The sequence below is a fragment of the Polyodon spathula genome, chromosome 10, assembly GCF_017654505.1.
Source record: "Polyodon spathula isolate WHYD16114869_AA chromosome 10, ASM1765450v1, whole genome shotgun sequence".
Taxonomy (NCBI): domain Eukaryota; kingdom Metazoa; phylum Chordata; class Actinopteri; order Acipenseriformes; family Polyodontidae; genus Polyodon; species Polyodon spathula.
In genome coordinates this window covers 6,504,868-6,568,932 of record NC_054543.1, presented here as the reverse complement: position 1 = coordinate 6,568,932, position 64,065 = coordinate 6,504,868, and the positions used below count along the sequence as shown (strand labels likewise).

General features: G+C 37.1%; 5 protein-coding genes across 8 annotated transcripts in view; 4 read left to right on the top strand and 1 right to left on the bottom strand.

Moving 5' to 3' along the window:
* The first annotated feature begins 4,747 nt into the window (after positions 1-4,747).
* Positions 4,748-17,859, top strand: zgc:174164 (uncharacterized protein LOC570656 homolog). Its single transcript, XM_041260875.1, has 22 exons — positions 4,748-4,917; positions 6,686-6,795; positions 7,140-7,216; positions 7,608-7,686; positions 8,553-8,629; positions 9,035-9,230; positions 9,511-9,576; positions 9,698-9,769; positions 10,556-10,725; positions 11,029-11,113; positions 11,549-11,676; positions 12,453-12,624; positions 12,940-13,029; positions 13,256-13,451; positions 13,749-13,854; positions 13,955-14,135; positions 14,499-14,579; positions 14,881-14,986; positions 15,238-15,370; positions 15,707-15,776; positions 16,071-16,114; positions 16,906-17,859. The coding sequence occupies exons 1-22, from the start codon at positions 4,851-4,853 to the stop codon at positions 17,021-17,023; spliced, it is 2,424 nt and encodes an 807-aa protein (XP_041116809.1). The 5' UTR covers positions 4,748-4,850; the 3' UTR covers positions 17,024-17,859.
* Positions 17,860-21,987: 4,128 nt separating this feature from the next.
* LOC121321750 (zinc finger protein Pegasus-like) lies at positions 21,988-26,259 on the bottom strand. Of its 3 annotated transcripts, XM_041260877.1 has the most exons (5): positions 26,048-26,259; positions 24,954-25,135; positions 24,374-24,586; positions 23,055-24,060; positions 21,990-22,665 (listed from the first exon to the last, which is right to left on the bottom strand). In XM_041260877.1, the coding sequence occupies exons 2-4, from the start codon at positions 25,084-25,086 to the stop codon at positions 23,102-23,104; spliced, it is 1,305 nt and encodes a 434-aa protein (XP_041116811.1). In that variant the 5' UTR covers positions 25,087-25,135; positions 26,048-26,259; the 3' UTR covers positions 21,990-22,665; positions 23,055-23,101. The 3 variants fall into 3 exon arrangements, with proteins under 3 accessions (XP_041116810.1, XP_041116812.1, XP_041116811.1); XM_041260876.1 differs by having other exon boundaries at positions 21,988-24,060; XM_041260878.1 differs by having other exon boundaries at positions 21,988-24,060; positions 24,374-24,556.
* Positions 26,260-27,142: 883 nt separating this feature from the next.
* LOC121322435 (short/branched chain specific acyl-CoA dehydrogenase, mitochondrial-like) lies at positions 27,143-34,725 on the top strand. 2 transcript variants are annotated; one of them, XM_041262402.1, is made up of 11 exons: positions 27,143-27,229; positions 28,149-28,323; positions 28,421-28,521; positions 29,183-29,389; positions 29,923-30,093; positions 30,445-30,570; positions 31,357-31,449; positions 31,774-31,863; positions 32,321-32,458; positions 32,812-32,911; positions 33,942-34,725. In XM_041262402.1, the coding sequence occupies exons 1-11, from the start codon at positions 27,197-27,199 to the stop codon at positions 34,016-34,018; spliced, it is 1,311 nt and encodes a 436-aa protein (XP_041118336.1). In that variant the 5' UTR covers positions 27,143-27,196; the 3' UTR covers positions 34,019-34,725. The 2 variants fall into 2 exon arrangements, with proteins under 2 accessions (XP_041118336.1, XP_041118335.1); XM_041262401.1 differs by having other exon boundaries at positions 28,400-28,521.
* Positions 34,726-57,065: 22,340 nt separating this feature from the next.
* On the top strand, positions 57,066-59,468 carry LOC121322082 (homeobox protein HMX3-A-like). Its single transcript, XM_041261586.1, has 2 exons — positions 57,066-57,662; positions 58,158-59,468. Exons 1-2 carry the CDS (start codon positions 57,371-57,373, stop codon positions 58,769-58,771), a joined length of 906 nt encoding a protein of 301 aa, XP_041117520.1. The 5' UTR covers positions 57,066-57,370; the 3' UTR covers positions 58,772-59,468.
* A 3,331-nt stretch (positions 59,469-62,799) lies between these two features.
* LOC121321640 (homeobox protein HMX2-like) overlaps positions 62,800-64,065 on the top strand; it is a 7,971-nt gene continuing 6,705 nt past the window's right edge. Inside the window, exon 1 of the mRNA XM_041260640.1 lies at positions 62,800-62,803. Coding sequence (XP_041116574.1) covers positions 62,800-62,803 — 4 coding nt within the window. The remainder of the gene's footprint in view (positions 62,804-64,065) is intronic.

Here is a 64,065-nt window from a genome sequence, read left to right as displayed (position 1 = left end):
ACATGCAGCCTACAGCACTCAGTATTCCTAGGTGGTCTCCCATCTAAGTACTAACTCCATCCAAGTACTAATGATAAGTTTGATTTGAAGAGCTTTTTGCCGTCAGAGACGTTGCCCAGGGGTCACTACAAGGAAGTAGCTCTTCTTGACCCCCAGAAACGTTTGTTAATGTGACAGGACAGGTTGTACAAATAGTGTGAACACAAGTTTTGTATATAGGCTGCCCCTTCCATAACGTTTTTTCAAATGTTGTTTCTGGCCATATTCTGTAATACCTAAAAGCTAAAATAAATAAATAAATGTGGGATCAAATTCAAAACATGTCAGACTGCATTCCACCCATTCTAGAGAAAGGCTAGAGTTACTTTTATTTCTGACTATGGAGAAGAAAAGTCAGTCCTGAGTCATTGTACTGCAGGAAACCTTGCTTTTAGAAGTGCAGTGTCACACAATTAGGTTCTATTAACTACTGGCCAGATTCATAGACACTGATAGACACTAATCCCGGACTATCTAATGTTACCTTAGGTAAGGCAGTCTGAGAATAGTGTTTATCGGGGTTGGTGAAACCATCTGTACAATATTTTCCCTTGGTGTCTCTTTCATAGGTTCTAAGGCAGACTGGCCTTCTGCACACTTCACTAGACCTTCTCCTGGCTTTGAAGATTTGAAACCAGCTGGCACTGCTATAGTAATACCTTATAGACTGGTTTCAGACTCTGATTACTAATCTTCGACTACTTAATAATTAAGACAAAAGTAGCCAAGCATTAGTTATGTAACCAGCGTCTGTGAAACCGGCCACCATAAAATTATTTTGTCAACATCATGATTTTTATTTAATCCAGGTCTGGAGACAAAAACGCTGTATTCAATTTTTAGGTGAAAAGTTGATTTAGTGTCGTGAGTATTAACCTTTTTTTTTTTTTTTTTTTTAAACGAACGTCTACATTTACATTTAATTTGGCACTTTTTCCTTCCACAGTGGTACCATAGGTATGTTTACTAGCGGTATATAGTTTTAGTTATACTCAGTGTTTGTTAAAAGTATAGAACGTGGAAGTACAGTACACAGCAAGTGCACATTGATTGTTGGATAAGTTGCTTGTGTTTCTTTATTTCTTTATTTTTTGTTCTCGGAAAACAGCCTGGTAGAAACTCAACGTTGAAGGTGTCTCAGGATCTTCAGGCAAACTAGTTTAAAACATACACACACACACACACACACACACACACAAATAAATAAATGCATAAACTAATTACAAAATCGTGTTGAATGATTTAAATGTGAGGTTTTGCAATACCCTTGAACAGTTATTTGCGATAGATTTGGATTGAAATGCAAATGCATAGTGTCTAACTATTGGTTTATTTTCTAATGATTTCAAAGTAGACCTGCACACAGTTCTAGATTTCAGAGCTACCGTTGTTTAGGTACACTTTATTTGAAAAGGCAGCGCTGTTTTTGTTAATCGTCAAATCAGCAGTTTGCTAACTACAATGACCTAATTCTGAAGAAGTCACATGACAAGCCTATAAATCTGGCTTGTAATGATCCACAAATCTAATTCAAGAGAATAATAGGAAATACCATGACCTACATACAATCAATGACTCCATTTATTCATTTCATTTATTTTAACAGCGGAAAAGTCACAGCGTGAGGTGTATATGGGCAACATCCCCTTCAGTGTCAGGAAGGTAGGTATTGCAGAACAAAGATGTAAGAAAATGCAACAATGGAACCATTTGTCACATGAAAATGGGAATATATCATATAACATACATTGCATATTTTTCTTTTGTATATTCAGCAAGAGATTGCAAATCTGTTCAAAGCATTTAATCCACTCAGTATTCGAATAGTGCATTCAGAAGAAAAGTAGTAAATTGGGCCATTTCATTCTCAGTTGAAACTTTGGGCATAGCTTTGTGGAAGTGGCCTTCCTTATTTGGGTGTGTACCCTGGCCTTCTAGACAATGTAAGAACGTTGGCTTGTTTGTGGTGCTGGGGCTTCGGGCATTTGTTGTTACTAAATATATTGGTATTCTTGAGGGAATATATATATATATAAGGAAAAATAGTAACTGTTCAGAGTGTCAGTCGTTGCGTTCCCCTCACTGGTTATATATACTATATAAAGCTGTCTGGTTTATGATGTTTGCAACATTTGTGCAGCATTTGATTTTAGTGTATCTGATTGTTTTCCACTGTAAACCTTTGCTTTTGTTCTTTTAAGCTTCGCCTTTGTGGATTTTGGCAACCAAAATAGCGCACAGCAGGCAATCTGTCAGCTGAATGACAGTGTATACGAGGGCCATTGACTCATTGTCAGGTGTGCCTATGCGTCCAGAGTGAGTTCCCATGAATGCACCACCTTTGCAACAAAGATAAAATGAAACCACATTTACATGTATTTTTATGGTGTATGTAGTTTTTCAGTGTTCATCTTAGTGAAGGAAATGATCTTCCTGAATTGAACCTAGAGCTTTATCCCTTACAGGTTAAAGAATTAAGAGTGAAGAAGAGTCAAACGGTTGCAGTATCTGCACCAAATCTGATTGTCATCAACCCATTGAATGGGACGTTAATAGGAAATGTCATCCCATTCGTATGGGCCGGTAGGGAATCGCATATCTTCACAAAGGTCTATGTGATTCAGTGGGTTGATCACAACCTTCTGAAAACAGCCATTTGCAACGATTTAAATCTGGCTTTTTTAGTTTCATAGTGTAATGAAAATCTTAATGTATGGTTGTGTGAGGGTGGGGGAGGTATTGCTGTTGTTAACTTTATAGGACAGCACATTGGCTGAAGGCATATATTTAAATGAATGTATTAATGAAACAGGCAATACATTGCAATTTTTTTAAAATTCCCTTTCAGGTTCTTGAAAGGAGCTATGGGAGGTAGGAGACTGTTTGCACGCCTTGACGTGGAGATGGTTTCCAATCAGGAAGGTGAGAATCAATTTGACTTGAAGACGGCCGTGAAGAAAGAGAAACTGGAAGAAAAGAACATGCTGCTGGAGATAAAGAAGTTAGAAATTGAAATCCAGAAATTGCAATTAGAAATCAGAAAGCTATGAGCTAAATTAAATCAAAATGATAGAGCTGCTATGGCTGTAGCAGCCAAAAGGATTACAGATGCACTACATTACTCATTTAAGAAGGCATTCTTCAGCAAGTTTTGTGGATGTTTGGTGAATTTAAAGTATGTTCCCTACTTTGTTTGGAAGACTTGGGTGGGCAATTTTTCTAGTAATGGGCAAAATATGCCCCATGAAAAGTGCATTTGTGACATTTTTTATTCAGATGTTTAATTGTCTAAAATGACTGTGTTCTTCTCTGCAGTTCAGCAGCTGTATCATTGTGGGGATAATCTATTACACGAGGCAAGCAAAATAATTGGGATCTCTTCCCTCAAGAGTATTTTAAATTTGAGTTCCTTTAAAGTAATCTCAGGTTTTGTTTTTTTTGTTTTGTTTTTTTGTAGCTAACTTTTGCTTTAACAGTTTGTGCTTTCACTGAATGTTTCATTTTCAAAGGGTACATGTATAAAGTTACCACTGTAATATAGTTGACCACTAGATTATAAAATGTTGATTTTTCTCATTCTACAGACAACTACACCATAATACAGAACTGTTTTAGTTTTAATTTACTCCAGTTGATTCTTATAGTTTAGCTTTACTTGTAAAAATTTAATGGACTTAAACTACTTTTGTGACAAACTATTTTAAAATGATTTACAATACGGTCAATTTGATGTGGTCCTATTTGTGTCACATTACTTTGACAAAGGCATGTTTAAATAGTGTGCTGTATTGCTAAGTTTTAATAAAAATACACAGATCCGTGTTATATCTGACATATCTGTTTAATTTAACTTTATTTGTATATCAAGAGTGAAAGGTTAAGACACTTCTGTATTGTGCAGCATCATCTCTGAAAATCAAAGTAAACAATGCTTTATTTTTTATTAATCTGTCTTCACAGATTAATAGTTGTGTGGGTGTTTATTTGTTTTACTTATGGGCATAATATTTATGTTCTGGGTGATAATTTTTTCAAGCTGTGTTGTAATTGTAAGAGTTATCACAAGAAAGAGATTGCTAATAGAAATAGGAAATGAAACACGATTCACTTTGTCCATGGCGCTTGCACCTAAAAAACTATTTGCTGATCTATCTTGTGTTTGTATACTAGAGAATCGGGCAACTACAACTCACTCACTGCTCCTGGACTCAAATCAAATCACAAGAAGAAGACAACGTCTTTGCATTAAGAACCACTTAGAATCAAATGAAATATCATAAGAGTTGAAGAGGACTGTAAAACTAATATATAGACACTGCCGGGTGTCTAGAACTGAAAAGCAACGTCTGCACATAGTCCAAGCACATTAACAAAGACTAAAACATAAACTGCAGTTAAGAACATCTGTAAAAATGTGCAAAAAAATGTTAACGGGCAGTAAAAAAAAAAAAAAGTTAAAATAAACTACATACTCTTTGAACCAGTTACAGCATTGGATACTTTTGTGGGGGGAGAAAAAACAACAACAACAAAAAAAACAAAACAAAACAAAAAAAAAAAAAAAACAGGTGTAACCAGTTTATAGTTTCATTGTGTCGAGTACTCCTCTGTTTACCCTGAGCATAGGCTGGTATCTCTGGTCGGTTGTGCATGGTATGTGATGACACATACCCAAAAGACAAGTTCTACCTGTCCAATTACAAAACCAGATTCCTACCAGGAAGAGATCGCGCAGTCCTCGGCTCGACCTACTCTTCACCTGAACAGCAAGGCTCAATGGAACGACAAACAATTCGGTCGGATTGATAATTATGTTGGAACAAAAGCTTTTTTTATTAACTTTATCAGTTTGTTTTTTCAATGGGCCCGCAACAGCAGGTGAGTTCATCAGACATTCAGCGTGTATCTAAGATACCTTTTGTGCGAAGGGTACATTTGCATTAGACAATAGCACAGTATTTCGATCATTTGGATTTGCTTGCGGGAACGGTGCATCAGAGCCGGAGAAAACTACAAACACGTTCAGTAAAAAACAAACCAAAAACACAAACAAACGTATTAATATATGGATTTCATTATTAAAAGAAAACGTGTGTTCTGTTCTAAAAGTTTCTAAATACAGTTTATAACAAGTTATATCTCAATTGTTACTAAAACTTTTTTTTTTTTTTTTTTTTTTTTTTTTTTTTTTTTTTACTGTAAATATTACACACATCTGGGCAATTATTCCAAGTGCACTTCTAGATAACAATAGTTTTGTTTACAAATAATTTTACATGGCAAGATGTTTTAGTAGTGTGTCACTTACTAAGATACATGATTTAAAAGGTGCTTCGACTTCATTACTTTCCCATCGCCACTAAACACCCCGGGCCACCAGTCTGATGTCGAGGACTACAGGTGCATCATGTTCATGAAATGGTACAGCTAGAGGTAGTATTCCCTTTACTGTATATTTCCAGGACATGTACTATACTTGATTACTCTAATCCGGTCAGCCAGAATGCTTGTGGTAATATTCCTCAACTCTTCCTGATTGGGTAACAGCACAACATGAATATCAAAAGATATTTCCGTTCACAATTACATTATTGTTATTATTACAGTTAAGTCACATGTACGTTTTGCATGAAGCGTTTTAATTATCCTTGTTACTTGCTTGTCAATAACCGAACAGCCATTTTTCAAACTTCATTTTGACAATAGTTTTATTTAATCAAGCTTAATGGAACCGGTGTATTGCTGTCAGTTTCTGTTCCCGTTTCTAGTAATACCCGCTTCAGTGTTAACTTCAGTGTTGTTTCAAACGTTTTGTGCCAATAACTGAATTAAAACATGCCATATATACAGTGTGTGTGTGTGTGTGTGTGTGTGTGTGTATATATATATAAAGGAAAACTGCCGTGTACCAAAATGTGCAAAATCAAACAGAAAAAGGTAATGTTGGTACACAAAAAAGTTGATTTGAGTTTTTTTGTTTTAATTGATTGAAGCAGTGCGTAGCGTAAACAATGTCTTTCTAAATAGTATATATAAACACCACCTCAAAAAAAAAAAAAAACAGTCAGATCCACATCACCAGCAGTTAAACACGCCTATTCCAAAGCAGGATTGATGCAGCGCTGTTTGCTAAGCTACCCGAATCATGTGAAATTACAAGTTTCCACTAGAATAAGAACAATGTCATTGTATTTCTTTATGAGTTTCTGACTTGCTTAACCTGCATGTGGGTTCCTCGTGCCCTCTGCACACTACCCTGCTAATGTAGCTCTCTGTTATAGATCCTGTATGGTAATTCTGCTATGGTTTACACATTGTATTTTTTTTCAATCAGTGTAAAATCAGCACCAGTGTTTTCTGGGTGTGTATGTGTATGTGAAAGAGCATTGATTCAACCCAAGATCTTTAAGGGCTTCTTCATGATTCTTTTTTGTTTGTTTGTGCTTGTTAGTCTGTGTTCAGTTTATGGTGGTCAAAGCTTTTAAAATCCAATTTTCTACCTCTGATTAGCATAAGCAATCTTCTCAGTAGTCACCTTTTCATGGAAATCATAACAAGAACAGATATTGGGATCATGGTCTAGTTTAGCTGCTTTGGACTCAACACCAGGGCTAAGTAAGTATGTCTCTTCTCTGCATGTTTTCAGCTACGTTTGCTGAACAGACAGCGAGGCTATCTAGCTACAGCGTTGTCATTCCTCAGATCGTGGAAAGAAGGGAGAGGCGGCAGGCTGACCACTTTCAGGACTCCAGACAGGTTTGGACAACATACCTATAAAGGACGGAAATGAAGCTGTATTTTCTAATCTTTCAGGGTTTAAAATCTCTAGCTGTATTAGTATAAAAAGTTAAAATAGTTAAAAAATTAAAAGTTAATAATCGTTAATGCTGAATAATTTCAGTTATATCTATTTTAATCGCTTCTTTTTCTTTAAATTTACTGTACATCTGCTTTACAACCATGTGCTAATGAAATTGTTCTTAACCCTTAGTTGATATTGTTGATGTTGTGTGTTTCCACATGTTCTGTTTACCTTTAGGTGTTGTATAATGTTTAAGAATTAACCTGTTGTTTTTAACTGACCATGTGAAATCTTACAGGACTTTCACGAGGACAGACTGTCATATTCTGTTACGATTGAAGATAAGAACTATTTTCTCCACCTGAACAAGAACAAGTATGTGTCTTAGAAATGTGCTTTTGTGTTTGTTTATCTGTGTACAGCCATTCCAGCTCAAGTGGACCACATTTTAAGGAGGCGCTTCCTTCATTTGTGGTTAATGATCAATAAAAAATATGTTCTGTAGTGCCTGGAAAATAAGAGCTGTGTTACTCGTGCCTCACATGGTGAGAACATTGGGAATGTGGTACCTGGACAAATTAAAGGGCTTTCCAACATAAAAGTAATGAATTGACACAAGAGGCTGAGCAACCCCCTAATCGGGTCCACAAGAGCTGGAATGAAGTAGTCTAATGAATCGTTTCTTAGCTAAAAAAATATTGAGATGTCACATTTATTTTGTTTACCTGTCTGCATGCCCTGGTAAATATGCTCTTTTTTATTACAGAGACTTTCTAGCTAAAGATTTTGTGCAGTACTCATATGACAAAAATGGCAAATTGTTGACTTCTTACCCAAAAACAGAGGTAAGATATTTAAACAATAAGTACTGGGTGTGCAGGGCTGGTGTGGATAAAATCCACGATGCAGCCACAGATTTTATACTAGAGAGGGAGGCTGTTGCCTCCAGGTTCACAATACATGCCCTTAGCTATTATACACCAAGGGTTTTGGTATCTCTTTTTTTAAGGTCCAGGATTTTAATCAAAGTGCTGCTCTGAGTTTCAATCATTCGGCTTTATGTCTGACTGCAGCCGCTGTGCTGCCAGTGGCCCATTTTAAGACATTTGTTTATATAGATTTTACGATGTTGTTTGATCTCAGGATAAAATAATTTAGAGTCTCAGTGAACGTGAACAGCAGAGAGATTCAACTTGTCGTGTAAGGATCCGTACTGAACAAAACAGTATCTCTTTACATTATCCAATATTGAATTGTTTTAGAAATTTGAAACATGCTATTCAGGTTTCAATATACAGTAAATCAATTTATATTTAAGTTTAAAAAAAAAAAAATCATCAGGTCAGCAGCAAGGCCAAAAAACAAACCAGAAAGAAATAAAGTACCAGAAAATCTGCTTTAATTCAATGTAGGCGTTGGGCAGGAGGGTGGGGCAAAGTTTTGTACTCAAAGACTGTCATTAATTTACAGTGGAATCTGATAGGTAGGACTGGGTAACCACATGAGACAAAGACTAGGAAATGTGTTAATCATGACATCTGAGGTATGTTTAACCTATGAACATTCTTCAGCAATGAAGTCTTGGTATTTAACAGGAACTAAAAAATTGCTTTGTGTAACACTGCTACCTTGCCTCCTACTATTACCTAACCATACGCAGGTACGGATGTACGTCATGGGTTAACATGTGGGGTTAAACTTTGCTTTGTAGGATCACTGTTACTACCACGGCCATGTGGAGAAAGTTGAAGACTCGCTGGTTATGCTCAGTACATGCTCTGGTCTCAGGTATGTCTTACCTTGTGGCAATGGAATTATTTCTCAAGTTGTTTGAACATCCCATTTTCAATAGCAAGCAACACAGTAGTTCCCAGCTACCTTTGTCATGGTCCTCAGCCATCATGGGACCAAAACCAAATGTATTTATATGACAAAATGTCCTAATAATACATCTTGTGATAGTGATCAGAATGACGGGACCGCACTGTGCTAGATTCTCAATGTTCTTCGTTCCAACTCATCGTTAGCGCAAGTTGTTTTGCGGCAGTAACGATTGTGTTTGTACGGGAAAAATAATCCCACATGGACACCGTCAGGTGTGCGTTAACAGAGATACAAGCGGGTGCTCTCGTGATGCCTGCCACGGCACCACAAATGAATGAAAAAGCCATTTGTTTCCACTTGTGTTTGCAGGGGACTCATTTTCATTGGTGAGAAGAGCTATGGCATTGATCCTGTGGTGGAGTCGTCCACGAACGAGCACCTTCTGTACCAGCTGGAGCACGCTCAAAACGAGCCCTTTGTGTGCGGAGTCTCAAATGATATTTGGCAGGAAGAGAACACAGAGTCCCACCGGCACAGTGTGGACTCCATGAGAAGGCTCTTCAGGGTACATTTACTTATGAATTAAAGCATTCCTTTTGCTGGCATTTCTTATCTTACGGGATTCCTTCATTCCATTTTTTTTTTAAAGATAAATGGCATTCATTGGTATACAACAGATTTCAAAACAAAGAACAAGTAAATTTGTCAGTTTAGCGGTTGTTGGAGTTGTTGGAGTTGTTGGAAATGGGAGGAGGGGGCAATGTCTTTTATGACATTCTACAGGTCTTCCATGGCTCCCTTTCCTGAGTAGTGATTGTAACAGCCTCTGTCACTCTGATCTTCAGCAAAAGCGTGATGCTCTGCCCCAGACTCATTATGTGGAGTTGGTTTTGGTTGTCGACAACCTGAGGGTGAGTGTTGTTTGTTTTTTTTTTTTGTTTTTTTTAATAATGTCAACCTTTAAAAAAAATAAAAAATAAAAAATTCAGTATGAGTCATAATGTGAACTTATGTAACCCTCTTTGTTTCCAGTACCTTATAAAGAAGTCCAATGAGACAGCTGTGAAAGAAGAAGCGGTGGAGGTGGCCAATCTTTTAAATGGGGTGGGTCAAGGCTTCTGGATCCCTTGTGGGGGAACCCCCCCCCCAAAAAAAAAAAAACTGTTATTTTGTATAAATTCACTTCAGTAATGTGACAGGGAGTGCTGTGTGAGAGTGACCCTCAGTAGAACAAGCACGGAAAGTTATACTTTCAGACTGATAGCACTTCAGAAATAATACAGTCCCTCACACATGGGTGCTTTTTCAATAGATGTGTGGATCTTCTATTGTTTCAGAGTTGGTGCTGTTCTCTGTGTGCATATGCCTGTTATATTTAAGAGCTCTCATAAAACTTGGGGTTCCAGATTACTTTAAAGGGCTACAGTAATGTTCAGTTGGCCTACAGTTAAGTAACTCTTCTGGGGGTTCGATACAAGATGAGATAAATGTTTATGCAGTATGTCACAACAGCTAGGTGAATACATTGTGCTGTATCACTGTAGGGGTTCTGTACAACAAGTTTATTATGTCACACCAGCAAGGTGTAGACAGTGGAATAATATTAGTGTTCTGCTGTAATGATATTCCAATATCTACACCAGGTTACAGCATGTTTATAGAGCAGTGCCCTTTGCACTGTATTTTTGCACCTTTACCATTCCATTCCCATGGTTATACTATGCATTTATTTAATGCTTTACTATACAGTACCTCTCTGCTTTATAATGCTTACCTCCTGCTTTACCAGGCTTTCACTGTGCTTTATTATACTTCTGTATGCTTTTACTATAGGAAACTTATTGTATAAGGGCGAGGCCTTAGCAAATCGGTTTTGCTTCCCATTTCCAGTACTACAAAATGATCAATATCCAGGTGATTCTGACGGGGCTGGAGATCTGGAAGGACAGCAACCCCATCGATGTGAACGGCTCAGCAGGGCAGGTTGTGAGCCGCTTCGTCTCGTGGAGAGAGACCGTTCTCCTGCCGAGGAAGAGGCATGACGTTGGGCACCTGATCATGTGGGTCCGCTTTGTTAAAGTATGCTGGACGTTCAATTAAGAGGTCCAGACGCCGCAGCTTTGACCCAAGACGGTTGTGTCTAAAAACATTGTCTTTTTTATTTTTATCTTTATATTATATTTATGGAGTATTGTAAATGTGCGCATTTCTGCAGCGCTCAGTACTTGACATCCACAATTGCACAAATAAACAAGTGCGTAAACACAAAACGTAGGCTGAGAAAATGCGGTGTTTCATACAAAGACCAAACAACATAAATTAGCAAAACTCACACGCTTGTCTCTCTCTGTTGTCTGTTTCAGTGGACGGGGTGCATACGATGGAGTCCTGGGGATGGCCTTTGTTGGCTCAGTTTGTTCAAACAAAACTGGTGGTGGAATCAGTACGGTGGGTGTCTGTTTTCATTCTGTACTAATGTACCGTATGCAGCTGTCATTCTGTACCCCAGTGTCTGCCTTGAGTCCCACTTCCATTTGTACATGCACAGAACAGCTGGTCATGGTGATAGCACACTGATGGCTCTGATTTAAAGACCTGCAAAGGGGGTGTAACTGGCATACTTCTTGGATGTGTTTCCATTAAGTCTTCTCTAGTTGTGCCTGACTAGCAATCTTGTCAGTTATATGAAGCAGTCCTTATACAAAGAGTTCATTCACTGTCACTTGACATCCACTGTTTTGTAGTAATGAAAGGGATTTAATTAATGGAGGTCTGCTATAAGGGAGGTTATCATATTGAGTGTGTGACACACTCAGATGAGTATCAAATCTAGCCTGACGTGTGTGTGTGTGTTTGTTTGTTTGATTTTTTTTATCTTTACAGTTTGATGGCAACAATCTGCAGTACTTCTCGACTATTGTTGCTCATGAACTCGGACACAACTTGGGGATGAACCATGATGACACCAGATGTTCCTGCATAACAGCTTGTATCATGTATGCCGAGGCAATGTAAGCAACACTTCATTTGTTCATTTAGCTTCCATTGCGTTTTTGTATTTTCTACTGTCCTTACAGCTGCAGTCAACGAGGTTCTCATTGTAATTAATGCTGAGAATTTTAATGTTGGAATTTCCCTCTAAAATTCGTTTATTTGCATATTCATTCATTTGCAAAACATGTTCAAAGCCATTATATGTAATGCTGTATTAAAGTAAAATAATATCCCGGAAGTAAGAATAGGTTGTGAATGGGTTACTTTACTGAATTAACTACAGAGCAAAGGATGCCTTATGGAAGACGAACATGTTGTCTTGTGTGTATTTCAGGCAAAAAGAGCACATAAAGTAGACATTTCAACAAATCACTGCTATTTTCATTCTTCTCAGTAAACAAAGTGGTCATAGACACATTTTCATTAAGCAATAACATTGCTCAGATGTGCTTGTGCCTAAATTGAACTTGAATAAACACTTCTAATAAAATAAGCATGTTCGCCACAGTTACATTAAGGTGTTTTGACTGAGATCAGGAGCTGCTCTTCCATTGGCTTTGCCTGCCATATGTAATGTAAGTCAAACGATGATGGCCTCAGTTTGCATTTATAGACTACATGTGTTTCTTGTTCTATCCGGTTGTGTTTGTACAGTTTGCTGCGTGTTCACAGCAGTTTAACTCCAGTTGTTTTTTTAATACTGTTTATTTTCAGTGCCACCTTTATCGCGTCTTTTATATAAAAATAATTAGAAAACTAAGCAAGAAACGTTCTTGTCTTTTTCCCGTTGCAGGGGGGGGGGCACTTTTAGCAGCTGCAGTGAAAATGACTTTGAGAATCTGATTTTTGAAGGAGGTGGGCGCTGTCTCATGAACCCCCCCACCCCTGATAAAATCTTCACCCTTCCTGCCTGTGGAAACAATGTGGTGGACAAAGGAGAGCAGTGCGACTGCGGACCCCCGGGGGTACTGAACCTTTTACAGCTGTATTAAAACAGATTGTCTGACCAGTCTACCAGGGATGGAAATAGCAAGACTCCCATTGCATAGCGGTTTCATCCACTGCTGAATTTCACTATGAATTTAAGGTGACAAACCCGAGCTTGTTACCTGTACACCATGGCTAATCAAGCTGGTATTAAAACCTGGAATGGGTGAAATTTCTGTGCAATAGGAGTCTTATTGGCATCCATCTACTCTTTAGTAGCAATAAATAAAAAATATACAAATGTGACGCTCGTTGTGCTTTTGTCACCCATTGCAATCCCTTTTTTTTCCCAGAAATGCAACAACAAATGCTGCAATCCGGCTACATGCATGTTCTCATCTGGATCCTCCTGCGCAGACGGAAGCTGCTGTGACAACTGCAATGTACATCAGAAACAAGTTTGAGCTACTGGAGCATCAGATCTGTAACATATGTTATCTGTCAGATTTCAATGCAGAACAGCAACTTACTTGCTTGTGAATGTTATGCAATCACTGAATAATACTGTACACTGGCGGGGACATTTCAGTGAGGTTAGAGTAAGCAGAGGGTGACATTCACAGGGGTGATATTAAGCTGGTTTGACAGGTGATCCGTTTCTGTTTCTAGATCAAAGTGGCAGGAACACCATGCAGAGTCAGCAGCGATTATTGTGACCTCCCCGAGTACTGCACTGGGGACTCAGGCTTCTGTCCAGGCGACTTCTTCATCATGAACGGGTACCCCTGTGCCAACAACACTGCCTACTGCTTTGAAGGCCTGTGCCAGAGCTTTGACTCTCAGTGTCGCAGGCTCTTTAGTAAAAGTAAGTGTGTGAGGTTCACAGCAAATAAAATCAATTGGCATACGAATTGTACAGTAAAGGGATTGTAAATTCACTGTCTGCTTGGTTAGCTTAACTAGTTGAAAACCAGCCAACTACCAGTTTTTACCTGGGTAGACCAGTGCTGCTCGTTACTGGGATTTCCCATAGAGACATGTTAAATTAATAAATGCTGCCTCTTCATGAAATGTGAACCTGTTTTTAAACAAATGATTGGGAACTAAAGTGAAAAAGTCTGCGAGGAACTGCATCCTAATTGTGAATCTGGATTTTTTTCAGCGGCAAGCAAGGCTCCTGATGCATGTTTCATCACCGCCAATATGAGGGGGGACAGGTTTGGGAACTGTGGACCCTCAGATACCAGCTACATCAAGTGTACAAGAGAGTAAGTAGCCCTGAACAAACAAAACAAAGGGTGTTTTTTTTTTAGTTGCTTCCTATCCTGGTGGAGTACGTTTGCTCTCCTTTCTTTTCTGACTCCTCAGAAACGTTATGTGCGGGAAATTGCAGTGTATCGGAGTCGACACGAACAACCTCCCTTTTGGAGCGACAGTGACGCTGACGGAAACCGGAGGCGTTACGTGTGTGAACGCTGACTTCGACTTGGGGTCAGACGTCACAGACGCTGGCTATGTGAAACGGGGGAGTGGCTGTGATAAAGGGAAGGTAATGGCGACCCGCAAAAAAAACATTAGTTAGAGATTTAACAAAAACTGGCACCTACTGCTAATTTGTAACCCATATTAACCCTTCGATTTAGCTTACAGTACCGAACAGGACCCAGTCCAGTTTGTTCAGTGTCTGTGCAGGGTCCTAGCTGGTGCAGAACAATTTACCATAAATAGTAAATAATGTCAGTGCCCTTTAAAGTAAACAAATTTGAGGTTTATACTGCAATAACACACAGAGTTTCAAGAGTGCACCTGCTGTGGAAGCTACAAATGTAATCCAGTCAATTCCCTTTACTGTCCAGAACTCATATCATCAGATTCAAATGGCTGTTTTCTATACTTTCTATTGTTTCCATAGGCCTGCATAAACTTTCAGTGCACAAATGCCACAGGCCTTGGATTTAACTGTGACATACAGACCAAGTGCAATGGGAATGGCGTAAGTGAAGCAAAATGTTTCTAGTAAACCAGCTTTCAGAAAGCGCATAGAAAGCACTGTCTGCCAGTGCTCATGTAATGTGGAATACTGTATGTGCTGTATCTAGACAGTGGACCCTTGCTGTTGATGTTTCTTGCTAGTTCTCCCTCATTAACATTTACCGCAGTAAATCTGCATACTAATTTTTTAGCTTTCCCACAGTTATTTTATGCATTTACCATAGTTTACCATGGCTGTACTAGAGCGTCCTGTACTAGATATATCTTGAAAAACCTGCCCTTACCATTCTATCTCTATCTAGATCTGCAACAACAACGGCAATTGCCACTGTGACGCAGGCTGGGCCCCCCCGAGCTGCAGCAGCAAGGGCTACGGAGGGAGTATTGACAGCGGCCCCCCACACATAGGTACAGCAGCAGAGCCTAGGGCTGGATATCCCTCCTCAGAGAAGCACTGTGCTCCCGTGTCTCACTAAAGCGAATAAGCACAGCTTCAGTTACATCACTGTGTTTAGAAAAAAAAAAAAAAAAGTGGAGAACTCTGTGCATCCCTGGCATGGAGTCTAGGAATACCTCTGCTTTTATTATTACTATTACAATTATTATTACTATCATATCAGCTGCCATGCCATCTAGGATTCTCATCCTTGTTTTTTTAGATACTTCTCTACGAGACGGGCTACTCGTCTTCTTCCTTCTGGTGGTCCCTGTGGTCGCTGTGATCATCTTCATTGTTGTCAAGCGGGAAATGGTATTCAGGAGATGTCGGAAATCGAAGAGCGCCCAGTACAGGTCAGTTAACCCCTCAACAAGCACCCACAACAGACAGATGCACAAAAGACTTAGTGTGCGTTTCAGCCTTGGACTCCTCACTCCCAAGAAGTCCCAGCTTCAGTTCATTGGAATAATGGAGAGGCAATACCACAGAAACAAAGAGATCTATTTTCTATGTCAGTTCAGGATGAAATCAAAAGGGAAAGCCATGGAATTAGAGTTCACAAGCAGGTACAATGTTACATCGAGTCAGATTTTGCCTGACCCCTTAAACGTGTATGATCAAGGACATGTGAAATTCAGAAAATGCTGTCATGTGCTGTTGATACACATTGTTCTATATAACATTTACAGGGAGCGCACTGAAGCTGCAAATAGAGGACAAAGGAATGGACCTGGGCAAAATAATACCCGAAACAATCCGGTAAATATATAAGCATGTAATGTATTCAAAAACCCTATAGCTCAATTGTAAAGTCTCCATATAGTCATACTTGGAATGGTAAATTAGCCCAATCAACACCAATGACCCTAATAATGGAGAGCTTGATATGAATGATCAAATCGTTTTTTTGTAATCTTTGCATGAAATATGAAGAGATTCTTAGTAATAGTATACTTAGTGTAAAATGTGCATTATCCTACTCCATTGTTGTTTTTGTGTAACAAGCATCTACTTATTTGATGTCTCAACTGTTTTCTGCTTTGTTTTTAAAAGCCTGTCCCCATCATTGAAACGGTCGTCATTGGTCCTCCACAAAGGTAACTGCAATAACATGTTTTATATTGTACTTGAAAGTGTATAGAGTCACTGGTTATTATAGAACAAGTGAAATCTCATTAGTTTTGACATTCATTAGGATTGTATATCTGTACATCCTGCGATATTTAGGACACTGTAAACTTTTTAGAATAAGGGACGTCACAAAGGCTCCCACTGACAGCACAGCATCGCACCTGATTTGGTTGAAGTAAAACTCAGATCGAAAGGGACACTTAACTGACTTTTTTAATAAAAAAAAAAAAACTTCTCCACTCTGAAAACATTTAGATCTACAGTATAGCTGTTTAGTTGTAGGTACAGAAACAAAACATGGAACAGGGTTGAAGCAGTCCATGCATCTTCAGGAATCAGCATCACAAAATAATGAAATACAAAATTCAACAGATTTGTTTTTCTTAATTTTGACGTCCACAAAAATTTAAATAAATCAATATCTAAGATTATTGATTTACAACAATATTGACAGGATTCATCAAGTTTTAGCTCTAGTAAAAAGTTTTAAAAAAAAGGAAAACCAAATATATGGCTGGTTTCACAGACCCCATTTAGCACTAATGTTTAGTTTAGGACATCCAAGATTAGTGCTACTCTCTCTCTGAAACCAGCCGTTAGTGTTACAAGAATGAGTAAAAAGAAAAGAAAATGTGTGTCTGGTTGGCTGCAGCATACAAACGTGCATTTTGTGGCAGGAGCTACAGTCACCAGGCACACTGGTAGTCACGTAGAGAGCATGCCTTTTAACTTTGACGTTCTTTCATTCTTTCTTCAGTGCTCAATATTATAATCAGGATATCGGAAGAGTCCATCGCTCCCCGCCACCTCCACCAAATAAGCCTGTGAGACCACCAAGACCTTCCCCCACCAAACTCTCTACAATCCATGCTTAAACTAGTTTAAGCATGCTCAAGGTTTCAATTCTGAGCTGTGCTTGGGACAGTAGCACCTGTTATATCACAAATGACAAGCAGAATGACTGCAGTGGAGAGATCAGAAGAGTGCAGTGAAGCTGCAGTTTAACTGCATTCTGACTGCATTTCAGTTGCACTTTATTACCAATTTGCTGTTACTATTCGTAGTTTCAAGTGCAGTTAAATTGAGTAACTACACTTTTACAGCATGTGATTTGTTTTTTTTAGATGCCCTCAGAATCTCAGATGTATTTTACTTCTGTTTTATTAATGCTACATGCCATGCTTCTGATACTGCTGGGGTTCATAAGAGCTGGAATTATTTTTGCATTATCCATTTTTCTATAGAATTATTTTACAGGATATATAATCTCTAAAATAATAATACATTAAAAAATTGGCATTGTATAGGGAAGTTTTACATTTTACTGACCTCAACTATTTTGAAGCCTGGCACAACTAAATAAGTTATAGATGTTTGTATTGTCATTGCATGCTACAAATGGGTAAATAATATTTCCTAGAACAATAGTTTTCTTGTTTAAGTGGTAGAATTGTCAGACTCATGGAAGACAAATGCTTCATAAATAAATAATGTTACATATTTTAATGTATATATGAATCATGAATTTAACTAATCATGTTACTTATTACTAAGAGAATAATTATTTGACCAATTAAAATGCAAAATATCATTAAAGTGCAATATCGTAGTTAATAATTCACATTGATTTTAGGCAAAGGATAAGTGATTTCTTATTGGTACATAAATTGTGTTCTTTTTTTGTTTTATTTCTTGGTCTACTCTAAATAAAAAAACTGAAAGAACTTTGCATACGCTATGATTTTTGCATATAACATTTTTTAATTATACAATGATGTAATTAATAAATAAGTAATAAATATCTACAAGCTGAAAGGAGATTTTCTGGAGGACTTGAGGCGAGGACAGGTACAACGGAATGTCATCAGACTATGGCTGTGAGGAGGATGTGGTTAGGTTAGTTGTCTCACATTTTGAGCAACTGAAAATGAACATCATAGGTACATTTTGCTTAAATACACCTTGAAGTCAAAGTGACCTATTAAAGATAAACCTGTTTATTATTTGATGGATGAGATTTGATTTGCTCTCTGTTTATTCTGCTGTCTAACATTAAAAACTGGGGATTAGTGAAGGTACTTAAAACAGTGAAATAGTATTTGTGCAATTTATTGTCAACGTAGGATCAACGAAATCATGAAATACCTAGAGAGCACTGTTTTATATTGTAAATCTCTGTATATAAGTATGTTTAAATATGGACCCAAGTTATACTTCAACAAATAAACACATTTCCCCAATTATTTCTTTACAATAATGTACAGTATATCACACCACCTTTTGGCTATTGCTAGTTTGCAGAGTGGGGAGAGATTTAGTTTTAAAAGTGAAATAATAAAACACAAACTAGCAGCCCATTAGAAAAATGAATTTTACTTATGAAGTACAAAAAGCAGAGCTTTGAAGTTTGAAATAGACATTAATTTAAGTTACAGTCTTTCACAAATTGTGTTTCTACACGTACAATGCACCGATATTAACAATTTAGTCAATTACACATGTTTTACACTTTAAAAACACATAATTAATGTTTTAGGTAATTCCAGAGGAGAAAAGTAAAGGTTTTCGCATTGGAAATACACTGCCATAGAAGATCTAAAAGTCCTAGTTTCATGTACCCTTAGTTAATAATGTTATCAGAATATTTACATTTGAAAAGCCTCTGATATTCTACTTTTAAAATAAATTCCATTCTTGTTAGACAGCAGTCTGAAAACCAGAATATTATATTATAATATAATATAAAATATTATTTAAAAAAAAATAAAAATAAACACAGTAGTAAATGTATTATTTCTTGAAATGATAATAAAAACGTGCACCATTATTTATACTATATTTGTTTCTCTAGGTAGAAAATTCTCAACCTTAATAAAGGTAATAAATTAAAAACAATACAATTTCTACAACAGGCATATCAACTCAAAGGGTACACCATACAAGAGAATAAGACGAAAGACACTAAAAGTATTGTGACGGCCCAAGTCAATCCAAATCAAAAGTCATGTCGTTCAGAAACCTTCAAAATGAAAGTACTTGAACCCATCTTAATGCAGTAATTTCCCACAGTTTACTACATTCTTCTATAAACAAGCCTTGAACCTCCCTTTGATCAGAAAGCAGTGTCCTGTTTGCCATTATCCTGATCTACGATGTAAAAACTTAATTGACTATACAGGACTGACAAAACATTCACAAAAGTACTTCATATGAATTGGTCTCATACACATCATTTATGGAATCTAATGGCGATGCAGATGTAATTTAAGGTTGAGCTACAGATGAAGCCACATATACAGTAATACTGCTACTTTTGCTTAGTTTTAATTATTTTATTATTTAAAATTAGGCATCTTTTGTATTCATTACAAACATTTACATTTCACGCAAATTTCCACCACATATTGCACGATGTACAAAAAAAATACGCAAAAAAAGGAATGTTGCCAGTCTCGGACAACTCGATCGTAAGGGTGAGCGATGCCCACAGGCTGGACTATATGTCTACTGTACTGTATGTTAAACAAGTTGCATATTACTTTCCAATATTGGCATACTTTTCCTAATGACTTTAGAGGTGACGTTTTATATATAATTTGTTTCCTATTTTAATTTTTACATTAGTACACTTTGTCCATACATTAATATGAAATTATACACAAGATAGAATTTATCTGCTTAAGTGTTACTAGAGTATTGCGGAGCATCATAACTTTTGTTTACTGTCTCCTGTGCTGCAAGTATCATTGTTATATTTGCTTCAACGTAGGTGTTATTGCTTTGATATTTACCATTAGCATACACAGGGTCATTAATCAATTGTACTAAGTTTATAGAAACGGGAGAACTCTTCAGCTGAACACCATCTTAAAATAAAAGCCACCCCTTTTTAACTTACATAGGGGAATCTGGTTTCATTTACAGTTATTAATAACCCAGGGTAATTTAAAAAATAAGAAAAGGAAATCACTGGGATGCGTACAGCACATCTTCCAAAACAGCAAACAAAAAACAAGAGCGTGAATGCAGCATTATGTACAGTATATAACAAAATACTAACGACAGACAATTCAGCTGCAAAAACAATTGCAAAAAAACTAACCATAAGACCGACAGTACCAGTAATACTAGCAAACAAGGACAACTTGCTCTTTGAATTGACTGACAGTTGAAATTCCTTAGGTAACAATGGGTATCATTTCTCAGACAATCACAAGAAAGCATGACTTGCCATAAATAGACAAGGCTCCATCAGCCAACAGAAGCAATGAGGTACAAAAACATTTCATAAATACTAGCTGTGGTCTGTATTGTAAAAAATAAATAAATAAATACTTTGTTAGTTAATAAGTGTTCTGCGGTTTATTTAATTCATAATACATTTTTACAATACAGTAACAGGAATACAAAATGTATGCTCTAAAAACTGCATTTAAAACACAACTTCTTATATGTAGCATTTTGAAAAGCGGAAGCATGGTGTACAGAAGCAATTTTTCATTTTGCATTTGAATACAGCTGCACAAATGCAATGCTGTTCGGATTGGTGTATTGTTGTTATGCAGTAGCTACTGTTCCCTTTTCACATCTGACATGCTTTTTGGAAACAATCAAGGTTAAGCCAAATACACAGAAAAAATGATTAATTATATGCAATGACTGCAAGTCCACACCAGATACATGCAAGACACAACAGCAGAAAATACAAATCCCATGAATATTCACTGCATAAAATTATTACACACACACACACTCTCACAATAAGTTATTAAAGGGTAAATAGCTTCATAAGTAACCCATGACATTTTAGCCAGTTGCTTCCCTGTAGTGCACAAGGGTCTTCATACTACACAACTGTATTAAACTATTGGTACAGTATTAGCATTGTTGGTAGGCACTTAAAACTCTCAAACTGGTGTGTGGATCCCCCATCTATTCTGATCCTTTTCAAAGCCTAGCAAAATAAGCAATTTAAGCACAGCTTAAAACAATCCTAGGCTATACATTTACACCACCTCATTAGAAAAATGTTTGTAGTTAAAACTCTTTTTTTTTGTTGTTATTTATTAGATACTGCAAACTTGAAGCTGCCATAACCTAGGACAAGTCAACATATACATACAACAATCTTCATCAACTGAAACTAAATATGTACAGTAGTTTTTTTACACTTGGGATTGGGGTGTTGGTTTATTTATTTATTTATTTTTTTATCTACCCCTTCATCAGAAAGGGTTACACTGCTTCCCAGTATGTCTATATACTGCTATTATGATGGCATATTAGTTCACGTGCAATTTCAGCTAAAGCATCAGAAAATCAGAAACTTACTTTCTTAGCTGAAAAGGGTACCTACACAATTCATGGTGATTGCTTACATCTAAGAAAACAAATGCACACATGTTGGGAAATTTTAGTAATCAATAGTGACTAGAAAGGTGATTATTTGTGTAGCTTTTATTTCTCATTTTAATGCAGTGTGGCTATGAGAATGCAAACACACACATATATACCCAGTAGAGTTAAAAAAAAAGCAATTTGGCAAGTCTTTCAATTGGCAAAACCGAAGTCAACTTACAGAAAATAAATAATATAAGTTCTGATAATTAAGTGAGACCCTGTTTTGTTCTGCAGTGTAGAATGGACTAGAAGGCATTTGTAATTATACTTATGTAACCAAAGCACAATGGCACCACAAGGATTAAAAAAGAAAAGTTACAGGTTTCTGTTAAAAACAAAGTGAATCCCAACACATTATTAAATGAAACATTTAAGGTGTAATTAGTGATGTAAAGTATTTATAGCACACACACTTCCACAAGCTCACACACACACACACACTAAAATGTGCAAGTAATTGTCACTGAAAAAGTAAATCTTTAAAACGTTCTAATAGTTGCTATAATGCAGATACAAAATATATATGTTTAAAAATATATATTTAAAAATGTTATTGAATACTTTGGCCTTGAAATGATGTTTATAATTAGTTATTAAAGGCTTTCTTTATTCTTTTCAACATCTAATGATCAATTTCAATCATATTCCAAGGCTACTTAGAAAGTGCTGGATAATTCTGTTTACATCACTTTTTTTTTTTATTTGGAAAATATAACACTTATTATTTTCATTCAGATTCTGATTTCTCTGTGAAAATCTGAAATGAGCTGCCACCTTTCCTTTGCATATTGGTAACTAGGGAATAATGCAATGCAGGTGTTTCTATCTGGTACACAGCACAGTACTCAACCCTGCTAAAAAAAAAAAAAAAGAACTTAACTGAAACGTACTTTGACTTACAGACCAGTAAGGGAGGGGGGCTGCAATGCCTGAACAATGTTGTTACCGTAACACATCTCTCATCAAACAGCTCAGAAAATGCACCATGATGCACCAACAAGTACTGGTAGTCCATGCTGTACAAGCCATTTCCTTTTCATGTGGTGGAAGCACTTAAAGAAGGCTTATGTTGAGATGTTGGTTATTCTGTAGTCAATCAGGTCTTACAGTCCCCTTCCTTAAAGAATAATAAATGCACCTGTTAGAAACACTATTATATCAAGCTGATATGCTAGAGTATACAGCAGCATTATTTTATTTCTCTCCCAGATGTATTTTTCCCCTTGAACCTATGCCTGACAATAGCACAGCGTACTGCAGCTGGCTATACCCTCTCCTAAACTGCAGAGAGAATTGAACCCCTCCGATCCTCAAAACTACTTTATGATTGCTGAGCTTAAAAAAAGGATACGACGTAGGCTTTAATTTATCTGCACCATTTTTAAACAGAAAATAAGCTTATAGCCCACAAACTTCGTTTCTCCCAAAAAAATACGGATCTAATTCCTAGGATTAACAACGAAAACTTTCAGTTAAATTCATGGAACGGGAAAAATTTAAAATTACCCTGTAATCCAACAAGCACTATTATTATCATCTTTAAGGTCTTGCAGTCATTGCTGTTTATGCTGACCCCTTGCAAAATGACAAGCAAAGTTGTACTTGTTTTTGCATTGGTACCCGCATATATTGCACTGGAAGGGGTTCTCGTAACCGTGGCAGCCCATGTGAATGGTGTACAGTATGTTATCTGCGAAGTAGGTGTCGCAGTGCTGGCAGTGGTGGAGTAGCTGGGGGTCCTGCACTGGCAGTGCAGGGGCTGGGGTGCTAGGCTGGCTGTTGCTGATGCTGGGAGTGCTAGTGTGGGCGCTGTGCTCACTGCTGGGCCCCGCTACAGGGCTGTAGTTCCTGTGAGGGTGGGGGGGCGGCCGGGGCTCAGGGCTGGTGGGGGAGGAGCTCTGAGCCATGCTGGTTGACACAGTGGACACCACAGGTGTGTCTGCAGGATGCTGGATCAAGAAAGGCTTCTCATCACGGCAGACTACATCCGGGGATACAGGGGTCTGACTCTCAGGGGGCAGGCTGGAGAGCTGCCCAGCCAATGTGGAGAGCTGGTTTAAGGGGTTGTCCACCATTAAATCCTGAGGGTCCCTAGAAAGACATCCACTCCCACTGCCGCTGCTGACCTGAGACCTGGTAATGCTCTCATATGCTTCAGAGTGGATGTTGGGTAGCTCATGGGAAAAGTCGTTCAGATAGTCAGGCCTCTGCACCACCATGGAGGGTGGGCTGAAGTTGATGAGGAGCCGGCGGCTGAAGGCCAGGTTGCTGGACTTCTTCTGCAGGACGCTGAGCATCTTCTTGTTGACCAGTGTGGGGCGCGTGCCCTTCATGGGCAGCATCTTGTGGCGGCGGCGGCGGTGGTGAGACAGGTTGCTGCGGTCACTGCAGCGGAACGAGCACAGTTCACACTTGTACGGTTTCTCTCCCGTGTGTGACCGCATGTGTGCCTCCAGGTGGCGCTCATAAGCCGAGGCAAAGGGGCAGAGGTGGCAACGGTGAGGCTTCTCTCCTGTCATTGTGGAGAAAATAAAACTGTTCATTAATAAGACCACTATTAGCCCATCAGTCCAAACTAAACTAAAACACAAACTGGTATAAAGTCAAAATGTTTTGGTTACAACCTAGATTAGATTATTTTAAGCATGTGCTCATAGCAGCTGAATGTAGCAGGATAAAATATAATTTAACATTTTTTATGCACTTACCTGTTGAATACCAACTTTCCAGTTGCAGTTTTACAAGATTAAGTTATTTCTTACGGCTAGGTGTTAACGTGCCACAGGGCTATTCAAGGTGTATCTGCACTCTTTAATGTACCTTACCTGTATGGATTCTGATGTGCTCAATGAGGCGTGCGGTCCCCTTGCTGGCGTAATTACAGTACCGACACTTCAGCTTTCCATCATAAGTTCTCTCAAACCCATCCACCAGCATCCCCGAGCCATCCTCCAGTGACACCTCCACCGAAGGGTGGTCCAGTCCATTCTGATCATTCTCTGTCCCGGCTGTCAGCAGTGAAATTTTAGGTCGGTTTTCTGCATTGACATTCAAACAACCTTAAGACTCAGCAAGATGATATCTGTGTACACTAGATGGGCAGGCCTGATGCCCAAGGGGATCAAATGGCTAGTTGCAAGCTGAACCACCTCAAAAGCATTTTAGGATGACACACAACAACAGGGACCCAGTCACAGTAGGCTTAAGGGGGAAAACCTTGTGAACCCCCCAACACTGCAGTATATGTTTCTATTCAATAAGATAAACAAGAGGCACATTTAGTGGGACTCTCCCAATACTATATATCATCCAGTGGATGGAATCTACACCATGCCCCTGAAACAGCATGCGCTGGTAGGTGGGGTGACTACACTATATGCTCCAAGTTAGGGATACATTTCTTACCTCCTTGAAGTGACTCTGTTTCCTTCTCCCCACTTACAGACCCAGAAATCATGTTTACGTGCTGCGTTTGTTGGGTGAGATACTCTTGAAAATCCTTCACGAAATCCAGAGGCTCTGGTTTCTTTTCACCCATCTTATATTCTTTTGTGGGTGGTGGGGATGTCTTTACACCTGCAGGCTTCCTAAAACACAATTCAGTGCTTTTTTTATTGCTGTGCAAAGGGCGTAGATATGTCGTCAGGCTAATATAAAAAGCTTTATACTATCTTAATCAACAAAAAAAGTTGCTCTTTAAATATGTACAAATTAACATAAACCTAAAAGGACAATTAATAGCAGCTGCTGTACCTTTAATAAGCTTAATACTGGCTTAGTAGACCTACATACAGTATAGTGCTTACACTGTGCAGCTCCATAACACATTCTAATGTAATGGGTAAACATTCTTCAAGCTGTGGAGGATTTAGAATTCTATATTCACCTCCTGCATAAATTATTTGTAGTATACATAACCAAAGCCTAGAATAGAAAACTATTACAAAGCTAAATGCACTACAACCAATTTTAATGAAAAAGCTAATAAAATATAATGTAATGTACGCTGGTAGTAAGGAAAATATATCACGTTCCACAAAACCTGCGTGGACCCTCGTGTGTGTTCGGCTTTGTTACACTCAACATTCAATAGCCAACAGAGTTGAGGGTATGAAATGTCTAGTCACGTGGCATTTTGTCATGTAAACAGGAAGAAAAACAAACACGCTTTGTTAATTAAATCTGAAGCATGTTACTTAGTGGGGTACAATTTTGAAATAGATGCCATCGCTATCACTCAGGCTCCACGGTACCAGTACTAAAAGTTTAAAAGATCCTCCGTCAGCTATACCCAGGCAGTTAAAAAATAAAAAAATAAATCACGGCATTCAAGGTGACGACAAAAAAAAACAAAAAAAAAACGAAAAAAACTCTCTCTGAATGCATTTAATTTGTATTGAGATACTTAAGTCTCTACAGATTATCAGTTATTTGCCTAGACAAATAAACAGATTCTAGTTCATTTGCCACAAAAGATATCAAAGCTAACCGCCACTTACCCGCAGTTCTGCTTGTTCAATTTAAATCTTTACACTCCGCTCTTCAAACATCGAAGATGATTTCCGTCGAAATCGACCAGCCTTCTCCATGCACCTTCTCCGAAGATAACAACGGATTCGTGGCTCGGAGAAGCAGACTATTAGTGTAATTTCTATTCAAATAATAACTAAGTGAAGGATTTCCATAGACACACTGAACCACTTGCCCAGCCCAAAACATAAGGAAAGCAAGCTTCTGCTTCTGGGTGAAAGTTTAGTCCAGCAAGAAAATAAGCACTACAGGCAACAGTGCTCGCATGGAGTGACAGGAGGTTCCTAGCCAGAAAAAAAAAGGTATTGTAGCGTGCACGTGAGGAAGGCAGCAGCAGGGCTTGTAGGTGACGTAATCACACTAACATAAGCCCGATATGCGCTCCTTCCAGCATTGCCGGCGCGGTATAGGCACTGCGCTTTAGTGCGAGTCTCAGATAACCCGGGTTAGCGCTCGCCCTCCGCCTGTCTGATGCGTTAGCCGAGATCGCTACAGTATGTTATGGAAAATGCACGTTTGGTCATTTAATTATTTTTTTTGGTCATTATCAGATATGACGGGTTTCTTTTCCCCAAGAGGCGATCGATACGCCGTTAAAAAATACAACATAAAACTTAAGATAAGAACATAAGAAAGTTTACAAACGAGAGGAGGCCATTCGGCCCATCTTGCTCGTTTGGTTGTTAGTAGCTTATTGATCCCAAAATCTCATCAAGCAGCTTCTTGAAGGATCCCAGGGTGTCAGCTTCAACAACATTACTGGGGAGTTGATTCCAGACCCTCACAATTCTCTGTGTAAAAAAGTGTCTCCTATTTTCTGTTCTGAATGCCCCTTTTTCTAAACTCCATTTGTGACCCCTGGTCCTTGTTTCTTTTTTCAGAAAAGCTAAACTAAACGAGTACTTGACATACCAGTATTCCTAAAACAGCTGTGTCGCACAAAAAAAAAATATATATGATTAAATATAAATAAATATACATAACAAAAAACTACACATTCAATCTCCAGATAATTGTTGTAATCAATTCTGTACTGTCGCTTTAAGAAAAGGGGGCTTGGCTCAATTTTTTTCTCGCGAGTTAATTTGAGTAAAATAATAAAATAAGTAAAAAAAAACATGTCAGCTGCCTTGGTTAGAAACTGTTTTAAGGTGAGTGAAGGTTGTTACCATACTCGCAGGATCTAGATATAATATAAGTTTTGTATTTATTTGTTTTTAAATATGTTGCCATCGTCTGTTCGTCTCCCATATCAACTGTCAAGTTTAGGGTCAGTTACGTGTTTCAATTACGAACGTTACGTCGTATGAGTGGTTTCACGAGCCAATATTAGCACAATCTAAAACAGTCCACTATTATGACAGACTAGATGCGATTTTAGGACACCGTCCAATATCACAGGACAGTCTGCAGTGAATTTTCTAGAAAAGTATCCATTGTCGTGTTTGGTGATAACAATGCTACAATATCAATAACGATAAGTAACCTGGTTACTATCTGGCCACCTCTCGCGATAACATCAGTGAGACTTGTCCAGGTCACGTAATAACTCGAGAAACTCAGGAAACCCTGGAAACGCTATTTTTGGATAGTGTGGGATATTCATTAGATATTCGAAACTGCATCGCCTAGGCTTTCTAACCAGCTTTAATGCAGTGCTGGACTGGAATATATACACGACCTTTGCTTCCACTGTGAATTCTATAAACAATTTGTGAAAATCAGTACATTATTCCATATATGTGCATATGCGCCTATAGCAAACGAGGTTCACACATTATTGTTACTATTCACAGATACACAAACGGCTGTGAAACAAATCACAATTGGTCTTCTTTAAATTAAATGTGGTTTAAAAAGCATAGGTGATGCAGTTTTGAATATCAAATGAATATCCAACCTCAAACCAACTTTATCATGGCTTTGGCAGACACAAACAAGAAATACCCAATGGGTTGCACATTACTTATATCTGTAATGTGCATTTTGCTTTTCACTGATCCCTGTTCAGGTTTCAAAAAGAGAACACATTGATCATCATAGTAAAAAATAAAACTTTATTGTCAACAGCTTGGAAGAAATTTTGTTAGACCATGGAGCCTGGCGTCTGCTTGGAAAGTACAGTCATCTGTAACCAGGTCTATCATATCAGAAGCAGCAGCAGCAGAACATGCCAGTGCAAACAGCGTCCTTTACGCCCCCCTCCAAACTTTCACCGAGGAAGAGTCAATGATGAAGGAAGCAGGTTGGTAAAGCTGTAGACGGCAAGCACATTTCTCTTTACAGATGTGAATGGTGTGGCACTGCACTCAGAATAATAGATTTTTTCTTTTGGTTTACAGTTAAGAAGTTTGCCCAAGAGCGCATTGCTCCATTAGTGTCGAAAATGGACGAGGACTCGCGCATGGACGAGTCAGTTATCCTCGGGCTATTTGAACAAGGGGTGTGTATACTTCTACTTGAAATACTTCTACAGTGGAAATGTTTAGAAACATATCCACACTGAAAGCACTTAAATCATCATAAACTGGGTCAACCTTATGTAGCTCCTTGATTGCTTTAAGGAGGCTGAGGTAAAACTATAAGAAACTAAGCTGTCGCATAACAGATCTACTTGATTAAATTTTCTGCAGGAGTACCTTGACACATTATGAACATACAAACAAACGTTAATTAAATTAATTTCCCCATGTTAATATGCACAGTCGAGCCTGTCTCTTCTGGTGTAAGTGTCTTTTCCTGAGCGGTTTGGGTGGGCAAGAGGACCTCAAAGCGAGCATGTCTCTTGGAAACGGTTGTTTATTTATTGTTTATTTATTGTTTATTTATTTTTAAAGAAAGACCACAGTAAATAGTTAATGCAATTATCTATATCTTTGCAAGTGTTGTCACATAGTACAGTAGTCTTATTTGCAAGAGACAGCACATGGCAAAATAAGATGCCCTGGAATGTTCTGAATCCTGGCATTTTCATTTGCTGACAGTGGCTTCATGATTTAGAATTGAGTTTTGTCCCCAACTTTCTTTTTAGTACTGCTGTGTACCTCATGACTGAGTGCTTAAGAGTTGTGGATGAAGAGCTTGCGTCTCTTACTTTGTTCCAGCTGATGGGCATTGAGATCCCAGAGCAGTATGGAGGGACTGGCTCCACTTTCTTCTCTTCCATCCTGGTCATCGAGGAGCTGGCTAAAGTGGACCCATCAGTGGCTGTGCTGTGCGACATCCAGAACACTCTCATCAACACCCTCTTCAGAGACCATGGGACTGAGGAGCAGAAGCAGTGTTATCTCACCAGACTGGCCAACGACATGGTGAGGAAGCTTGGAGTCCCATTAGTTATAGAACACTGACCCCAATATTCAAAGAAAACTACTACAGGAATGGACATAAGATCCCCATTGCATAGCAGTTTGATCCATTCCTGGTTTTACTAAGCGTTTAATAAGACACTCCTGAGCTTGTTACCTGTACACTGGCTAATCAAGCTTGTATTAAATCCCGGAATGGGTCAAACTGCTATGCAATAGGAGTCTTATTTCCATCCCTACACTGTTATCCCTAAATGAACATTGCTATTTTGTTATAGTTAGTTTTTTCAATGTGTATTATGTAATGTGTATGAAAAGGGCCAAGCTAGAAGAAAGTTTGAGCCAATAAAAATAGATAATTATTTCTTTATTTTTAGTGTTGATACATTTTTTAATAGGATTAGCTCAAATATGTATACAAATCTTTCAAGACCACAAAAATCGCTTTTATTGATGGCACTGAGAAAGACTCCCCCAATAAAACATAGCCTTCCAGTGTCAGTCTAAATCCCCTTGTCTTTTTTTCATTGTTGTAGATAGGCAGTTTCTGCCTTTCAGAGCCACAGTCTGGCAGCGATGCCTTTTCGTTGAAAACCCGAGCTGACAAGCACAAGGACTACTACACCATCAACGGGTCCAAGCTGTGGATTAGCAATGCGGAGCAGGCTGGCGTGTTCCTGGTTATGGCCAACGTAAACCCCTCTGCTGTAAGTATGAACAACTTCCAGAACTGATCAGGAATCTGCACTTACTTGGAATGCCATACATACAACAAAAAATTAAAACAAATCACTCAAACACAGTGGGACTGGGTCACATTATGCATTTTTATAAGCAGAGATAGGAAAAGGAAGAATAAACAACACCACCACCTTCTATTTTGTGGGTGAAATCACTACCCCTTTTAAAGGTGATTTTTTTTTTTCCTTGTGTTTGAATGGGAGGGTTTGTTCCAGGTTGAGTCAGAATATTATATCTTCTATGTTCACTGGGCAGTGGGCTTCTAAGCTTTATTTCTGATGGTGTGGTTATTCACTCAGATGTCCGTAATATTCCAGGGTTACAAGGGGATCACCTGCTTCATCTTGGACAGAGACACAGAGGGGCTTCACATCGGGAAGAAGGAAAACAAACTGGGCCTCAGGGCATCGTCAACCTGCCCTCTGACCTTTGACAACGTTAAGGTAGATAGATACATGCTTAGGAAACTCCACCCTTTTACCTTCTGCAGTTTTTCTATGTGTGGCATTTTGGATCAGACTATCCTACATTCTGTCAAAGGTGAGCAAGTGAGTTGATCCACAAAATGTATGACTTGTGCTCCCGGAGCCTCCAAGAAGTAACAGCTTAGACTGCCGAGGAAGGTAGATATCTGCCCCTATCTGCATTAGAGAGAGCTCTCTTAAGGAGGGCTTGTCACTTGTCTTTAATGGGCGCATTGTTGACAGTGGATGACATCCTTGGAGAACAATAACATAGATGTTTGAATATTTGAGTTATGAAATTATGTCTTCTCCTATTCAGTGAAGAAAAACAGTCAAACATTCTCTACCCATCACGTCTCGCATTTCATGTGAGAATCACATAACAGAAAGAGCCTTAAAGAATGAAATAAAGCATCCTGTTTCTAGTGTAAGGATTGAATTATGAAGACATGTCAGAGATGATGTTTAGCAGCAGTTTTAATAGCTTCTTAGCAATAGCACAATAGAGAAACTGCCACATGTTCTTGGGTGAAAAACAGTATTTAGGGTCCAATTCAAATAACTTTCTGCTGGGAGGAAAAGTAAGTGATTACTCATGCAGTAAACAAAGTGTGTGTGCAAAGTTTTTTAGATCCTGATAGTTATGATCACTTGATAATTATAATGAAAAAAAAAAGAAATAGAGGCTGGACATAGTTGTTTGTTATTTTTCAACCAAAGGTTTAAGTTTAAAAAATGTCTGGTTTTTTTAATGTTAATCCACAGGTTCCAGAGAAGAATATCTTGGGACAGTTAGGCCAAGGATACAAGTATGCAATCGGAATGCTGAATGAGGGGAGGATTGGAATAGCTGCCCAGGTCGGTCCAAAACAATATTGGGGCATGATTGATATTGAACTTTAAAAACAATGTTAATGCACACACGCATGCATGCACGCATACATTATAAATCTTAAATCTTGATTGTAGGTTACTGTGCATTTATCATATTTCGTAAAATATGCTTTAAGTGAATCAAAGAACTGAACATTAAGATACTCCTATGTTCATTCAAATTTGTTAAATTTATAGACTTCCAAAAGGTTGAAAAAATGGTAGCTTTAATGGCTTAGTGGGTTTTATTTGAGATGCTGAAAGGTCTGGTTCTAAGCTCTCAAATAAACCTTTTTGTTTTCTCCAAAGATGCTGGGCTTGGCTCAGGGCTGCTTTGACAACACCATTCCATACACCAAGCAGAGAGTGCAGTTTGGGAAAAGGATCTTTGACTTTCAGGTACGTTTTCTTCTTAAAATATCAAGTCTTCAATTGTGCCAATTCTTATTTCACACTTGTTTAACCATAAACAACACAGGGGGGCAGTATTTCTTAAAGTCTTCAGTTAACACCTGTTTGAAAAGTTAATGTTAATGTTATGAAAGGAGACTATATAAGAGAAACATTACTTAGTTATTTGGTTCTAGTCTTGTTAAGATGAGATTATTATTTCTTTATTTAAGTTAAGTCAGGTTGATTTAAGACTAAATAAAAGCTCTGGGATTCTGTCTCCAGAATGGGTAAATGATTTAGTAACAGGCAGTTCCATCTCAATAATAAAGACCAGTACAACAGTGAAGTACTTTTGGCAAGGACACAGAGTAATGCAGAACTGATTGTTTTGTTATACAGTGCAGTATGATCAACTAAACCTGTAGCACTGCAAGGGTGGGGATTTGACCAGTTTCTTTTACAGGGCATGCAGCATCAAATAGCCCACGTGGCTACCCAGCTGGAGGCAGCCCGGCTGCTAACGTACAACGCAGCGCGCTTGAGAGAGACTGGGAGACCCTTCATCAAAGAGGCCTCCATGGCTAAATACTTTGCTGCAGAGGTGAGCAAGAGTGCAAAGCCTGGTGTCCCGTGTGGCTCACTGTGGGAGCCCCTACAAGCCCGTTCCTATTGGACCAGTTTGTCAGAAAGACTTCTGTCACTGGTCTAGATCAGACTGCAGAAGGAAGAGAACACTTCAGAATTTATTTTCTAAATAGGCAGGCAGAATGCTATAAATGCTTTGAAAAACAAGGTGGGTGGGGGACTGTACTTTGCACTGGGGGTGCACTTTAAATGATCTTACAGGATGCATATTTAGTCCACGAATTCCTAATTGTCCTTTTTCAGTTCTGTACTTGTTTTGTCTTTAGAGAGGGTACTGTCATCTCATTCACTTCACTGTATTGTCATTAGGTCGCAACCTTGGCAAGCTCTAAATGTATTGAGTGGATGGGAGGGGTTGGATTTACTAAAGATTATCCCATTGAAAAATACTACAGAGACTGCAAAATAGGTATGTGCTATTTATTTCCTCGATAATTGTATTCCGTCTCACCAGTGTTTTGTAATCTGTAAAAATGGTTTGGCGATCACTATAAAGGTTATACTTCTTATACTTCTCCGGAAATAATGTGTGTGTGGACACGCATGGAACATAGCTTTACAGAAAGGTAGGGGAAATTATGTATTTAGACATCAAAGTTCAAGACTTTAACTGATCCCTCAACCTACAATCATTTTCAACATAGCTGTATGCCCAGAACTAAGCAACAACAATTAAATGTCATCAATCTGTCTTAATCCTCGTGTAAGAGATGCTGACCACATTAATGACATGCTGTACGCATGTTGCAGGGTGTTAGTGTTATAAACAGAGGATGTCTGATGCAAAGGTACACAAAAGAGGTCTCAGATACAGACAATTCCGAGCTAAAAGAGATCCATTTAAATTGCAAAACGGTCATTTGCACAAGTTTGGAATCCAGAGCATGAAAAAAGGCTTTGTGGCCCAATTGTGTTGGCATGAATGGGGCGGCCTATCGTACTCTGGAAAGCATGTAACCCGATATGATTCCCATGTGTGTTTCTGGATGTTCTCAAGCCTGGGTTTGAAAGAGCTGAAATCGGCAGCAGTAAAAGCCTGGCCCGCCTCCTGTCACATCAGAATGTCTCCTTTTCTTTTCACAACTTCAGGGTGGCTATGCATACCAATGGAGCAGTAGCAAGTATTGGGTCAGCTTAATATTATTACTATTATTGTTTTTAAGTTCATACAACAGGCTCCGCAGTTAAAGAGCTGTGAGACCTGAGGCGTGTTGTTGGTTTATTAACAGTCATACTTGAAAATTAGGCTCAACAGAGTTGGCTTTTAAGTAAAAAGGCCAGTAAGGCCATCTATTAGGAATTGAGGTAAGTACATTTTACTCCTTTGTGGATAACAAATGTACAACATTGTATGCACTAGTAAACAACCAAACAAAATTAGCCTAATATATCATATAGTCAACTAAAAATATACTTTTTCATCTATTTTTTTTTTCCAGGCACAATTTACGAAGGGACAACAAATGTACAGCTTACCACAATAGCAAAGGCCATCGACCAGGAGTACGAAGCCTGAGCTACCTAATATATAGAGAAGCATTAACCAATGTCATAACCTAGTAAGAGAAATGTAAAAAAGTCTTTTGAAAATACTTACCCGTTGAGAGATCTGTGGCACAGTGTTTCAATATAAACAGTTTATGTTGATTAAGACTTTTCCATAAAATCTGCTTCGTTAATATGTATATAGATGTACTGACTGTTATCCTTTATTTAAAGTTAATGTTGTGTAATTGTTATCGAATGATAAATATAACTTTATTGCTGACTGCTGGGTCCCGTGTATCAAATTAACAACAGATTCCTGTAGTAAGTATAATGTAAATTCAAGGAGAGTAACTGAAACTCAGAAGGAATGCATTGCCTTAAACTCAGTTACTGAAGGGGTCTCCAATCTACGAGATGAAACCTGTCATTTCCAATTCACACTTGATTTAACTCTGTTGCTGACAATGGAGGCTTGTTTCTTTTAGCTGAACCAAACCATATCATGTTTTAATATGTAACTAAACTGAATATGCCTTGCATTTATATTTAATGATGAAGTGGAAGAACTTGGATCAAGCTGAGGCACAGCTGTTCTTTCTTCTTTGTATTTCAGTGCCTGTTACACAAACTGTAAACATGATCTCTTGTTGCGTTGATAGGATGGTAACGCATCTAGTATATACTGGGTATTTATACAATTCAGTAAAGTGGTGTTCTAATAAAGGGTGTTAAAGAGCTATTCTGTTTTTCTCGTATTCTTCTAAAAGGAATTTCACATGAAATGTGACTGGTTTTCTTTTAAATACGACACATGACACCCAAAGGCAAAATGTTTTAATAAAGGCTATTGCAGTTTATTCAACCGCTGATTGTTACCTCCAGCACCATTGTGACCTGATTGTTGCTTCATTGACATGTTATTTACCAGAATCACTGTCAGATCAACCTGCTGGCCAGGAAGCTCAAGTATTGACACACTTCTCCTGTCGTACCACGGTGTCTGGGATTAAGAATATGTGTCAAAGCAACATTCAAGAAACATAAAAGTGAAGTCAGAAAATGTAGTATTACATATCCATCACTGTTTCATAATCTGTGACACAGACATTTTACACAAATAACTGATCATTCTCTGTTGATTGTTTTAAATAAACAAACTACTGTTGCAATATTTCTTTTTAACCTTGCAAACAACGAGCATCTAGTGTAAAACAAGACTACCAATAGATGGAGCTGTGTGACAAGCAAAAACAGCAATACAGCAGTTCACAACAAAGAAGTGTTTTATGTTCGCTATCAGCCAGAGCCTGCAGAGCAAACAGTTACAGCAGTATGTTTAAAAAGGGGTGTTTCAATTAGGTGAAATTAGTTTACAGGATTTCATTAAAAAGCAGGTTGCTTAACTGCAAGACGCTTTGTGCTTTGCCTAGTGTCCTTTGTGGATCTTAACTTTTAGAATTGTATTCAGCTCTTTTTTTTTTCAGTTCTGAACTATTTTACACTCTCCTTTTGTAAACTGCATTATAAAAATATTCTGCGGTATAATATGTTTGATACACTTTAATACAATGACACTGCAGCACAATGTAAACTATTGGTGCAGTCACTGAGTCCAGTCCCATATATAGCAGTACTAGTGCAGCAGTATATTTTTAACCTGTTTTAAGGTTCATTTTCTTTGAAGTATTTCAGCTCAGGGGGTGAAATGTGAGTGCATGCATGCTCCACGTTTTAGGGTGCTCTTAATTGATTTTGTGAAACAAACAAACTGACCGCATTCAAAATATAGGAAAGTCCCCTGGGTTTAAACCTCCATTTAGCTAGCAGTTGGCCTAACTTATGCGACCCATTTGCTATCAAGCAGGACAGTCAATTACAACACCTTCTAATGACCTGTCACCACTAATGTTATTTTATTGCAATGTAATTATGCTCAGGTTTCAGATACAAGGAACTCAGTTTAAATAATTTACCTTCAGTGACAATAATTTATCAGTTAAAAAGAGGATTAATTAGAGCATCACTCATTGTTTCATCTGTTACTAAAATAGTAATAATTTCTTCATTCCTTGAAATTAGGGGTTCTTTTTTAGAGCCTTTCGGTTTTATTCAGAACCCATTACTGTTTAGAATCTAAAGAACACAAGGAATCTGGAGAAATAGAACACCCAGGGACTCTATTTTCTAATGGCGTAGCATTGTTAAATAAGTATCGTCTCATTAAAACATTATATATTTTTCATTGTTTCCCTTGCAAAGACTGTTCAGAGATAGAATCCTTGCCAAACACAGAAACAACATTTTGATTAATCATATTAACTACAAGCCCTACAAAAGGGAGCAGACAGGAATGCGTGCCATTTGACCTGTTTAATTATGCATGTAGAATTGCAGAAATACTCATATAATTTACATAGAGACTGATTAGCCGAAAGCTGTGTCAGTGAGCATAATTAGTTATACTTCATATACAGGTATAAAAGGGCAGCTGATATTAATGGATATTGAAACAGGTTAAAATTATAGCCTGTTTGACATTAATGACCAGTAAAGGAGGGGTGCATACTTCTAGCTGGTGAAAAAAATTAAACTGTAATGACTTTATCAGATCAAATTTAAATATTGTAGTGCATTGTATAGCCTAATGAACTGTTCACACACGGTACATAAACAGAGTTTGATATCTCTGACAAGCGCAGCATGTTGAACTGAAAGGAAAGCAACATTAAGCCATGGAGTCTGTTAACTGGCTGCCCTTCCTAAGGTTTTTAAATGAAAGATATTTCTTAGCTGACTCTGTGTAAATTTATGTGCCCCCCACTATGAAAGTAGGGCACATTGACTTATGCAGTTTGTTTATTCAACAGATTCAAAAAAACTACACTTCTACACCAAATAAATAAATATATGAGAAGCGAGTTGGCACAGCAGGCTAATTCATTCATCTGTCAAACTGTGAAATGGGTCTTCTCAATTTTAATTTTAGACATTTGGTGTCATGACAAAACCATGCAATTTGGCACAATTTATAACAATTGTCAGGCTCTGCTCGTATGAGAAGCCACTGACTGAATGATAGAGGGTGCTCTGCTTTTGAATCAGTCGCTTTACAGGCTAGTATTTGGATGGACTACTTTTTATGTGGGCAACGTATTTTGCACTTCTGTATTTTACATTCTTCTTTATTTATATACACAGCTGGAGTGCAGATGTTAAAACTGTGACAGCACAAGTTCAATGTGTGAGATCAATAAAACACAAATATGCAAACCGACTTAAATGTGAGCTGGTTATCTGGAGGTGTCTTCTCCTTTTTTTCCTTACGCTATGCAACGGAAGACACCAATTATTATTTTTAGTGCTGTCTATATGGCAACAATTTGTTTTAATAATTTGCTACTGTGATTGCAAAACATAACTATATATACTATATATATATATATATATATATATATATATATATATATATATATATATATATATATATACACATACATATAAAATACTCTTTTATTAACTTTAAAATGTAAACCAAGATTTGCTTTTATTATTATACTTGTAATACATAAATAAATCATTTACTATTAATAGCGAACTAAATCTGTCACAAGGGTCTGCCTGCTTTTTAGTATGAATTGTACTAATTAGGTTTGCGCTTAAGTGTTTATTTTTAAATTGGGGGTATTGTCTTGGATTAAGGTAATTGGGGTAAAAGATTTTTCCAGCAGGTCCTAATTTAGTTGCCACAGACAAACATTTATCTGCTTTCCCTTTGCATTTCATCTCTAGTTCCTGCCTCCATAAATATTCATGCCCCCTGCTTTACACCTGCTTATGAAGAAAGTCATAGCGTTATCCACTTACTCTAATTCAAATTTAAAGGGGGAGAATTAAAAGGCTCGTGTCTCTTCTAAACTGGTTGATTTATGTGCTGTTTGCAGAACACAAAACAATTAATTTATGTCTGAAAAGACCAGTGAATTAATCCAGTGAAGCCCCAGAGCTTTTCAAAGACTCGAATCATATGTTGGGCTAATTTAAAAGCTGCATAGGAAATTAGGCTGAAATAAAGGCCTTTAATTTTTGAAAAGTGCAGCTATAGTAACTGTCCTCAGGACTGATGCTGCTAGATCATTACTCAGAAAAGGCTATGGAGGGCTTTTGAATTTTTCCCTCCCCTCAGACACTGTATTTATTTCACAAGTTTCCAGCTCTATATGAGGCATTTGAAAATGTAAAAAAAAAAGTCTTTAAAAGAAAGAAAGAAAATACAAAGCTTTTCAATCCGTACCCACTTAATTTGCTTACTGCCTCGCCTAACCCTGTCTAATGAATGTAATTGCTGCCTTTGATAAAAATACTATTATGCAGATCACACTTTACATTGGCAAGCAGTTCCCCCCCTCTCTTTAACACGCGAATACTGAGATCTCTAATTATGCACAGATCAAGTGGCTTTTCACAAAAGAGCATGTTGTCCACATTTACCAAGAATTGGAGCAAGCTACATTTGCACAAAGGACAGATTAGATTTGCTGTATGCTCCACAAAACCCATTCCCTTGATTAATTTCCTGTGAAAACCAAAACGATTTTCTTCTCCTTCGCTTAAATAGATGAACCTCCATCTCTTGAATGATCTGTTTGCTCTATGATGGGCTATTTTGCAAGACAATATTGGCAAAGGATTAGGATCTGTGGGACCAGATCAGGAAACCTATATATATATTATATATATATATATATATATATATATATATATATATATATATATATATATATATATATTACATAATATAATTATAAAAACAGAACTACGTCTTATTCTATTGAAATCCAAAGATTAAAACAATATCTTAAACAACTTTCAAATGGTCTCATGCATTTTGTCATTTGTGGCCAAGTGTTCCTTTTCTTTTACTCTTTAAAGGAATCAATTTAGTAACGTAGACACCTATATAACGTCAGTCGTTTTAAAACTGACAAGGGGGTCAAGCTTTTCAACTGATTTGTATGCACAACAGAAGCAATGGGGTGTTCTAATACATGAGCACACTCCTGTACCTTTAAAAGGTTGATTCCATCTGTATCAGGTTACCATCCAGACTCAATCAAATATTAGAAGGATCGTGCAATATGTTTGATTGAAGTGGCATTTTACCAGTATTTATTTGTTTCTCCGAAAGCCCAAAACCGTGGGCTACAAATAAAGAAGATGGGATAATAGCTTTTGACTGGACCAGTCATACTCAACTTGAAATGAAGTGTCCAGCTGTGAGTTATAGTGACCAAACGCCGTTCGTACAGCTTGAAAAGTGGGGGCATGTTTCTAGCTTGTCACTGGGGTAGCTATAGTTCATATTCTTGAATGATATCTCTAAATGCACAGTTACCCTATTACAAGCATTTCACTCAGTGTTAGGAATTTATTAAACTGATTGGTCTGTCCCAGGGAGTATAATGAAAGGAATACGCCAACACATTCTTAAATATCCCTGTTCTGTTAATCCTGTCATGTCAAATTACACATAGTATTACAACATATAACCTGTTCCCTGGTAGAAAGTGTTATATTTTATTTCTGAGCTGGGGTTTTATTAAAGGGTTTCTGTACTCCTTTTTGTTTTTTTTGTTTTTTTTAAATCGTGTTTTATAAGGGATAGGTGAGAATCTGGTGAGGATATTACTTTACATTAATTATTATCTATAACTTCAAACACTCAATCATAATATATTCACCAAAGCTAAAACAAACTACATTTATATAGTTAAATGTTGCAGCAAAACACTGAAGAATACAATTGTATGGCTGTTTGTTAACCTTATTCTACATGCCGAGCTTACAGTCTCAAGACTATATTGACATCCATGCTTACTGGTACGAAGTCTTGCATGACATCAGTATCATTCCAATACAACAAAACCTTGTAAACTGGGCTCTTTGACGTTTTTTTTTTTAATTCTAAAAGCAGATTAATTTCCATAAATGGCCCCAGCATTTTTAGTATGGCACAGATGTGCTAAGGAACCTCTGTGGTGATCCAAAAAGGGTAGTTCCTTCTGAACTTTTGGGTAGGGCGTTATCTTCTAGCTGAATCCTATTAGAAGTGCACACATTCTACAGCTTGTCCCATATTTGAGCATCCCATATTTTGAATAGGGCCATTAAATAGCCTTTTTGTCGGATGGGTAGGCTATACGCCCTTGATGAGCATCAATGATTTCTATTGTTGTCTTGGCATGCTGTCGATGTTTGAGAGAGGCCCAGGACTGAATGGCAGGGTGGGGGTGTTCATGTCAGGATTGAGGTAGGTGTGCTTGCTTGCAGAGCTTGGAAGGGAAGCTCAGATGACTGCTGCCTGCATGATGCTTATCTAACTGCTAACAGTGCCATGCTTTAAATACAGTGCACACCACCTCCACATTCAATACATGTGGGATAATGCACGGGTTTGAGTATTCCATTTGAATACCACACGCAACATCATAAGTGCACAAAAATACATTTGGGCATTTTTCAGGACAGTGATGGAGATATCCCTGCATATATCCACTCTTTGTTTATTTTTTACGCCCTTCACTTCAAACCATATATAAACCAGTGTGGCTACATCAACCCCCTGAAGAGGGCTGAATGGCTGTTCATCAGAAGCTTTTTTCTTCTATAAAGCTGAGTGCTGTTTACAGTTTACAGGGGATCCTGCTAGATGGGGGGTTAATGATTCTTGTTAGTGAACCAAGGCAGTCCATGAATGTAAAAAGCCATATACTCCACCTGCAGGCATCGTTAGCTTGGAAATGATGGGAATGGTAGAAATGATGGGAACGGTGACTGAACTCTGACCTTATTGATCGGAGGCGGCTTTGTCCAGCTGGGTTCCTACAAACTCAGTCAGCTGGAGAGGTATTTAAAGGCAAATGCACTTCACAGTCAGGGCCGAGTGTCATTAATTACATTTTCATCTATGACAGTGACAAACAGGCTGGACCGGCCGGAGTTTATTAAGGTCACTTTATAAATACTGACACAAATTTCATGAAAAATGAATTTTGCACATGGACAGAAGGACATTAAGACAAGCAGACAGACAGTTACATAGGGTTGACAGATGGATTTGGTTGACTGCCTCTATCTTGAACGTAATCTCTCATGTGATCATGTTTAGTTTACAATCAAATTCATATTCAGTTCATAAGAAATAAATATCAGCCAGTGATATATTTCACACTTCTTCACATTGATCACTCACCACATCATTGATCTGCCACTTTTATATTAAGTGCAACACAGTTTCTGCTGTCTTATTCTTGCATATTCTACTTTATATTGCACCACCTATCATTCTGAATGGGAATCAGAGGCCTTAAACTCATTTCACTTGAGCAGGATGCAAACTATGAGTCATTCATCGACTATACATAGTGTAGGCCTGCTTTTAAACTGCTGAACTGATGCGGAGGTGCTTGTGAATGCTGCCTTGTGCTCTGTTCATGGTGGCCCCACAACTCTAAATGATGTAATTGGTTGGAGTGCTGTACCAGAAGCTTAATTCAAACACAAGGAGTCATTTAAAAAAACAAGCTAAGCACGTAAGCACTGACGTCAATTAATTTATCATGGCATGTAGAAACTTCTGGGCTGGGGATATTCTTCCTGACAGATAACTTTGAACTCGGTTCAGCAGCAATGCTTGACTGGATTCCGAACTGGACAACAGATTTAATCAGACTCGACATATTTATTGCATGCTACTCTGGAGCAATATTAAAATGAATACGTATAGACATCTCTGTGCAAACAGTTTGCTGGTTATCTTCTTTATGAAACCAATCATATACATTGTTTAATTACCAAACTAGACTCAAACAGTATTAATGAAAGTGAGGGTTTATGATAAGTTGAAAATAGGTTGTAATTTTGCAGTTCGAAAAGGCTACACTGTACAGCACAGGTGAATGTTTTCAATCATGTTACACAGCATGTTGCTAGACACAAATGTTATTTTATTGATATTTTTTGTAATTATATGCTTCTCATTAATTCATACATTCATACCCTGCAAACCGAATTGATAGGATGTAATAAATCTATATTTTTTTTTAGGGCCCTGTCCCAAAGTGATCTGAGCTATTGAATCCTTTCATATAACAGCATCCCAGGCCTTTATTTCAATTCACACTGAACTGTAATGGGCAACCTGCAAATGCATAAAGAATTGGCTTTAAGGCTTTTGAAATAGACAGATTCTGCTATAGGCCGCTCTGGGGAAATAAGTGGGAAATGTAAGTAAGCATGAAATAGTTTTCCATAAATAATCGAAGGGAAAAAAACAGGGTAATAGGCTTGGGAGCTGTAAAAAAAATATGTAACCAATTTCTGTGCTATTGAAGAGAAATAGAAAGCTAAATATATAACACGGTGAAGGAAAAGTTTCATTCTGGATATGGAAATAAATAGCAAAGCCATGCCTTGAGATTAGAACAGCAGTTTAAAAGCAAGCTGTAATGGTAAGGCCTTTTCAATCTGCCTGACGAGATCAATCACTTGGTAATTGTTTGCATTTTCATGTTTGAGCAGGTAGCTTTCAGCTGATCGCATTTAAAGATTAGGGATTTATTTTGCGTGTATCCTTGTACTTATAATCATTGCTTCATGTTGAACTGTTTAATAGGATGGGCTAATTGATGCCTTTTAATGACTAAAGGAAGGGGGTTAATCGCACCAGAAATGACCCGTCAACACAAATCATGTATTTTAATTTGCTTTTACAATGGCTTTCATAGTCTGCTTTCTGAGGTGCTGGTTATCATGGCCTAGATGAATTTGGGACTATTTTGATAATCCTTATGGTCTTTAATTCTTCAAGGGGCGACTTATTGACATCCATAAATACAATACAATATTGGGAAGAGGTCTGTGTTAAGATGGTGATATTAAGATTCATCACTTTTCAGGGTCTTCATTAAAAGGGTGCTGATCCTGTCTGTCTGACACATTTTAGGCAGTGGATTTGAGGAATGTTCTTTTAAAACTTTCAGCATAAACTCCTTGTCTCCTGTAGACTCTTCGGATTGCATTGGTGTATAATCCAGTAAACTCTAATCGTAATTGTTTGCATTCTATTTTTTTACAATTAATTGGAGGTGTGGGGTTTTGAACCCGGAGCCAATAGATAATAAAAGCATTGCTCAGGTGTAACAAGAGAATCAAGCTGTGCCAACATCATAAATATTCCATCATTTCACAAAATCCCTCTTTTCACTCAGACTGTTATTGTCACAAGTAGGTAATAGCCTGCAATTTTCTCTGATCCCTGGTATTATCTGTAATAAAATCAAAGTATTCCTATACTACATTTTCTGTTATGTTGTATCTTAGTTAAAGGTTATACAATACCATACATAGCTTACACAGTAATCCCTGTTGTTGGGTGTCTTGTTTACAGGTCAGTAATCTTTTTGTGATATTCAGACATCAGTCATGAAAAAAACACCTAATATCAGATTCAAATTGGAGGTCACTATCTGCAGACATTTTGAAATAATTTTAATGAGCTGTAACACATGAATTGTCCAGCAGGTGGCGTGAGTCTATATGTTATGGTTAGTTCCCTTTCAATTCGAAGATGATCGCCAAAACAATACTTTGGGGATATGTCTGCTTGTCAGGTGTCGACTGAGCATCTTATATCAAAGCTGCTGATAGGCCCCTCTGTGGAGTTACGACCTTGGTCCCGCATCTCGAGATAATATATAATCACTGCATGGGGACTTCAGTCTCTTTTTTGCCTTTCACAAACAGGTAGATAGGGCGAGTATAAAAACTAAACTCTTCCAGTTGTGTGATTGACTCTCTTTAAGAACTCTTTCTCTGGGGTTTTCTGTAGTTCCCTTGCACTTTTATTGCTGGAAGTCAGCTCGCCACTTCCCTGGAATCAAAAACTCGGCCTATACCGCTGCTACCTGCCTTCCTTGAGAAGGTCAAGAGAGAATAGGAGACAGTTCTCCTGGTGGCCCCCAGATGGCCCAGGAGAATCTGGTTTTGAACCTCTGCTAGCTGCAGCGAGGCCAGCCCTGGGAGATTCCGCTGCGCATGGATTTCCTTAGTCAGACGAAAGGCACCTTCTGGCACCCAGAACCGGGCAGACTCCAACTGTGGGTCTGGCCCCTGAACGGGACCATCTGTCCGCCTTAGTATTGTTTTGGCGATCATCTTCGAATTGAAAGGGAACGAGGTCGCATCACTCGCATTCGGGGGTTCAGTGCAAAAGAGATTGAAGTCTCCCTGCAGCGACTGTATATTACCTCGGGAGGCGGGACCGAGGCCTTTCAGCAGCCTTGATATAAAATGCTCAGCAAATACCTGACAAGTATTGCTGCCGGTCATCTTCTCTTTCAGGGAACCTAGGTTACATCTGTAACCTATTAGTAGAAGCCAGGAGGTTAATTCCAGTGATTAGAGTGTATGACTGAGAGCCAAAAGTTTCTGTGTTTCGACCCAAACAGTAGGTACAGCATAATTATAAATGTGGTTTTTACAGGAATTTCATTATGTCCTTAAAGAAGCTTACAGAAGCTGTGTATTGGTGTATGGTAAAATTGTAACGTTAAATTGAGCCATTATTCTTTGTTGGCTAGTGGAATTACTGGTAGTAGTTTCAAAGCCCTTCGGCACAAACTCACATTGTTCACACTTATTGAACATTTCTAACAGTTACTGAAGGAATGCAGCCAAACTACAGTGACATCAGCTTGCTGATAATTCTGGTGCTCTGAAGAAGATGTGAATATTAATGAAAGGCTATAATAACATACTTTACCAGGTAGAGAAAGAGAGCAAACAAATAGCAATTGGAGTACAAGTAGTTGCATTGTTAATTACTGGGTCATCAATGGAAAATAAAACTGGAGGTGTTTCTTCATGGCAGCCACCCTTCAAATTAGAAGTTTTAAAACAAAAACAAAAAAACAACAATAATATTGTATCCTCCTGGAATCAGTAGTGCTGTTAGTTCTTCAGAGCTTTAGACTCAGTAATACTTCATTACTAGATTGAGCTCAGTCTTATCATTAGAGTTCAGTTTGAAAAAAAAAATGCATGTGATGGGTTTTTCAATCTTGTAATCAGTCACACTTACCCAGGTTTTTCAGATGTTTAAAGCATTGATGGTGCTGAACTACACAGATTAAATGGCCAAGTCTAGGTATGTAGGTGGGTGATAATGGACCTGAAAGTAGGAAAAAGATTTGCCCTATGTAGTTTAGGGGATCAGCCATCTGGGTGCCCTCATTCAAGGTTCAATTACACTTTTTTTTGTAATATTGTAATATTTTTATTTATTCTGCATAGAGGGGACTCTCGGAGCTATCGTTGTAGCAAAAGAAATTATGTGAGTAAATTTTTAAGACGTCAGCTGAGGTATCAAGTACCTTTCTCCCAAAAGATGAGAACTTGTCAAGTCTGCAATGCTTCACACATGTGTAAAAGGAAACCGTGTCACAGTTGAGCAGGTGTCAGTTACAGGTAACCCAGCTAGCAGATGTCAGGATGTTACCATTGCCCTGGTATAATTGGTCTTACCTAGAGCAACAGTACTGTGGCACTGTATGCGATCATAGTATGGAATTGGGGTTTTGATTGCTGTAACCACGTACACATCAGCTGCTCACATAAACCAGGAGCTCAATAAAAGGCAAACCAATAGTTTTGGTTGAGAAAATGGGATTTATGGAAATAAATTTAAGGAAAAACGTTCCTGCCATAGATTTATGGTTGATGATAATGTGTTAAATTAATGAAAATAGACACATGTGCACTTTGTTCCAGTTTTTCAGTTATATTTTCATATCTAGCTGTCCAGTATGAGAAAGGGTTGTACATTTCCTGACATTTAAAAATAATTTGCATTGAAAAATCCAGAAACAATTCCAGCGTAACCAATAACAGTTCTGGCTATTAATACAGGTCCCCAACTTATAAATATCCAAAAAATGCATTAAAAGGCAGTGAAACTACAAGGATAAGACAGACTGCCAATGAAGTAGTATATTATATAATAAATTAAAAACAAACATGCTTTATAGCAATTTCTTTTAAAAGTTTCTAGTGATGGTAATTCAAGTAAAGCAGATGAGCAAGGCCTGTGTGGGCACACTCTGTGGAATAAGTCAACTAGTTCGCATTTATATATTGTTCTGCCGCTGGGCTTAAAAATCCTTGTTTCCTGGGTTTCAATCCCCTTGAATAACAAGGTTATTTAAATGAACTCATTCATGGTTACTTCACTTGCCCGTCGGAATAACAAATCTATGAGCTCCTTCCTCGCTTTTAAAAGATCCTCACAACTTTAGCCATGTCCGTTAAAAAAAAGAAAGAAAGAAAACTGTCAAAAGTGCCAGTGGCATGTGTGAAAGTAGCCGATTTTCTTAATTCATCCCTTAGGAATGGATAAGTCTATCAATCTGTTAAATTGGAAAGCCATTAGCAGCCCTGGTTTATGCGTTTCAAGCTGTTAACTAGGAGCTGATTGATTGTTGTTCCTTTGATGGGATATGCTGATCTAATCTCACTGTGCTTGAGTTTGCAATAAATTACACCATTCATTTCCTCCATTTAGAAAGGGAAAATCACACCTCCAGGCATGTCTTGCTCCAGAGGTAAAAGAGCAGGGAGCCTGTTTTATGGTACCATTTAGGTTGCAAGCTTTCAGCAATCCTTGCCTCCCCCAAAAAATCGAAGCATAATCAAGGTGTATGTTTAGAAAATTTATTGTTATAATTTTCCCCCTGTAATCTCTTCCATTTTCCAGGCGCCCTGGCGACATGGATCATCATCTAAAAAGAGAAAATGAATAGCAGTTTAAAATTTATCGGTCTTTGATTCTCAATTATACGTGTTTATGACTTCATCTGTCTTCACTGACTTCAACCTTTTCCATTATAGTGGAATATTATTTGTACGGAATCCATTAAATTCACAAGGCAGCCCCTAATGGTTGGGCTGGAGCGTTTTGCAGAGGGAAAATTTTTTGAAAGCTGGCTTCGCACAAAGCGTAGCTGTTATGACACTAGAAATTGCTTTATTGATAGCCTCTTCTCTCGCCTGTGCATTTGGCCATTTGTAACCAGGCCCATATCTATATTTCAGGATGACACTGATAAGAACCTTTCTGTTTCCCAGACCAGATTACACTTTGTAATGACACAGAAAGGCAGGTACGATTCACATCAGGACCAGGCTCTGTATAACTCTAACCCAGTCTCAAAGAGCTCCCAGGCTGTCTGCAGCCAGCAAGGCAGGTTTGCACGCTGGAGAGAGCAATATGGGTAACACTTTATAATAAAGTTACATTACATAGTAATGTTATAGTTTTTATAATTTATAGTTATAAACTATCTACATACTATGAATAGATGATGAACAACAACCTAGAAACATTACTAATGTAGTTATAAACCTTTATAAATGGATTTATTTGCACAGAAAGTGCTGGTAATGATTCTGAATTTTACTGTGTAGTCACACGTATTGTTAGTGGGATGGAGCTGTGTAGCAAGCCAACTTTAGCCACACATACTGGATTTCAGTTAGTCCATTCAGCCAATCGGAGTGCTATTTGAGTTGGCTAATTTTGCTTGCTACACAGTAACACCCGTGACTAAACAGTAAAATTCTCTGGTTAAGAGTAGAATCATTACCAGCACTTTCTGTGCATTTATAAAGGTATATAAGTCCATTAGTAACATTCTATAGGTCTTTATTCATCATATATTCACAGTATGTAGATGGTTTATAAACTGTTATTGATGTAACCTTATTACAAAGTGTAAATGAAATGCTTGGTTATGTTATGAGCTCTCTCTCAGGGTATAATGGAGTCCCAATATGGAACTGATCATCTCCAAGCTAGCCAGGCAATAAGCTTGAAAATGTGTGTTGTTCCGGTCGCTACCCTCCCCTGATTTATGAATGTCAGGTTCAGGAATGATGTGTTTTAAGAGCTGTCAAGGTTACCTGTGATAGGGCAGACCCCCACCCACATGTCTAATTAATTAACTACTGTGAATCGCTTGCAGTGTTTTATTTTACAGCTCTTTTGCATGTTCATTTATTTAGTTTTCAAGAAAATACATGTGCAGTAAAACTTAAGTTTACCAAAACACACACACACACACACACACACACACACACAGTATCCCAAGATATGTTAGAGAGAAGTATGCACATTTTGTGCATGTGCTCCCTTGAAAAAGCAGCTATATTATTATATGGGGTATTTAAAAAGTCAAAGATGATGGGATACATTAATGCTGCACACATTTACATCTGTTCAGATTGCTGAGTTCTGAAGAGGCTGTCCCCTCACTATTCACACAGTTTATGGCTTCATGTTGGATGTGTGTGGTTTGGGGGCAGTAAGTCATAGATAGTGCCTCTCATCTGCTCTTCTTTGACAAGAGTCTTGGGATGTTCTATTGAAAGTCCACAAAACAGCCAAGGGAGGGCGTGTGTTTATTTTAATGATCTAAACTGTGGCTGATCTTGTAAATGGCACAGTAAATGCATATTAAAAGCATGTGGTAAGTATGTAAAAGTGCAACATTATTGGGCAAGTCCAGACTATTTTTTTTAATAATACACCATGTTTGTATCCCTTTAAAGTATTATTGCATGTATATACAAGTTTTCATATTGAAATCTATCATCATTGTTTAATATTCTACTTTTTTTGTATCTCGCGTGATTCATATCTCTGAATGCCTTGTGTCAATAATATTATAAATATTATTATAATTATAATATTACAAGAAGACATGGTAGGGTCAGGGAAAGGGCATTCTGATTATTGTAGTTAGACTAAATGTTAAATGCACGCACTGCAGACAACGAATTTAAGGGAAGAATTGGTGACCTTAGAGGTTCTAACTATTCTTTTCACCCACACTCTGAAACTGAAGAACTCATGAAGGAAATACACAAATATCTGTTTCTTTAAGGGACCATTAATGTCTAATAGTCTGGTTGTGTGGAAACAAGTATTGGGCCAGGACAGCTCAATACAAATCATACCACACATTGCAATTGGACAATGTTTGGGGCACCACTGCATGAGTGAGATGGGATGCTCTTTTAAATTATTCTATAAAGTAAAAGATCATTATATATTTAGGGATACCAAAATATTTAATAAGCAAAATGGGGATAAAATGGCTAACAAATGAAATTTCAGTTTATCAAATAAAATAATCATATCGCGATATATATATAATTTATATATATATCTATTATATTATCTAGTATATATATCTATATATGTGTGTGTGTGTGTGTGTGGTGTGTGTGTGTGTGTGTGTGTGTGGTGTGTGTGTGTGTGTGTGTGTGTATGTATGTGTGTGAAGTTTCTATTCTGTGAATTTAAGATAAGAGTAATTGGCTTATGTTTTCACTTAGTTCACTTATCACGACAATCTACCGTGTGTTACCCCCCCCCAAAGCACCCACCCTTTGCTTAATATTTAATCTAAAGTTATGTGGCAGCTGTTTGATTATGAGTTCTAATCCAAGAAGGAAACTCTAACCAGGTATCAAAACAAAAATCCATCTCCAGTTTTCCTACCAATTACAAATAAAAGTTAAAGCGAGGGAGCAGCCATCCCCACAGCTCATATTTTTCCTCATTTGTCCATTAAATGGTGATGGATGTAAAGCTATAAAGTATCTAAACTGAGCCCTTTAACAATCCATGAGCAATACTATCATTTCTTTAATAGAACTTGCTGACCGTGTCTCTCTCTTGTGCCATTTGTCATTTTCCATGCGAAATAATCAATAACGCGGCTTTGAAATAAATAATATAAAAGTCAGAGTACATTACATCTTCTAACGCTGGGCCCAGCTCAAGCACAAAGAAATATATACATAAAAACAAGAATTTGAGGAAAAGTTCAAATAAAAACTATAGTCTGTCTTAGCTTTTGTTTGAAGTATTTATTACCAACAAGGTTTACCTTAATTTTTTCTCTTAAATAAAAAATAAACAAAATACATCACTGAAAGACCATCATTTGCCTACGAAATATTGAAATTGATGCAACTGTCATTGTATTCCATTACCTCTATTACTCTGGTCAGTGATGGAACTGGCTTTGAATACAGTAGCGTTCCAGGCAGAAGAGTAAGTAAAAACAGCATTTTCATCTATTATTAGTATTATTATTATTATTATTATTATTTATTATTTATTATTATTATTATAACAAGGCACTTTTGTGTCTGTAATAATACAGCCATATACAGCTTTCTTTGTGGCTAGCTCAGTGTAAGGACCACTCTTCACTGAATATTTTGAGGACAGGTTTTTAAAATATGTTTTATAGGTATGTACCCCCAACTAAAAAATGAGGTAAAGGCAAATTGAAATAAGAACGGTACCCTGTTCTGCGTTGAATGTAAATGTCTACGGTTAATATCGACTGTAAGAATTATAAGGTATGTCTCTCTACATTTCCTACATTCAAGTCAAAGAAATATTCATATTGATGATTTTTATACACTATGTAGCCTGTATAACAAGACCTGTCTGGCACCACAACAGTGAGCATTCCTCTGTTCATTAAACATGATGGCTGTTTTACATTAAACATAATGGCTGATAGTCGTTTCCACATTATCCTGGGGACCCCCAGGGAAACCTTTGTGGGTTTTATTTGACTTAGGCAACTCAAACCATTTCTGTTTGGAGATCTTTCTATTATATCTCTATTCAAGTTGAAATCCTTTATGAATGATTTGCTGTCATATTTTTAAAAAGAAAATTTTATTTGTATTTCTCATACTTTGAATAGGTGAAAATATCACAGAACTGTGGGCAGATAATACAAAATAATACAAGAGCCTCATTTCTAAGGTTTGAGCTTTTAAATGGTTAGTGCAGCTGTCAACACAAATCCAAAGGAAAGACTAAACCTGGTAATGCTGAATGTTACCACCAGAGCGCGCTATATCACTGTTTGTTGCAGAAGATTAACTTTTCAGACACAAGCTACAATTATTATTATTATTATTATTATTATTATTATTATTATTATTCTAAAGTGTGACATTTAAAAAAGGTTAGTTGACAGCGGAAATTCATATAAATGTCAAAACTATTCTTAATGCTCTATAGTCAAAAATACCCCCCTTGCAACATATGCGCATAGCCAGTTAAAGTACAATGGTGGCCCTAATGTGTAATGAATACAAACTCCTCTGATGCTTATAATGGTGGTCATGTGGCTAATTTTATGTTCTTCGTTAACCTTTAAGTAGCAGTAGGCTAGCCTAGAATTAATGGCTTGTCTAGACCAGAGCTTAAATATATCCAATACATGCATTATTAAACAGTTTCCTCAATATATATATATATTATATTATATATATATATATATATATATATATATATATATATATATACATATGTTTGTGTGTGTGTGTGTGTGTGTGTGTGTGTGTGTGTGTGTGTGTGTGTGTGTGTATATATAAGGGTTAAATATATATAATAGGTTCCATACAATAAAGACTCCAGAGTGACAATATGTTTATAATAATAAACGTTATATTATAATGACATTGTTATATTTTTTAACTCCCGTCTGAACCAAACAATGTTATTCTACCCCATATAAAGATCCTGTGCATTGCATGACTGAACTGTTTACCTGGCATGTCAAATTCGAGAGTTTGATGACAATATAATATAAAAACCGGTACAAAAATCCTCCACGAATACTACAAGAAGCCCGTCATTATTGAGACCTCGTTTTCTCAGCTTTGAAGAGTTTTGCTTGGAGGTCTATGGCTTACAGTATGCTATGTAGTGTATGTTTTCTGTTGCTCTTCAAATGCAAATATTTTTACTTGACCGGTCTAGTTTGGCCGCTGTGGTGTCTCAGATGTCTTGCTTCTTTAGCATATCGTTTTAATCTGGACTGGGAGTATCATACAGTCGAGGGCATTTTTGCACCCTGAAAACCAGTCTTTCTTTCGCATTCTCTCATTGTGCATAGTGCGAAAAACGTCACACAGCAACTTCAGTCGATTGGTCTAGATAGAAATTTGCCGTCCGCCCGCGTATTATCAAAAAATCGCTCTGGTTTCTATCAGGCGTGGTTTTTAGCCAAGTTGACCTAGAAAGACCACGTACACGGGTATGTTATACCGGTATTCGGTGTTGTTTGTATCAGAATTAAGGTCAGTTTAAATTTACAAGCAAATTACCTTCAAACTAAAAAGAAGAAAATATGTTTATTTTTACAGAACGTTTCCTTAAAAAAAAAAAAAAAAAAAAAAAGATATTTTCTGTTGTTTTAACAACCACATTTCTTTTTTAAAAAACATGGGTAGCGTTGACGATTAAATACCGTAGATATTACATCTAATTACGTTAAAACTGGAATCACAGAATCCACTGCAGGTCTGATTGCAGATAGTAGTGTTTTAACAGTGTTATTTGTGTTATTGTGTGTTAAATGTGATGTGCGGTTGCACAATTAAATGTAAATTTACATGTCCTTTGTGTTCCCTCACCATTTTATGTGTTCTGTTTATATTTTGTGTGGTCACCATCTTGTGGCAGGTCAGATCTTGGAGTGGGCTAGCTTTCTATTCCCTTTATTTGTCTCTCCGTTCTCTGCTGAGTAGTTACCTGTCGCCGCTCTTTGTTAATTGGAAAAACGATCACAAGGTTTCTTTTTTTTTTTTTTTTTTAAACACTTTATATGACGTGTCTGGTTAGAGGTCTAACCTTTCGATTGATAGAAATCGACAGTAAAGCATTCTCTGATATGATTGTTAAATAAGATATTAATGATACTCATTACCTAGCTAGTTATAGGTGTATTTTCTCATTATACACGAGATGGACATTAGCAATTCCATTTTTTTTTCTTTTGTTTGTTTTAATGAGTTTCATGTGTGGTCTATTGTTTTTCTATCGTATCATAGCATATTGCTGCATTTGTGTCACATAATGAAACGATAATTACACATTGATTCAAGTTTCTAACATATTTAGTGGCTTTGATAAGTAAAATAATAATTAGTGGACTGCATTTGGCTGTTTCTAGAGTGACCTTGACTCGGACAATCAGACAAACAAGTCTGTCTGCAGTTTTAATAGTTGGTTTGGAAAGGGGAAAAACACCATAGCATTATTTAAAATAAATAAATAAAAAACATAACAAATTTAAAATGATCAAGTAAAAGAAACGTCAATTCGACTGCTTACTGAAGTGAGATTTGACAGTAAATCCTTCAAGCTTGTTTATATTCAATTCCATTTGAATTAAGACACTCATAAATGCCATCAGTTTTCTTCTGGCTAACTGCTGTTATTTTAAGATTTTGAAAAGTTATTTTGCGTTCGTTTTTGAAATGTTTATAGAAGACATATCTCAAGATTGTGTGTTTTTAAAGTTATGGGGAAATCAAAGGTTGACTCTTGGCTCTTACACTAAACTATATCTCTATAAACAAGACTATTTAAAGGCGTTTTATACACCTTACAATGCATGTATATTTGTGTGTGCGTATACAGTATCTATTATCAAACGATTCAATTATATATAAAATATGTCATGCGTTATCTGTGTAATTGTTCTAAAGTATGCAGTTGGAAAAGTAGAATACACTATAGATCTCCCATAGAGGGCGCTATGTCAGCGTGATTTGAGTGTTTGCTGGTCTTTACCACTCAGCAAAGGCATATTACCACAAATAGGCTACTAAGGAACATAACACACGTAGCAGAACAGGGCGCGAATTTAACTCTGCAAAAACAAATCGTTAGCTAAGAAATATGATATGGACGGGGATATATATATATATATATATTATATATATATATATATATCCGCATATATATCTATATCGAATATATATAGGTGATATATTGCTATGATGACAGAACTCTGTCCCCCCAAAACCATATTTTGTCGGTTTTTACTGTACAGTCTAAACAATGAAGGTAAAATATTAGCTGGGAAAAAAAACCCAAAACTCAATGGCTTGTAACACAACTCCGTTTCCTAAAGCTACTATGAGTACATTTTCATAATAACTCCGGGTTAGCACTGATCAAAGCAATTTCAAACCGAACATTTAAACTATTGATGTGGTGGGGAATAATAATATTTTAAATGCTCTTCAGATATTATTAATAATGCAAGTCACCATAAATACTGGCAAATAACCCGAACGCCAGGGATTGTTGCTCAAAGCTTTATTTTTTATTCAAAGGAACATTGTGTGTTAATGGTATATTGCCAAAGTGTGCTAAAGTTTAGAAAGTGTAAAGGATTTCAAAACGACAATACTTTAAAACAAAACAACATCTCATTAGTGCGACTAATGAAACTAGAGGGGGGGGGGGTATTTATGTATTATGTATTCTGCCTATTTTAGGCCTATACCTAAAACGGAAGATTTTACAAGTCACCTGTCTGCTCTTCTTCATAAACCCCAATCACAACTTAGATTCGCAATAATAACCTAGATTTACAGTAGAAATGTAATTACCGGAATACTTTTTTGTGATGCTCTCCAATTTATTTTAGTTTTTTGTTAATAATTAGGTACATCTCTTAGTCAATCTAATTACATAGAAAAAAAAAAAAAACTCCGACGTCTTTCTCTAACTCACAAAAAAGCCCTAGAAACATCCACAATATTGCTTATAAAGAGAAACAGACCAATTAGCTCCCCACCCAGGGCTCTTATTACAGATGATACAGTAATGACGAGGGCTCATTAACAGGCTACAGGCTGGCACGCCGTTTGTTTAGCTGGATAGTTGAAGTCAAAAAGCAAACCGTGCAAACCTAAGAACAAAGGAGCATTATCTTACACACACAATACAATTTAATTTTGATGCGACAATTACCAGCCATTTTTAAAATTTTCAATAACACAAAACTTAAAGTTAATCAAATTAGTTTTTAAAAAACCAAACAACAACAAAAAAAAAACCCAAACAAACAATTGCTATCATTACCTTTTGACAAACAAAGGGGGTTGCAAGTTGGATATGAGTTGTCTATTATATATTAGCTTACAGTAGCACAGGCTGCTGCAGCACTTAAAAGCATCTGCGACTAACGCGGGTGATTTTGTTTTTCTGTGAAAAATAATTGGCTATAGCCTGCGATTCACCGTTTCAGATATTCAAGACGACATGCTTTGTGAAGACCGCCTGTTTTAGTCAATGTCCACGAGAAATGATGACTGAATGAGTTAAAAGAAATGGTAAGACAAGATTTAGCTGCTTAATTAGCTTTGCATTGTTAGAACCCGTTAAATTATACGGAGGAGACATGAAAGAGATATGATTCTCCTTCCCACCAAAGATATGGGGTGGGGACCACCACCTGGGGCTTGCTGGGGTGGGTTGGTACGTAAGGACTGCCCCGCTGATCATGTGTTTTTTGACAGCCAATAGCTTGCTTTTTCTGTTCAAGTAAATATTGTAGTATTCAAGGAACGCTAAATTGTCTGTATGAACATGACACTGATGTTTGGCTTTACATTACATGGTGAACTAGTAGTCACAGACTAAAAAATGTGAAATATACAGACACTGGTTTGGCATAAACATCATGGTTTCTCTGTCCTGCCAAATTATTTTATTTAGAGTAAAAACTAAAACTAAGCCATCTGTTATATCAGAGTTCTCCTGTTTTCATTATTATTATTATTATTATTATTATTATTATTATATATTATTATTATTATTATTATTATTATTAGTGACAGTAGGCACCCTCTGACTTTGCATTGCTTCCACTCATACAGGGGTTACAGTTTTTGTCAATGAGGGTTACAGTTTTGTTCAATGGCTTTCAGCGCCCCCACTTTAAAAATGGTTCCAGTGCCACTGAGTAGTAGTGGCAGTAGCAGCAGTTCTAGTAGCAGTAGTATTACATGAATAAACTTTATCGTTTCTTTAATTACTTTGGTAATAATTGGAAGTGAAAAGTGGTGTTATTCCCACTGTAGCCTTAGACATGTTACTTACAAATAGAATAGCGTGACATATTCTCTGTTGGCAAATACATGTACTGAGCCATCTCTGCAATGAATTAGACTTTGATCGGTATCATTGTGTCTTGGCATATATTATGAATACAGGCTTTAAGCAGGCTCTCTTTTTTATGGTTGCTTTCTAAGTTATAAAGGCTCTCTTTTATGGTTACTTTCTAAGTTATAAAGAAAATGATATTTCTGTAATTATTATTATTATTATTATATTATTATATATTATTATTATTATTATTATTAGTTTTTAAAATAAGAAAGAAAGAAAGACCCATATATTCGAGGCTTTAACTGTTGTGGTCGTGAGCTGGAAATGAAGCTGCAATTTGCACCAATAGTCAGATTTGAGTCATTTGCCTGCTGTACTAGTGGTGCTTAAACAGAGTCCATATCCATTTGCGCTAATAGCCCCGTCCTCATTTGCTGGCTAATTGGACTATATAAAGCGAATAACATGCGTGCGCCTGAAGCCAGCTCGCAAACATAGGGAGGGTGGATTCAAAACCCTCTCTCGTCTCTCTCTCTCTCTCCCTCTCTCCTATATTCGAGGAGGCGAGAGAGATGTTGTGTTAGGAGAGCGTCTGAGCTGGAAATGAAGCTGCAATTGCACCAATAGTCAGATTTAGGTCGAGGATTTGGCGCTGTACCTAGGGAGCGAGTGCAGTTTGTAAACAGAGGTACATATCCATTTGCGCTAAATAGCCCCGTCCTTAGTGGATTTGCTGGGGGCATGCCGGAGTAGTATCTAAAGCAGAATAAAAGGGAGGGGTATGGAGTGCGCTGGAGAGCCAGATCGCAAACATAGGGAGGTCTGGGGTTATTTTGGAGGATGAACGTTTGGTGAGCGGAGAAGGTCACGCCTGAACCCATTATCATCTCTCTCACTCTCTCTCTCTCTCCTCTCTCTCTCTCTCTCTCTCTCTCTCTCTCTCTCTCTCCTCTCTCTCTCTCTCTCTCTCCCTCTCCGCGCTGTTCCTTAATCCCATTTGCCATTGTACGTGCCCAAGCGCCATATACTCTCTGCATTTAACTTGGATGACATTTTTATTTCATCATTAGCATCTGGCGCCAGACTGACGCAGTGAACATTGTCCCATTTTGCAGAGGATCTCAGGCGGACTTGGATGCGAGATTATATTTGTTATATTTATATAAATTTATATTTATTATATATATAAAAATAGCGGATTGCGCGCTGAAGTTTTTTTTAACCACACTGAAGAACTACAACAGCATACGAAGAAGATTAGCGGAAACTTCGTTATATATTTCTATGGTCTAAGACATCGGCCACCAACAACACACAGCCATGCCTGAGACAGCGCAAGAAAACTCAAGTCAACCCAAGGAGTCTCCTTTTTCCATAAAGAACCTACTGAACTGTGATAGCAAACCATCCAAGCCAAAGACTCTGTTTGCCCCGATGAAAGGGGCACTGGAAGGAGCTGGTATTGCTCTCTCTCAAATTGGGGACATCGGATTTCCCAGGTTTGACGTACCTGCTCAGAGGTTTGCACTGCCAGCGCACTACTTAGAAAGAGCACCGGCTTGGTGGTATCCCTACACCCTCGCATCTGCAGGCCACTTACACAGAACAGAAGGTATGTGCGTAAAAGCGAGTCTTTCCGACGGGAGTGACTGATATAGGTTTGTGGCTTTAACACCCTTACCAAAACACATTAAAAATCACGGATTATGTTGCAGGGGTTCTTTGTAAAAAGTGTAACGCCAATAGAAAAAGTACTGTACAAGAAAACTTAAGTACAAAAATGTACCCACAGTAACCTACATGTCAACAAGAAAAAGAAAACAGGATAGCAATACATTTTAAAAGATCTCCCTTAAACTAGGAGATGTACTTTAAAATACACAGGAAGTAAGCTTATCTGAATATGTGTTGTTAGTTTGATATGTGGAATGGTCAGGACTGATTGTCAAATGTCTAATTTTCCTGCTGTTGTAAAACGACATATATTCTGTCATCTCTACTTGCGTTTGTTTCTGATCCAAATTAGGTACAGACAAAATACGATAGACACTGGTTCAATTAAAACCTTGCTAATGATACATTCTTTTTTTGTTTTCTCTCCTCTCAGTTATCGAAAAGGCCAGTATCAGAGACTCGTCTCCGGCGTCTGTCACCGATCGAGACTCTCCCGACCCGGTTCTTAAATCCGACCTTGACACAAAAGAGAACGACTCCAACAAAAGCACAGAAGAAATCGTTCTGGAAGAGAGCGATTCGGAAGAACCAAAGAAAGAAGAAGACAATCTGGAGGACTGGAAAAAAAGGGAGGACAGCTCGGACAAGAAGCAGTGCAGGAAAAAGAAAACGCGCACTGTCTTTTCCCGCAGTCAGGTGTTTCAACTGGAGTCCACGTTTGACATGAAAAGGTACTTGAGCAGCTCTGAAAGGGCCGGACTGGCGGCTTCCCTGCACCTAACAGAGACCCAGGTCAAAATCTGGTTCCAGAACAGAAGAAATAAGTGGAAACGACAATTAGCGGCAGAGTTGGAAGCTGCTAACCTGAGCCACGCCGCTGCGCAGCGGATAGTAAGGGTGCCCATTCTGTACCACGAGAACTCTGCTTCAGAAACTGGAAACTCAACGGGTAACGTGCCAGTCAGCCAACCACTCCTCACCTTTCCACATCCAGTATACTACTCACACCCCCTTGTCACATCGGTACCGCTGCTACGACCTGTGTGAGAACTGTGTTTTTATTTTATCATTATTATTGTTGTTATTATTGTTATAACTATTACCACTATTATTATTTTTGTAAAAAAAAAACAAAAAAAGAAATAAAAAAAAGACACTGATTTTTTTCAAAGCCAAGAGGAGCAGCTATACATTTTCAATAATTGTTTGTAAGTATGAAATGATTTGTGTAATTTATAAATAGACGCCAATTCTTGTTCTGGGTTTCTGTATTTCTTCTTCTTCTTCTTGTTCTTCTTCTTCTTCTTCTTGTTATTATTATTATTATTTGGGTATTTCACATTGTTGAATGTACATATATACTTTTTTTGTATAACTGAAGCTGAGCTCGCTTGCAATGCTATACACTGAGTTTCATGTAAGCTTTTTAAAATGTGATGTATAAGGAATTACAATTTGCCAAATAATAATTTTACATGAAGAAATGCCTTTATTTCATCACGTTTTTCTTTTTCTTTTTCTTTTTTGCATTTTGCATTTGATTTCCCGGTTTATAAATATTTCGCTTACAACAAGCGACTTCATTATTTAAATTATTTTAATATTGAATGCAAATTAATTAGCCTATTAGTGCAAAGAAGGATTTCAAATCCGCATGACTTTCATTGACCTTTTTGTATTTTTGTAAGCAGGTGTCCATTGAACTAAATAATACATTTTTAAGATGACAAATTGTTGAACTTTGCAAAACAGCTGTACTTTTAGCTTAATTTTTTTCCATTTTTAATTTAATAATAATAATAAATAATAATAATAATAATAATAATAATAATTATTATTATTATTATTATTATTATTAGTATTAGGAGTTTTTAGTGTGATCCAGGAAGAAATGAGTTGTATGTTTTCCTTGTTTTTTGGGTTAAATGGAATTATTGTATTATTGTATTTGTCTTGTGTTAATTTGTTTTATATTTGTGCAATATTGTACTCAATCTGTTAAAGCAGTCTTCAATAGCCTAGTGGAACGTTTCACTGTATACAAATGTGTTCGTGTTTAAACTGGAATAGAGCAAGCCTATAGGAAGACATACATAGCACTGATAGCACATACGTTCAAGCGCTTTAACTGAAGGACAATCAGAAATATTTTATTTTTTAATTAATTTAATAAATGTACCGTTTTAATTGTAAAAACAAAAACAAAACAAAACAAACAAACAAACAAAAAAACTATCCCCTTTGTTCCAAAAGTGGGAATTTACTTGAACACAATCATGAACTGAAATTTCTCAGTGTGCTTGTGCTTCTTTTTCTGAATAGTTGTTGTATAGAAATGCCCTAGACAAAGACAATATTCTGTGTAAACGTCCCTTTGCATAGGACAACTGACTTTTTTTTTTTTTTTATTATTGTATTTGATATTGTATTGCTGAATTATGTCGTGAAATAAACTGAGCATTCCTTACATATGCGGTGTTTTTTACCCTGTTGCTCATTTCACTGAAGATAATTCAGCACCATGAACTGCAAGAGCATCGAAATACACATTCCAATATTCTGGCCAGACAAATACAAAACCAACCAACCAAAAAACAGTATTGAGACAAATACAAAACCAACCAACCAAGAAACAGTATTGAGACAAATACAAAACCAACCAACCAACAAACAGTATTGTGTAGCATGCTTCCAAACTAAACTTGTTTTTCAGTTAACATTTACGCAAATATAGGTCAACATTTTTTTATTTTTTTTTATCATGCATAGATTATTGATAGATGAATACATTGATGAATGGATTGTCGAAGTGATCACAGTTAAACAAGCAATAAATACATTCTGTGACAGTACTCCAATACTGAGCACAAGCACAGCAGATAAGAACTTATTATTATTTTTTTTTTAAATGAAATCTATAAAATCGCCGTAGGATTTTTTTTGTTGTTTTGTTTTTTTTGTTGTTTTTTGTTTTGTTTTGTTTTTTAAATTTTATTTTTATTTTATTTTTTTGTTTTAGTTTTGATAGGTTACACTTGAAGGTCGCATTTTTCTTGTATGATTAAAAAAAAACAAAAAAAAAACGCTGTATTTACTTTGGTTTTCAGATTGGGATTCAGCAGCATCGTGCCTGCGTACCAAGCAGAGTTGCCAGATTCACAGTGAGGCACAACACCCAAAAAGGCACTTGTTGCCAAACTGTGACACGTTTCATAATGTGAGCAGCAAATGTTTAAGAATGAAACACAAATCTCATGGTTTTAAACAAGTATTCGTTGTCGTACACTATACACTGTATTTATTTATTTATAGTATATACTGTATTTTGGTGGATTTTGTTTGTGTTTGAAATCACACATGTAATTGAATGCTCGACCCACTTAAAACGTGTGGTTTTGCGGTGTATATAATCTTTGCAATGGTTTAGAACAGCAATCATTGCATTTAACTTAGTCTGTGACAATACATTTTCATATATATATATATATATATATATATATATATATATATATATATATATATATATATAACATTTTTAAACACAAAAGTTAGGCAAGGGCTTTCATACAAAATAAAGTTTTTTTTTTTTTTTTTTCCTTAAGTTGTAGCGGTACACCTTTGAGCCACTGATATTTTCTCGATCTTAAAGATAGCATTGTGTTTTTATTTTTAGTGTATATAGCACTCGGAGCACATAGATTCGTATCCAAAATTAGATGTTGATAAAAAGATAAATAATAACAATACAAAAAAAAAAAAGCTTACCAGAAATTTGGAGTCACAATATGTGGTCCCCTGTGTAAAATACCAACAAAGTCGTGCTTGTTTTCGGTACAAGTAATTCAATGGTTCATAATTAAGATGTTGCAATAATAAACAAACAAAACAAAACAAAAAACCCCAAAACAAGATAAATGGAAAACACAAGCTGTTACAAATGTCTACATAATCTGAATGCTTTGTGTTTAGTACAAAGAAGCGTTCGCGCGCGAACTCCTCGCCCTGTAGAGCAACGAGCAGTGCGATATAGTACAGAGCATTTGCACTTGGGTTGAATTGACCTGCTTGACACTCCTTCAAGGGCAGTGGCTGCAGCCTTCTCTTGATGTTCAGGATAGTAAAGCGGCAACATTTACTCACATGTCTGGATAAATTGATATTTAGCAATATCAGAACCAGATGATTTCCTTGAATCTACTACTGGACATATACATAGATAGTCAGACAGAGAGACGGCTAGACAGATAGATATAGATGTTGTGCCAGGCCTCATTTTAACAGTTTGTATTGAACAGAAGCCAATTTTAACTGGTAGTAGAGTTGTCCAGAGACAAGACTTGGTTGAGTTCTTGTAAGTAAAATCGTTGTTTTTGAAGCACAATTAAAAGGCTTTTTTTTTTTTTTTTTACATTTCCGTAGATAAATGCCAGGTTGTTATGGTGTTAATCTGTAAATAGGGCGTGGGACTTACATTTCCATAAAATGTTTTATCGGCCTTTCAATGTAAAGTTTAAGGCCCTATCCTTGCAAAAGACTATCTAAATTAACCCTATAGGTTTAGTAAAAACGCATGCCTCTGATTAGGTCGGTATAATGGTTATTTGTTTATTTATTTTCTCTTTCTGAAAACTCAAGCCGTTTCTTTTCAGTATAATATTTACGCACACGACGCCACTGTTATGGGAAACATTACCAGTTTTTGTTCGAAGTGGTGAGATTAATGTTAGCTGTGTTTCAAACGCATATCTTTTTCTAAAGGTAATATTGTATTGGAAAACAAATTCTGGTTGGTTCAATGTCAGTCCAGTTATACAGCCTAACTTTTTTTTTTCTTTTAAGAAAACCAAGATAGAAGCAGTTTAAAATTGAATAAACCCGTTTTGTTTTGTTGTTGTTTCCAAACCACTGCGTTTGTTTGCAATTAAAGAGTTACATTGGCTTATCCCTCTCGTGAATTGTTTTGAGCCAGGCTGCACATATCTAACTGTGCTGTTTGTATTTAAAACACGCATGTATTTTTTTTTTTATTTGGTGCTAAAATAGATGGTCCCTTGTATAGCAAACAGTCCCTAAACATGGGTAAAGATATATAAGTTCACAGTGGCAGAAATAAACTCAGTCTGAAGCTGTTGCAGTCACCTGTGCTGAAATCCCACAGAACCATTCTTAGACGCACATTTAAAAAAAAAAAAAAAGTTTATCTGTGCAAGACTACTTGTGCGCACCTATCGATTAAACCTCTGAGGGGCTTTTGAAGCATAAAGGTCAGTATCATTAATATCATTAATATCGTTTATATATATAATAAGCTGTCCTGAAAATAGAAGTAATGACAGTAATATAATTTTTGGAGAACTTTGTGGAAAACTTCCAGAGACGACTCTGTTTCTGAGAGAATCCTATATGAGGCAGTGATTTGCACAATTTGAAAACGGGGGAACTGCTGCATATCGTCACGGGGGGCTTCCAACCAAGTGTCTCTTTGATGATCACTTTGCTGTATCGACTCGTTATGCCATGCACCCTCAGCGAGGAGCCATTAAAAAGCATTAATAGATTGGCATAACATTATGCTTCAGTTCGTATTGATCGCAAAACGTCTGTAAAATATTATTTCAAATAAAGGCCATTGTTCGTGTGCACATTTAGCAGTGTTGATGACCTTGATGTGTTCGCATTAAAATAGAATATATTATATCACTAGATTATATATATATATATATATATATATATATATATATATATATATATATATATATATATATATAAATTCGCTATAACTGATTAAATTGTCCCAATACGTTTAAGGTTTATGCAAAATTTATAAATAAAGTACAATATTTTTTTTGTATTTGTATATAATATATATTATAGCGACAAACGCTTGTATATGCTATAATGTTTCCTAGCTGTCTGTGGAACATATTTACAACCCCTTTTTTTTTTTTTTTTTTTTTCACGTGATTTCATTTTTGTATCCATTGAGGATGAGTATTTGAGAACAATTAATCTAACGGTGTAGTGTCTATAGATTTAGATCCAGTCATTGTTACTTAAAGAAATATGCTCCAAATAAGTGGACATTCCCTCAGAAAAGGAAAATATATACCTGATCAAAGTCACTGGTCTCCGTATTTGTTCAGTATTGTGTTAATGGAAACTTAACAAAAGTGTGAGTTTGGAATTGTATGTTTCATTTATTAAATAATTGCTATTTCTGCTAAAAGCGATTTTCTGCTTTCAGCGATAAAAAGTCAAACGCAAATCAATAAAAGAAACAACACGTTTCAACATGCACTCATTTAATCAACTAGCAGGTATCATTACTCCGTTCTTTACTC

Bases quoted from the DNA above. Each gene is read 5' to 3' on its own strand.
- zgc:174164 (XM_041260875.1), top strand. From the start codon at position 4,851: ATGTTGGAACAAAAGCTTTTTTTATTAACTTTATCAGTTTGTTTTTTC. The intron at 9,770-10,555 runs GTGGGTCAAGGC...TCCCATTTCCAG, and splicing joins TGGCCAATCTTTTAAATGGG to TACTACAAAATGATCAATAT. The intron at 12,625-12,939 runs GTACTGAACCTT...TTTTTTTCCCAG, and splicing joins GCGACTGCGGACCCCCGGGG to AAATGCAACAACAAATGCTG.
- LOC121321750 (XM_041260876.1), bottom strand. From the start codon at position 25,086: ATGGGTGAAAAGAAACCAGAGCCTCTGGATTTCGTGAAGGATTTTCAA. The intron at 24,587-24,953 runs GTAAGAAATGTA...ATGTCAATGCAG, and splicing joins AACAGAGTCACTTCAAGGAG to AAAACCGACCTAAAATTTCA. The intron at 24,061-24,373 runs GTAAGGTACATT...CCACAATGACAG, and splicing joins GCACATCAGAATCCATACAG to GAGAGAAGCCTCACCGTTGC.
- LOC121322435 (XM_041262401.1), top strand. From the start codon at position 27,197: ATGTCAGCTGCCTTGGTTAGAAACTGTTTTAAG. The intron at 28,522-29,182 runs GTGTGTATACTT...ACTTTGTTCCAG, and splicing joins TCGGGCTATTTGAACAAGGG to CTGATGGGCATTGAGATCCC. The intron at 32,459-32,811 runs GTGAGCAAGAGT...TATTGTCATTAG, and splicing joins CTAAATACTTTGCTGCAGAG to GTCGCAACCTTGGCAAGCTC.
- LOC121322082 (XM_041261586.1), top strand. From the start codon at position 57,371: ATGCCTGAGACAGCGCAAGAAAACTCAAGTCAACCCAAGGAGTCTCCT. The intron at 57,663-58,157 runs GTATGTGCGTAA...CTCTCCTCTCAG, and splicing joins CCACTTACACAGAACAGAAG to TTATCGAAAAGGCCAGTATC.